We start from the raw sequence: 72,089 nt of genomic DNA, 5'->3' as shown, positions 1-72,089 counted from the left end.
GATTGACTTTTGTATGGAGAGTACATATAGCTTATCATGAACTAGGTTTCTTGAGCTTGAAATGAATCTGTATTTTGTAATTTTGAACGCATGGTTGGTTTAAAGTTTGTAATTTGTTTTCCATTTGTATAGTGGATGTTTCTGTTTGTTGTTACATGATAATAGGGTTTTTTCCATAGTTCCATAAGGTCCCAAGATGGATGAAGTCTAGACTATCTTTGTAATTTCTTATATGAAACTTAGAAAAGCAGTTTTGAAGGTTTTGGTCAATTGTGTGAATGTGATTATGTGAGGTATGTTCGGTGCGTCTATTGTTCGTTTGTTAAGTCAACATAACAAAAAAGATAGGTCAAAGACCCCCATAAAGCTATTAATGAACCGCTACAAACTCTTTGAACTTTGAACTTTTTGGTATTTTATAAAAGATGCACAATAACAAAGTTGTTCCAACATTTATGTATGTATAATTGTATATTCGACCTATACTCAAGAGAAATCGAAATTTGCGCACAATGGAACTGCCAAATACAATTATAAATGAAGGCCCAATTAGTGGCGACATGAAACTGCCGTTTTTCCACTCTTGACATTTGGTCCTCGATTGGGACACCCCAGAAAATATTAGGAAGGCGCCATGCTTTGCACTTTAAAAGGTTGGCCATGTCCTCTACTTGAAGGTAGTCAAATCCAAATATCCAATGCCAAACAAACATGTTTTTTAAGGTTGACGTTTCAACCCTAAGTCATTTGGAAACATTCTAAAATACACACTTAGTTTAATCCTATGCAACTTAACAAAAAAATAGACCTTAAGACTTAAAAGAATAAAAATTTAAGCAAAACCGTTATAACTTTTCATTTTATATTGCAAAATACATAAAATTAAAACTCCATGGAAAATAATGCACAAAAAAAAAAGTTAAAAAAAAAAATTGTTTGTACTTGAAAACAATCATTCTTCTAATATTTGTTTGAAATAAACTTTTCAATGGCATCTTCATAAATAACTTTATCCAAAAAAAATACGCTCAATCATAAAGTGTAACAAAACTGTAAAAAAAAAAAATCATAAATTAAATCAGCTAGCTATATTACATTATCAGAAATAAAAACAATGATATGTATCTAATAAAAAACAGAATTTGGAAAATTACCTTCTGATTTTCGACCCTTCAATACAATTTGGAACTGATTTTCGACCTTCAATACAATCTGAAACCAACGATTGTTGTTTCAATGCTTCTGAATGCGAGAAAATAAGAATCATAAATATTAAACAATCGGAAAAAAACGATTTAACAATAAAAAAAATATAAGAAATGTATCAGATAGGGAAAAATGTATAATATATTTTGATTTTCGATACTTCAAGACAACCAATATATCAAAAAGCTCGATTAACAATCAATATATTGTTGTTTCAATGCTACTGAGTTCTTGATTCAAGAAAATAAGAATAAAAAAATTAGTTACTTCTATACAGTAAACGCTGTCAGAATTCATAAATAGGAATAAAAAAATTAGTTACTTCTAAACAGTAAACAATGCTAGAATTCAGAAATAGGAATAAAAAAGCTTATTTACCTTTTGGTTTTCTTCCCTAGGTTCGGATTCTAATTTTCGAACCTCTGTTCCCGTTTCAATTTACTTGTGATTCGCTTAAATAAGAAGCATTTAAGCAAAAAGAAGAATGTTGCTAGTGAATTTCGATTGAATGAGTTATGAGTATTGAGTGATTTTCTTGTGATTTATGAAGAAAGAAGTAAGAAGAAAAAAACATGAATCGATTGAATGAGTATTGAGGGATTTCTTTTAAATTAGTTTTTTGGATTTAAGAAATAAGCACATACAAAAAGATCAAAAGAATACCGTTGTTGGCTAAGTAACTTGTGATAGCAATTGACAATCGTTAATTGGTGCATCAACAATTAAGATTTTTGATTCCCAACATGGATGAAAGAACCAAAGTGTCATCTCTTTTTGCCAAAAAGAAATCTGATTTCTGCTTCCCAATTAGGGAAACTTGTTTGTTTGTCGTTCCTTTCTCGCTACATCTTAAACTATTCAAGCATTTGGGCCAAAAAAAATAAAATGGTAAATTACACCAATCGTCCCTCGTGCACATGCCAAAAAGCGTGTTTAGTCCCTATTTTCAAAATTTAACTCGGACCGTCCCTCGTTTGGTTAAAACTTGCACGTTTCATCCCTCGTTAGTTTTAATTTGCACGTTTCATCCCTTATGCGACATAAAATGACTATTATGCCCTTTTGTCTTATTTTTAATTTAATTATAATTGATTTTGTATTTAAAAGAAATAAAAAAATAAAAAAACTAATTACAATCCCTTGTTAATTATAATTCACTTTTAATTTACTCTTATTTCTTTTTTCTCTCTCAACTACGTTACATTCCACTACTTCTTTTACCTTCAAGATACCAAGAACCCTAGGAACATCATCCTTCATCAGATTCCTCCTTAAATCGTTATAATACATCAACCTAATCCTAATCGACTCTATGTAAACCTTGATATCATCGCAATCAACAATAAAAAAAAAATGAACGAATTAACATTATCAATTAAACCTTTTAATTGCTGCCTCTGTAGAACCAATTTACGGTGATAATCAGATAGTTTATCTGTGGAAAAACGTCTATGAACCACTAAGATCTGCCGATGAACGTTCATAGAATTGGGTTTGTTAGCCATCATTTCGAAAATGGTGGTGCTAGATTGGGGTTTATCAGTGGTTCACTGGAGCTGAAATCTGGAGACGGAGATGGTAGTTCGTCAAAGCTCATAGATCTGGAAGTGTGATGTACACCGTTTGTCTCAGAGGTGAGTTGTTTTGAACCTTCACCATCTCAGGAACAACTTCGTCTCTCCAGATCCCTATTGCCTAAGTTTCGAACAAACGCCGCCTAGGTTTTCAGAAACAGCCTAGGGTTTCAGATCGAGCTCCATTGTCTTTTTGGTGTTGATTACAGGTTTGTTTTGGTTTTGTTAGGTGGTGGTGAATGGTGTTTTTTAGTGGTAGTCAAATGATGGTTGTTCAGGAGGTATTATCGGTCATAGGTGAAGGTACCAGAGGTTTTGAGAGGGGATAATGATAAGTGAGAAAGGTCAGAGAGAGAGAGAGAGATATGGAGAGAACCGGTGGTAATCGACGTTGGATGGTGGTCTCCAATGGCGGTGAACGGTGATTTATGGTGACGGTGGATGGTGGTTCCCGATGGCGATGAATGTTGGTTACTGGGAGGTTCCTAAAAGAGTAATAGAGAAAAGAAAGAGTTGTAAGAGTATTTCTTTATTTTTTATAATAAACAAATTAATAAATAATTAATAAACAACAAATAAATAGAAAAAAATCAAAAAATAAATAAATAAGGGCAAAATGGTCTTTTTATGTACGGAGGGACTAAGCGTGCAAGAAAAAACAACTCGAGGGACGGTCCGAGTTAATTTTTGATAATAGGGACTAAACACGCTTTCTGACATATCCACGAGGGGCGATTGGTGTAATTTACATGCTAATATAAACTCTAGTAAAATTTTGTGCCCTAAATTTCGGTAGCACTGTTCATATATACCATTTGAACACCACTTGGATCGGCATTGGTTGCATTTATAGTAGACCGTTCATCTAGCATATATATATATATATATATATATATATATATATATATATATATATATATATATATATATATATATATATATATATATATATATATATATATATATATAAAAGTGATGTCACAACAACTATCACCAATCTTTATGCTTTTAGATAATCGTGCTCCACATCATCTAATAAATTCTAACAATTTTTAGACCACAAAATATGGTCAAGAATTGTTTTTCAATTTTTTGAATTCATTCACTCACCAAAAGACATGAAATGGTTATCTTTTATTATCTTTAATTCTTTTTTTTTAAAAGAAATATTTTATACAAACATTATATGTGTTTTGGAGGGAATTAAAAACCATGAATTTTAATATATATTTTATAGGTTTTTAGTATATATATATATATATATATATATATATATATATATATATATATAATGTAATAAATATTTAAAGAAAAACTAAAAAAAATCACCAATTACATTAGGATAGAGAGAGTGTGTGTGTGTGAGGGATAGCCTCCCCACACCCTTTCCCCTCACCCCTTTTCCGCAGCCCCGATATGGTATTCCGAGGTGTGGTTCCCTTTCCCGCTCTATAGCCACCGGTCTTAGATTAAAATCATGATTGGTTCACACATATTTGAGGTCTCGACATCAAAACTCAAATAAATAAATAAAGTTTACAAGAGACTTTTTTAAAGAGGCAAACAACAAAATTCAAATAACAGTGAATTATTATATTATAAAATATTCTTATTGTATGCATAAATGATATCAAATGAATTTAAACAAAATTATCAAAATCATTGCTTCAATTAAATCGTGACATACAATTTATTACCATTTATTTTTAAAATATATTTATTATAGTCACAAAGGAAAATAGGGTAAGTAAATATGAAAATAATAATAATAATAATAAGAGAAGGGATGAGAGTGGGTCCAAACCTAGACCCGGAAAACCCGAGAACTAGTTAACGGAAGTTTGCAGGATCGGAAACCGGACCGGTATATAGAAACCGGTTACGGGTAAGGTACCGGGTAAAGTGGGTCTAGAACCGGAAATGTAACAAACCAAAATTTAAGACAAAAAATTTCATTTTTAAGTTACAAAATAGATTATTGGAAACATCTTCAAGGTCATATCATATCATAAAAACTCATAAGTCATATAACTCAAAACATGTCAAAGTAAAATAATGTCACGGTACAAAATCCCAAGAATTCCATAGTGCGGAATATCATGTATGATGCTCTGCAGTTATGCCGGCTCCTTTCCCTTCGAAGAGGAAGTACCTGAAATCAAAACCGAAAACTGTAAGCACAAAGCTTAGTGAGTTCCCCCATCATACCACATACCATATAATACACATACTGCCTAGCATATCTGGGTGTTGGCCTACCCCATCGGTCTCTTTCAACCGGTAACTGCCTAACATATTTGGGTGTTGGCCTACCCATTTGGTCTCTTTCAACCAGTAACTGCCTCACATATCTAGGAGTTGGCCTACCCCTTCGGTCCCTTTCAACCGGTAACCGGTACCTATTTCACCCTACCACTACCACATAATACCCTAGCATATATATATATATATATATATATATATATATATATATATATATATATATATATATCACATACTGCCTATCATATCTGGGTGCTGACATACCCCTTCAGTCTCTTTCAATTGGTAACAGGGTCTATCCTACCCTTCTTACCACTATCGAATAATAACATAAAATCAAATACTAGTGGCATAATAGATAGTGGCATACCAGATAACTATCACAAAGACAATCATCTCAACTAAAATCAAATACTAGTGGGTCGGCATTAGTACCTTCGACCCACTCCTACTGGAAGATAACTCACCTCAAATGTCGTGAAATAATTGAACTGTCTTTGGCTCTCAAATCCGCCCCACTCAAACTCCTACACATAAAGGTCTCCTTTAGTAACCCCTTTCATGCTCATAACCCTTTAAGGTTCAACTTTTGTCAAGGTTAACACCCTGGTCAAAGTCAACCTCTTGGTCAAAGTCAACGTTCCGAGTTGACTCAAGTCGACGAGTTGACCCATCAACTCGTCGAGTTCCATAAATCATAAAACTCGGAACCCGCAATCCAACTCGTCGAGTTCTTTCACAACTCGTCGAGTTCCTCCTATCCATAGCATCAGTACTTTCCCATTCTACTCGTCGAGTCATCCTTGAACTCGTCGAGTTTTTCCCTTTATAAAATCGGGACATTTTGACCAAACTCATTGAGTTCCTCTATGGACTCGACGAGTTCTTCAGTCTGTTGATCCATTTTAATAGATTAAGCTCATGTCCTTCAGATCCAAGTTCCATACTGTATCTACATACTGAAAATGTCCTTTTAAGGGTAACGTTTCAAACTTTACCCGTTAGTAGCCTTCCTTAATAGGCTTAGCTCAAACCCTAGTTCTTTAAGACCTAGATCTTGGTTAAGAAACCATAATACTATAAACTAAAGCATAAAAATTGATATCTAGACCTTAAACACTATAAGAACACGTAAAGTCCTTGGCTTTCCTTCCATGCATGGCCTTTTGGGGCTTAAAAGGCCAAAATGACACCTTAAAGCTTGCACGAGGCCTCAATGGCCATACAGTTTGCACCTTTATGCCATGAAGGCCCTCCATGGTTCCAGATCCGATGATATACTCACTTGGGATGTCTATTCCCCAAGGGTCATGCTTTTTCGACCAAAAACTCAATACAAGTGAAGATGAAGAGATCTAAGCATACTATAGACAAGATGGAAGCTTTATGCCTCTAATGAACCAGAAATGAAGCTAGACTTTTAGATTTAGTATTCTCCAACACTCCCTTGCTCCTTCTTTAAGTTTCTTCTTCTTCTTCAAAACCACAAGAATGCATCAAAATGGCTCAAAAATCTCTAAAGTGTATTAGGGTTTCGTGGCTAGGGTTTGGGACGATGGAGGCTGCAAATGAGGCCAGCCTTTAGAGGTTAAGGTGTTTAAATAGGGTGCTAAACCCTGAAAATTAGGGTTTCATTCTGGCAGCCCTACTCTTCGAGTTGAGTCCCTCAACTCATCGAGTAGACTTTAAGTTCTGAGTCCAAATTCCATTCCTACTCGACGAGTTCAGGGCCTCTAACTCATCGAATTCTTGTACAAAAATGAATAAATTGATTTAAAATACATACCAGGAACCGAGCGTTACAAATCTCCCTGAATTATTTTAGACTTCATCCTCGAAGTCTGATGCGTTTAGAAATAGCTTTGGTTAGTGTTCTTTCTTCTTGTCCTCCGGCTCCCACGTCGATTCTGAGTCCTTGCGGTGCTGCCATTGCACCTTCACCAACTCTACCCTCTTGTTCCTTAGATCCTTCATCTTCTTTTCGAGGATGGCTACCGGTCGCTCAATGTAGTTCAAGTTGTCATTTACCTGAATATCCTATAGAGGCACCACCGCAGAGTAATCTACCAAGCACTTCTGCAACTAGGAGACATGAAAGGTATTGTGGATCTAACAAAGCTCGGCTGGCAGATCCAGTCGATACGCAACCCGGCCCACCCGGGCCAATACCCTAACCTCCCGATGTATTTGGGGCCCAACTTGCCCCGCTTCCTGAACTGGATGACACCTTTTCAAGGTGACACCTTCAGGAGGACCATATCTCCTACATGAAACTCCATGTCAGATTGACGTCTTTCGGCGTAGCTCTTCTGCCAGCTGTGGGCCGTCTGGAGTCTACTCCGAACCTACTGGATCTTCTTTGTCGTCTTTAGTACCACTTTGGTACTCCCTATGACCCTCTGTCCAACCTCACCCCAACATAGTAGGGTTCTACACTTCCACCCATAAAGCATCTCGAAGGAAGGACAGTCGATGCTGGCGTGGTAGCTATTATTATAGGATAACTATGCCAAGGGAAGGTAGGTATCCCAACTACCACCGCAGTTTAAGACACATGCCCGCAACATAGCCTCCAAATTCTGGATGGTCTGCTCACTCTGATCATCCGTCTGCGGGTGAAAAGTCGTGCTAAAGTGCAGACGCGTACCTAACTCGTCATGAAATTTCTTCCAGAATCTGAAAGCGAACCGTACATCCCGGTCAGAAATCATAGAAACCGGCACTCCGTGTCGAGCTACTACCTCCCTGATGTAGATGTCGGCAACCTTCTCAGCCGAAGCGCTCTCCTAGATCGGAATGAAATGGGCACTCTTGGTCAATCGATCTACGATAACCAAATCGAATCCACTCCCCATGCGGTCCTGGGAAGCTTCGTGATGAAATCCATAGTAATATCTTCCCATTTCCACATAGGGATATCCAACGGTTGCGTCTTTCCATGAGGTCTCTGGTGCTCAGCCTTGACCTTTCTGCAGGTCAAGCACCGCTCCATGTACCAAGCTATGCCCCGCTTTATGCAGGCCCACCAATAATCAGGGTGAAGATCCCGATACATCTTCATCGCCCCGGGATGGATGGATAACCTCGGCTAGTGGGCCTCATCCATCAGAACCTGGCGCACCCCGTCCCAGTACGGAACCAAGACCCTCCAATGCAGGTTCAGCAGTCCATGACTATTATAATAAAATGAGGTCACCTGGCCTATGATCCGCTTACACTTCCGGCGCTCCTCCTTCATACCCTCGACATGCACCTCTCGGATCCGCTCCAAAAGTGGAGTCACTACTATCATCCTCAAGCATATGTCTCTAATAAGGGCTACCTTGTGGATAAGTGCATCGGCCACAACGTTGGCCTTTCCCGGGTGATAAAGGATCTCACAGTCGAAGTCCTTCACCACATCTAACCACCGAGGCTGCCTTATATTCAGATTCTATTGATCATTGAGGTGCCTTAATCTCTTGTGGTCCGTGTAAATGGTATAATGAACCCCATAGAGGTAATGCCACCTAATCTTGAGGGCAAAAACAACTGCCCCCAACTCCAGATCGTGCGTCGGATAGTTCGCCTCATGAGACTTAACTGCCTCAAGGCGTAGGCATTGATGTGCCCTCTCTGCATCAATATTGCGCCCAAACCCGAGATGGACGCATCACAATATACAATAAAATCATCAACACCCTTTGGCAGGGCTAAGATCGGAGCCTTACATAACCTCTATCTCAAAGTCTCGAACGCTGCCTGCTGCTCAGGCCCCCAATGAAAAACAACAACCTTCCTCGTCAGTTGGGTCAGGGGTACCGCTATCTTGTCGAAATCCTGAATGAATCTCCGATAATAGCCTGATAAACCGACGAAACTTTGAATCTTGGATGGAGACTTCGGAACCTACCATCTCATCACGATCTCCACCTTGGCCAGGTCGACCAGAATACCGTTCTGGTTGACAAGGTGCCCTAGAAACTGCACCTCGCGCAACCAAAACTCGCACTTAGAGAACTTGGCATACAAGCTCTCCCTCCTCAAGGTATCCAACACCTCTCGCAAGTGCTCTTCATGCTGCTCCTGTTTCTTGGAGTAAACCAAGATGTCATCAATAAAAACTATCACAAACCGATCCATCATCGTCCTACATATGCGGTTCATGAGATCCATGAACGCGGCAGGAGCATTGGTGAGCCCAAATGGCATCACCATCAACTCGTAATGACTGTAGCGTGTCCGGAAAGCAGTCTTCTACACATCCTCGTCTCTGACCCTCATCTGATGGTAGCCTAAACACAAATCGATCTTGGAAAACCAAGATGCTCCCTGAAGCTGGTCGAAGAGATCGTCAATCCTCGAGAGTGGGTAACGGTTCTTCAATGTTACCTTATTCAGTTCCCAGTAATCTACGCACATCCAATGTGACATGTCCTTCTTCCTCACAAACAGGATCGGGCTCCCCAAGGCGAACTGCTCGGCCTGATAAATCCCCTGTATAATATCTCCTGTAGTGGTGTAGATAACTCCAACATTTTGAGAGGGGCCAACCGATATGGTGCCTTGGCTATCGGAGTCGCACCCGAAACTTGGTCAATGCTGAACTCCACCTGTCTTTTCGGAGGTACCCCGGGAAATTCCTCTGGGAATATGTAGGCATACTCTCTCACAACTGGTACATCATCCACATTCTTCTTACCCTTCTCCGGGGTATCCATAACTAGGTGAAAAATCCTGAGCTTCCCTAATGAAGGTAACATCTGGCTCTTACTGTAGAGCACATGACCAGTCCACGATGTGGTCTCTCACTTTGAATCACCAGCTCTCCCCCACTTGGGGTCCTGACCTGAACCAACTGTTTCTCGCAGTCGATCACCGCCCTATTAAGGCTCAAACAATCCATGCCTATAATGACCTTGTTCCCAGGTAAAGGAATGGGAACCAAATCCACAAGATAACGCTCTTCATACATCCTCAGGACACAATCCCAATAAACCTTCAATGCTCAGACTGATCGGTCGTCTGCAATCTCGAACTCTTAAAGACAATCCAACATGCCTGAAGACTCAGCAAACCTGTTACTAAGGGTAATAGATATGAATGATCGGGTAGCCCCCGAGTTAAATAATACATGTACTGGGATGTCGTTCACATGGAACCATCCTAAACAAAACATATACAATATAAATATCAAAATTGTCATATAACAAGAGATAAGCAGAAGAAACATACCAGTCACCACATTTTTTGCAACGCGTGCCTCCTCGGCAGTTAGCTGGAAGGCTCGGCTCCTCACCACTGGAGCATCTGTCTTGCTCTATCAGCCATCCGTGATCTGTAGGGTCACTGGAGCTGGCGCTGCCACTGCGCGGCTGGTACCAATCTTGGGCAATTAGCCTTTCTATGGCTCTTCTGATTGCAATGAAATCAAATCAAATCTAACGTCTAAATAGTGGTTGTAAGGGCAGTACGATCCCTGCCATAGTGCCCCAACTTGATGCACTTATAGCAACCTGATCCCCCTAATCTGCAAACTCCCTCATGCACCTTGCCATATTTCCCACAGTGACTCCGACCCTGTTGGCCCTTCAACCTAGAGTCGAATCCCTTGGGTTTCTTCCCAAAAACCCTAGTCATCTACCCAGTCTCCGCCTTCCTCTTCCTGAGGTGCTCTATGTCAATATCCCCCTCCTTTTCCTTGGATATCATATCCTCCAAGGTTGTACATGCTGAGTAGATGACATGTTTACAAATATCAACTCTCAACATGCCATGGTATCGGGTCTTCCTCATCTCCTCATCACCCACGTACTGAGGCACCAGTAAGGCCCTCTCCGTGAACTTGCCGGTAATCTCCGCCACTGTCTCAGTCGTCTGCCTCATATCAAGAAATTCCCTGGCTAGCTGCTGAATCTCCACTGCTGGTGCGAACTCGGCTCGAAATCTATTCACAAAGTCCGATCAGGTCATAGCCTCAATTGTTGGGGCTCTCAACGTGTCACTGACTGTCTCCTACCAGTCTCTGGCCCTCCCCGTCAACCATCCTGATGCAAACCTGACCTTTGACCCCTATGGGCAGAATCTCATCACCTACACAGACTCAATGTCTCGCCGCAATGGGGTCCTTCACCCCACTGAAGTATGGCGCTTCGCATCACTTAAAATTCTTGAAAGAGAGCGTACGAGTCCCTGACTGGCCAGCTGCCATGTCATTCCTGAATTCCCTAAGGTGGAGCTTGATGATCCCTTCCTGGATTGACCTGAAAGTCATCTGGGTCGCCTCAAGGATGCCTCTCGTAATCTCAGATGCGATGAACTCGTGTAATCCGTCATCGGCTGGCTCAGAACCTATACCCAAACCTAACCAAGACCCATAACCTCCTGCTCCGCAACGTGTCACCACCATTCTGAAACAAAACACACAATCATCACATTCATATATAACTTCGAGAGGTTTCACACACTTCAAGTTCTCTGGCTTAATCTCAGCTCTTCTTGACTCGAGTACAGATCCTTTGCTTTCAGTAATACGGGCCCATACTACCTTCCACATCTATACGTACTTTCCTCAAGAATTGCCTTGACTCCACCAAGTCCCTTTCACTACTACTAGTCACTTCACTAATCTCATCCTATGTCACACCCCCCGAACCAGAATGGCGGAAATGTACAGGGGCATATGACGTCATTGTACAGTATTATAACAACTGAATATTAATGAAACAAAGCATCACAACCATTACATTGAATGTTAACTAAGTTTACATTATATTCAAATATTGTTTACATTACATCCGATATACGTGGAAAAAAATGAATGAAATGATGTAACGACGTCCCATCCTCCAAAAATTCTCGTGGTTACCTGTTACTGATTTCCTAAGAATACAAGTGATTTTGAAAATGTCAACAATTATATAACGACCAAAAATTTAAGACCAAAAATTTCTTTTAATAAAACATTACTTAAAGCAAAGTCATCATTCCAAAACATAATATGAGTATAAGTTTTCAAAACACATGTTCATTATCAGAGTAAACATTCCTGGCTGTCTAATCTATGGTGTGTGCCATGCGATCACCCCGAGCTCTTCCCTCCGCTACCGGAAGTACCTGAAACCAAAACTGAAAACCGTAAGCACGAAGCTTAGTGAGTTTCCCACCCTACCACATACCATGCATAACCACATACTGCACATACTGGGCCACACCCGCTACCTTGGGCCTCGCCCCCTACCTCGGGCCTCGCCCGCTACAACGGCCCCGCCGCTCCAGGCCCCGCCTGGCTTCGAGCCCCGCTCGAATACAGATCTGTTTTACTTAGGCCTCGCCTGTCACAGGGCCTCGCCCGCCAACAAATAATAATACATAAACATATCACAACACATAACTAAACACATGCAACTGGTTCTGTCCTAAGGCCTCGCCTATCATGAGCCTCACCCATGTCCTGCTACTGATGAGTCATGGAACCCCATCCACGCTCCTAATGGTAGTGAGATACGGGCCCAGCCCACTCTCACTCCTATTCTAGTTTGGGCGTCGCCCCTGTTCTGCTACTAATGAGATATGGAACCCCATCCACACTCTGCTATTGGTGAGATACGAGACCTCGCCCATACTCACCTCCCTACCAGGCACATACATGTATCACACAAACAAATCTATCATATAAACAAATCCTTGGGCACACGCCCGCTATTACTGGACCTCGTCCTGAATATCATACTAGCATACTGTGCCTAGGGCTAACCCCCAGGTCTTCTACTCATAACTACATGGGTCGGCATTGTGGCCTTAGACCCATTCACACAAAGGGAAACTCACCTGCACTGGCTGAACTTGCTGATGATCTCACTAGCTGCTACCCGGCAACTCACTGAACTCCTGCTCTCCTTGCTCCCCGAACTACCAATATCAGAGCAACACTGAGCCTAACTGACCTCCGAAATACAACCAAGTCAATCATAGTCAAAGTCAAAGTCCTAGTCAAAGTCAACCTTCCAGGTCAACCCTACTCGCCGAGCCACCCTACTGAATTGCCGAGTTCAAATATTCACATTCCTTCCATTCGCATCTCGACTCGCCGAGTCTACCGATTTCTAAGTCCTGACCTGTCCAACTCACCGAGTCTCCACCCGACTCACCTATTCGAGTCTTAACTCGAAGGGTTTGGGGTTTCGCAACCTGACTCGCCGAGTCCAAGAACGGACTCGCCGAGTACAAGGCAATCTTCAACTGACTCGACGAGCTGTTCATCCCACTCGTCGAGTTGCTCCTCACTTTCATGCTACTCGCCGAGTCCATTCAAATCCCGTTACATGCAGAGGGCTTTTGAGTCATGCATGGACTCCAAATTGTAGATCTACCCTTCCCAAGCCTATTCCTCACGTAAAGTTGCAAACTTTACGTGTAAAGAAGGAGATCTAGGCAAAATACACCATAAACTAGGGTTTATGACAACCATGCTCCACCAATATACCAACAGCTGATACTTTACGGGATTTTTGACCAAAATAAACATGGATCTGAGGTAGCAACCTCGGATCTGAACCCCTAGCTCGAATGGTTACTCTTATGCCAAGAATGCCCAAAATACACACACATAGATCTAGGTGTAAAGGAGGGAAATAGCCGCTTGTTACCTCCAAGATGAACACAACTGAAGTAGATCTTGGATCTACACCTCCTCCTGTGAGGCAACCTTCTTGATCTTCAAGTTCCTTTCCCAAAGTTTCCTTCCTCCAAGCTATTTCTCTCAATTGATGGAAGCCCTCACGAAATCAAGGGTTTATTGGTTCTCTAGGGTGATATGGGGGCTGAGGGAGGGACATAACACCCTTTAAATAGGATACAACTCCCGGGATTAGGGTTTTCCTCGTTCAGACCAGACTCGCCGAGTCACCTTGGCCGACTCGCCGAGTCGGTCACTTACTCCTCGACCCGGATCCCGCTCGGACTCGCCGAGTCTCCCTTTAAAATTAGGGTTTTATTTCCTTTTCTTGGCCTTCCAAACTTTGGGTGTTACAAATTAAGTTAGTGAGTTCATAATCATTTTTTTATGAAAAGAGTTTGTAACTGTTTCATAAAAATGGTAGTGTATACTTCTAGAAAATCCAATATTTTCTTAAAAATGAATTGTAAGTCTTAAGTTCCAAGACTCGTAATGTAAGTGATATTGTACTGTAAAATGATGTAATGATGTTTTATCTTTATATAAAACTACTTGAAATGTATGTTACCCCGTAAAACAAATGATTCGTTGACACCCTATGTGGGTTATTATAACCATACTAATGCGAATAGTGACTTGAACAACGTGCTTCGAGCATCGAAACTGTTATGACATTTGTCACCCCAGACTTGACGGTCTAACTGTAGCTAACAGTTTAGGTGTAGGGTTGGCAATCATGTATAGATCTATACAAAAGTATCACGCTCTCCCTACAAGAGACTCTGGTTATAATGCAGGTCTTAGTGTATGTACTCTGGTGGGTATGGTGAAGCTGAATGTCTCACAACCAGTATCAATCGATTTACAAGAACTGAAAACTCATTTTTCTTGTAAATGGACTAATTATTCCTTTAAATTATTATATGTTTCTTCTGTAATGACAGTGTAGTTTTGTGACTCCCAAACTATACCAGTTATAGTTTTAGCACGTTTGTTTGTCAAAAACATTTATATAATCATTTATATAAATACATAGTAATCATCTTGTTTAGTTTCAAATGTAAGATCCAACGTCATATATTTGGGTTTTAACCCACAAAATAGTGAAGTAACTTGAGTGTATTCCTCTTTGTTGGAAAAGCTATATTTTGGTAAAAAGCTTCCAAAAACCTTATAGTTTTGCAAATCATAATTTTTCTCATGAATTTTATAACATAGATCATGTTTTGTTTTTGTTAGTTTGGCATTTGAAAACTAATATATCACAAATACATGTCCAAAATCTAGAAATAATCACATCTTATGCAAATAATGGCTTATATTTTAACATAAATATGAACAAGCAAGTATTTTTATGATAAACCAATTTTAACTTGTATCCCCCTCCCCCTAAAACATGAAAAACTTGAAAATGTGGGGGTATGAACTCACCTTGGGTGGATTTGTGGGTTGTTTAAGAAGATGGTGTGAAGATTTCCAAGCCTAACCACTTGAATGGTTTGATGAACTTCCTTGGAAATGTTAGTATCCTAGAGGTTTTAACACATAACAATATGTGTGTAAATATAATGAAGCTAACATAAAAGTGTATAAATACACTATATTTTGAAGGAATTCTTACGAAAATCTAAGAAACACACTTGAAGAATGTTAAACTTGGAAGATTTGGCTTTCTTTTTGAGAGAGTTTGGAATTAACTGGAAGTTGTAAAGGGAAATGGTGGATAATTTAAGGGTGATTTTCATTCAATATAATGAGGATAAGTGATATGACTTTTGCTCAGTTACCTGTTGGATGATATATTTATTTGTTGGAGGTTTGCTTGGGATACTACTGAATTTTGCATGGGAAATGGGTGAATACATCAAGTCATAAAATCAAAATCCTCATTTCTCTTTATTACCAGTGAAATCACTTTAGGAGGGACCAAAGTGGTGATTTCGTCCAAGGTATGACCGAAATCACCTTGCACCCTTTGTGTCGGTCCTAACTCCCTTACAAAGGTGTTTTCGGCCTTAGTGGTGTTCTAGGTTGGTGTTTTCGGCCTAGGGTGCTCTAGGTGGGAGATTTCGGCCTCCTCACAACCGAAATCTCAAAGTGGGTGGGGTACTAGGCCAAAACTATAAAGTAATGTTTTAAATTCATGATTTGATGTTCCAACGATTTGGCTTTGCTTGACTTTTAAGTGTTTGTTTACGAACATGATTTTTCAAAGTGTGTTCATAAATAAATAAATAATATATATATATATATATATATATATATATATATATATATATATATATATATATATATATACTTATACAACAATGGCCTTTTTGGCTTTCAAAATTTTATTGCAACAAGGTTGCATTGTGAATTCATTTATACGTTGTTATAATTTAGACTTTGTTTGACTCAAAATTTTCCAGTTGTAACATCATCCCCCCGTTAGAGGAAATTTGATCTCGAAATTTGTATCTTGGACGGGTTCTTGAAACTAGCAGAAAAATTGTGGGTACTTTTGTTTCATTTGATCTTCCCGCTCCCAAGTGAATTCAGGCCCTTGCTTGGTGTTCTAGCGGACCTTTACTATTGGTATATGGCTCTGTTTCGTTCTCTTGATCTCCTTGTCTATTATTTCCATATGTTCCTCTACAAAGTGCAGGATCTCGTTCACCTCGATCTCGTCGATTGGAACCACCAAAGTCTCATCGGAAAGACACTTCTTCAGGTTAGACACATGGAAGATGGGATGTATATTGTTGAGTTCATGTGGTAGTCAAAACTTGTAAGCCACCGGGCTAATTCTAGCAAGGATCTCGAAGGGTCGGATATTCCTTGGTTTTAGCTTCCCATGTTTGCCAAAGCGTATCATTCCCTTCTAGGGCAAGACCTTCAACAGTACGTGGTCACCGACCTATAACTCCAAGGGTTTTTGTCACTTATCCTCATAGCTCTTTTGCCGATCTCGGGACACCTTTAATCGTTCATGGATCTGAATGATTTTTCCACAGTTTACCGTATGATCTTCAGGCCAGTGAGTGTAGTATTAGGTACTTACCCCCTTGCTAGTTGCGTGTCACTCATCTCAGCCCAACACAGAGGTGACCTGCACTTGCGCCCATAAAGGGCTTCAAATGGGGTGACTTTGATGTTAGTGTGATAGTTGTTATTGTATGAGAATTCGACAAGTGGTAAGTAGGTATCCCAATCCTTACCGAAGTCTATCACACATGCTCTCAGCATGTCTTCTAGCGTTCAGATAGCCCTTTCACTTTGACCGTCTATTTGGGATGATAAGTTGTACTCATGTCGAGTTTAGTCCCCAAGGGCTTTTACAGCGAATGCCATAACCACGAGGTGAACCTACTATCTTTGTCAGAGATGATAGAAATTGGCACCCCATGTAGTCGCACAATTTCTCTGATGTATGTCCTGGTTAACTTGAAACATCCAAAAATATAGTCCAAAAATTTATTTTTAAATCATTAAAGAAAAACTCATAACTCATAAAACAACATAATAAAATCCCATCTCGTGTATCTCAAACATCATATCAAAAATACTATATCAAAGTCATATATAAAATATCAGAGTCTAGAATATCCCAGGCTGAAGACTATGGTGTTTGTCATGCGATCATCCCGAGTCGTTCCCTTTACTAGCAGAAGTACCTGAAATCAAAACTGAAAACTGTAAGCACAAAGCTTAGTGAGCTCCCCCAAACTACCATAAACCATAAAATAACACATAATAGCACATACTGGGCCTTGCCCACTGTATCGGGTCGGGCCCGGCATCGGACCGAAATCCGGCATCGGGTCCCACCCAACATTGGATCCCGCATGGCATAGGATCGAAGTCTGCTATACATATACCATAACAACAACACATAGTGCATAAACATATAACATATAACATGCAAAGCTTCCTCGGGCTTGCCCCGACATCTGGACGAAGTCCGGAACATACAAACAAGTACATGAAAGAATCACAAAGACATCAAGCATACAACATTCCTCGGGCTTGCCCCGACATCGGACCGGAGTACGAAACATATAAACTGCATCGGGCTATCCCCGACATCGGACCTAAATCGGACATACCTTTAAATAATTAGATGTTTCTTCTGTAATGATAATGTCGTTTTGTGACTCCCAAACTATACAAGTTATAGTTTTATCATGTTTGTTTTCAAAAACATTTATATAATCATTTATATAAATACATAGTAATCATCTTGTTTAATTTCAAATGTAAGATTCAGCGTCATATTTTTGGGTTTTAACCTACAAAATAATGAAGTAACTTGAGTGTATTCCCTTTTGTTGGAAAAGCTATATTTTGGTAAAAAGCTTCCAAAAAACTTGTAGTTTTTCAAATCGTAATTTTCCTCATGATTTTTATAACATAGATCATGTTTTGTTTTTGTTAGTTTGGCATTTGAAAACTAATATATCACAAATACTTGTCCACAAGCTAGTAATAATCACAACTTATGCAAATAATGGCTTATACTTTAACATAAATATGAACAAGCAAGTATTTATATGATAAACCAATTTTAACTTGTATTCCCCCTGTAAAACATGAAAAACTCGAAAATTTGGGGTTATGAACTCACCTTGAGTGGATTTGTGGGTTGTTTATAAAGATGGTGTGAAGATTTCCAAGCCTAACCACTTGAATGGTTTGATGAACTTCCTTGGAAATGTTAGTATCCTAGAGGTTTTAACACATAACAATATGTGTGTAAATATAATGAAGTTAACATAAAAGTGTCTAAATAGACTAGATTTTGAAGGAATACTTACCAAAATCTAAGAAACACACTTGAAGAATGTTGAACTTGGAAGATTTTGGCTTTCTTTTTTAGTGAGTTTGGAATTAACTTGAAGTTGCAAAGGGAAGTGGTGGATGATTTAGGGGTGATTTCATTCAATATAAGGAGGATAAGTGATATGACTTTTCCTTAGTTACCTGTTGGATAATACGTTTATTTGTTGGAGTTTTGTTTGGGATACTACATTAAATATTAGCCTAAGTGATCTAAACAAAATTCATAGTAATCATAAAACCGAGAGCGTGCATATAGAGAACGTCCAAATCTGAATTCGCATAAGGAAGCTATGATTATTTTAGAAGTTTTAACGAAGCAGTGTACGATACATAAACCAAAATTAAGATATGTCGATTGTTTTAGGACAATCATATAATGATTGTGAGTCTTTAAGACCACCGCATAGTTGATTGTGAGTCTTCAAGCTTAGGTGGATGATGAAAAGAGTGATTTGGCATCAAATCCTAGAATTTGGATAGTATCACGACGTGTCGTGAACGAATTACTTGACTAATAATTGTCCCTCGATATAGATAATATAGTTAGAGCCTTGTGAGATGGCTATTAGGTGATCTAGTGTTTATTATAATCTGGTAGGTTAGTTTGTAGGCATTATCCACAGGCACGATAGGAGTAGGATTTTGGGGACGAAATCTTTATAAGTGGGGGAGAGTTGTAACACTCCATTTTCACATTCCAATAAAATTCAATATAAACCATCGTTTATAAAATTCAAACTAGAGATATATTAATTTTTAGCCAAGATAATCGACATAATCATATAGGAAACATCAATAAGATTCTCGTAGATATATAGATCACCCGAATCCGACTTCGAATGAAGAAATAATGCTTCTTCGAAGTTTCACAATTAAATCGACACAACTATCTGCATCGTAAAATATGAATTAAAGATACATTACTTTTTAGCATAAGTGATCAAAGCAAAAGTTGTAGTGATTGTAAAACCAAGAGCGTGCATGTAGAGAACTTCCAAATCTGACTCCGCATGAAGAAGTTATGACTTTTCAGAAGTTTCAGCATAGCTGTGTGCGACAGAAACCGAAATTACGATCGGTCGATTGTTAGGAAAAACAATCTAAATGAGAGTTGAAGATCTCATACATATGATTATGTTGATATATAGACAGCCAAGAATGAAATTCACATGAGAGAATTATGATTTTTATACAGGTTTTAACAGTCTAAGCCTGTTAAAAATATAGCTTTAAAAATAAATCAGAAATAACCGACAAAGTCTAAACGAAAGTTATAGCTCTCGTTGATAGCTAAGCGTGGATATAAAATCCGTCAAAAATGAAGCTCTTACACAGAAGTTATGTAAGTTTTTAGAAATTAGAAATCCTCGCTCTCAACCACGTGCACAGACCACTTGCACGGCGCGCCTGACAACCCACCCAAAATGCGGCACGTGGTACAATGCATAGAACGACACGCCATCACCTTCTGACCAAATGTGCGGCGTGTACCTAATCTGTGCGCGGCGCCACCCCAATTCAACTTATAAATACCTTCGATTTTCAGCTTATTCTCTCATCCATTCACTGCATAATCCTCTAGAATTCTTTCTACCCCTAGTCTCAATACTTTCTAGTTTCCAATTACTTTAGCGAAGCCTTGCGGTGTTAGATAGTCGGTGAATAGAAGCTCTTGATCAGAGTTATGACCACGACTTTTTGGGCTTTCGTCAGAAACTCTTTATAAGTTAGGCTACACTTACTCTACTTTAAGTGTAACTTATGTCATCATTCATAGTCGTTGTTATGATGTTTAAATAAGATTTATCAGTAATTCTGGTTATAATATTGATTGATCTACTTACGGGAAAGGTTTCTAGAATGGTCACATTGGTTTGGTTGTTGGATTTTAAAAAGAATATATGCCAAAATGGTCATGCCTCCCAACTGTTTGGCCTGACTAATCCTTATTTGATAAAGCTATCAGTATTCACTGGGATTAGCGATATGTCTAACCTACATTGCCAAATTTCCCTAATATCTAATTAGCGGTAATATTATAGATTAATCCGTCGGGTATGTTACCGTCAGTTGAATCGTCAGTAGATTACGGTTAGTTGCCAAAGAAAATGTCTAGGTGAGTTCATCTCACTATATTATGTATTCCAATATATATCTATGTATGTTAGGATATACGAGCCAATAAAGTAGAGCCCATAGTATGAATTTATATGTACCTGTAGAGTCGGATGTGTAGTATATATGTGTGTGATTGTTGGTATGCTTAAAAGTTATTCCAAATTAGTTAGGGGATGATGGCGAAACGACAAAGAGGTCGGGAGCCTATAGACACATTTATAAACGAAATGGTATGTAGGTCGTAAGTACACGTAGACTCGTGTTGAAGACGAAATGACATGTGGGTCATAAGTCTAATATATATATATATATATATATATATATATATATATATATATATATATATATATATATATATATATATATATATATAGATTGTGATATATGGTATATTAGGTGGAACTCACTAAGCCTAGTGGTTACCTAGTTGTTTATATATGTTTTTACTCATGTGAATTATAAGATTTGATTTTATACATGCGCATTCATAACATATTTCCGTATAATGTAATGATATTCTAATATATTTAAATAAATAAAAAAATTGATTGAAAAGCAAACGTTACATATAGATTCAAACCGGATAAACTAGAATTGAATCTTTTTATTTCTACTGTGACATTTAATATATGTTTGTTTGATTAGGTTTATATGACACTGACGTCATGTCAACTATAGCATAGTATATATAATTATAAATTTGTAATGTCAACTATAGCATCGTATATATAATTATAAATTTGTAACGACTATAATGGTATATAATTATAAATTTGTAACGACTATAATGGTATAATGGTATAATAAGAACAAAGGATAAATTAAATCATTTATCAAATACACTTAAGTAATAAATTACGTAAAATGAATTTTGTATTATTGATTTTTTGTACATTAGTTTTTTTTATATATTTAAAATTCGATACATCTTTATATTGTGAATATTCGTATCCTTTTATTAAATGTTCATATTTATTATCTTATTCATTTGATTATGTCAATTATAAAATCAAAGATGAGATGAAGAAGTATAAAAGTATAAATAGATGAAATAGAAGTATAAAGTAAGAGAAAATTTTATTTTCTTTAAAGATATTAGAGAAAAAGAAAGCTAGTGATCCATATAACAATAAATTACTTAAAAATGAATTTTGTATTATTGACTTTTGCACATTAATTTTTTTTATATATTTAAAATTACATACATCTTTATGTGTGAGAATATTCATATCTAAATGTTGATATTTATCTTATTCGTTTGATTATGCCAATTGTGAAATCAAAGATGCGATGAAAGAAGAAAAAAAATGATACATTACATATATAAATTAATAAATAAAAGGGAAAATGACATTTGAGGGTAATAAAGTGTTCTATAAGTACTCATTTGATCCTTTATTTTTTTTTCTTTATTATACCACTGAACTTACTAATCTTGCTCACCAAAACCCTCGATACCGGTTATCACCTGTTATGCCGGTTATCTCATTTAAGTAGAGATGACATGTCGTATTACGTGGACCTAGACCACGTTGCAAACCCATTACTCTTTCACCCCCAATTCTCCTTACAGTTAGGGTTTAATCGAAGAATACAGTTACGAAATTGAAGAGAAGTGGTGAATGCGAGTGTTACGGTGAAGAAGATGGCCTCCGATTCCAAACTCCGTAAGTATTTGACAGTTTATGTACATTATAATGGTTTATTTGCACCAAAACCATTAGTGTACTTGAACTCTGTTGTTGTTTCAATCGCTGATGTTGATTTTGGTGGAATGGATCTCAAAGATTTTAAGTTGTTCATTGAAAAGTTGATTGAAAGCAGTTGCGATAATGTATATTATTGGACTAGAAATGAACCATTGGCAGAGGGTATTAGGAGAATTGGGAATGATGCTGACTACTATGAGTTTATTGAAACGGGTTATAGTGATGAAGTTGGTCTAACAATGAATTTGTATATAGACCACGAAAATGAACCTGTACTTGATTGGGCTGATATGGAAGTAGTAGAAGATGATGAAGGGCATTATTCTGAGCCAGACGTGGATGATGATAAAGAGTCACAACTTTCTGATGATATTCCATATGAGCATGAAGCATATGGTTACATTCCTTCTCTTGACAAAACTGTTGGTGATGAATTCTTACACCGGGTGTCAGGTATTTCTAAGGATAAAAATGATGAGCTTGAAACTGATGATGTTGAAACCAACAATGTGGATGACAAACCAGTGTACCCTGTCCATAATGAGAACCAGAAATGGGACAAAATGATGCCAATTCTAGCTATGAGATTCTCTAACCCTATGGAATTGAAAATTTGTTTGACTAACTATGCAGTGAAGAATGGGTACAATCTTTATTATGAGAAAAATGATAGTCACAGGTTATTAGTGAGATGTTGTAAAGATAGCAAGAACCCCTCTTGTCCTTTTAGACTGTGGGCTTCCTGGATGAGTAGTGAAAGGTCTTTCCAGATTAAGTCCTTAGTTGATGACCATAACTGTTCAAGAGTCTTCAAACTTGGTTCCATTGTAACATATAAATGGATTGGAAAACATTTTAAGAATCAACTTTTGAAGAACCCCAAAATGAGCATAAGGAAAATGAAAGCCAAAGTGAGTACAAAGTTTAACTTGATTGTTAGTGTGACTCAATGTAGAAATGCTAGGAGATATGCTTTGGATGAGATAGAGGGTAGCTTGATAGAACATTATGGTAAAGTATGGAGTTATGGTGAAGAAATAATGAGGACAAATCCTGGTTCAACAGTAAAGATAGATGTGGATGTCATGCCTGATTCCACCACTTACTTTTCTAAAATGTATGTTTGTTTTAAGGGTGTGAAGGATGGTTGGATTGCAGCATGTAGGAGGGTAATAGGGGTAGATGGTTGTTTTTTAAAGGGTATATGTAGAGGCCAACTGTTAACAGCTATGGGTAGGGATGCAAACAACTACATCTTCCCTATTGCATGGGTTGTGGTGGCAGTAGAAAATAAGGAAACATGGAAGTGGTTTCTTGAACTCCTACTAGATGATATTGAAATGTGAATTGGTCATGGATTGACCCTCATATCATACCAACACAAGGTATATTTTCTTTTATGTTTTGTTTGAGTTCAATGTTTTTTGTTATGTTATCCATTTGTTGTTTCTTTTAGGGATTGGTAAAGGCTGTCAAAGAAAGAGTTCCAGCAGCAGAGCATAGACAATGTGCTAGGAACATCTATGCTAACTTCAAGAAAAGATTCAAAGGTGAACAATATAGGAAGTTGTTTTGGGCAGCTGCTGCAAGTACTACTCAACCTAAATTTGAGGCAGAAATGAATTACATAAAAACAATTGACCCTTTAGCTTATGAACACCTCATGGAAAGGGACCCTAAAAGTTGGTGCAGGGCATTCTTTGAAGTGGACAGGGCTTGTGATGCTTATGAGAATGACATATCAGAAAGTTTCAACTCTGTTGTTGATCTTGCTAGGAAGAGACCACTCCTCACCATGTTGGAAGAGATTCGGATTTATGCAATGGAGAGGATGTATAGAATGCTGCTAGAGGGACAAAGTTGGGGTAATTTAAAAATATGCCCATCTATAAGATTAAAGATATCAAAGTTAAAGAAACAGCAAAGGTATGATATAACTTGTATTTTATATGTATTAATATGTCATCTAGTAGATTAATAGAATATGTTATTTTTGTGGATAGATTTTGGGGAGTTATAATTTCTGGGGTACAAAAATATGAGGTTAGGATTGGAAATGATGGATATGCTGTGGACCTTAACAACAACACATGTGGATGTAGATCTTGGCAAGTATCAGGTATCCCATGTGTGCATGCAGTGGCAACCATTTCATACCTCAACAGGAATGCAGAGGATTATGTTGCACCATGGTTCCATACAACCATGTTCTTGACTTGTTACAACCATACCATTAACCCACTTAATGGTAGTTCCATGTTGCCTGAAGCTCCCTACATGAAGCCATTGCCTCCTCAAAAAAGAAGGTTACGAGGAAGGCCAACCCTTAAAAGGAAAAAGGATCAATCTGAGATGGAAAGCAAAGGGAAAAGAAGGCATATTATCTCAAAAGCATGTTCAGTTAATAGATGCACTATTTGTAGAGAAAGGGGCCATAATAGATCAACATGTCCTACTAGACCAGCAGATGTAGCATCCACTTCAAGGCCAAAAAACAAGAAACCTAAAAAATGTAAAAAAGAGAAAGGTATGATATTAAAACAATATAATTTAAATGGAACATCCAACTCATTAACTACATATTTGTATAGCAGGTAAAGTGGAACCAGTTCAAGCAGATCCAGTGGATCCAGTTCAAGTACCACATGTTGAACCAATTGATGATCCAGCTCCACATGTTGAACCAGTTCAAGTAGATGATCCACATCCAAATGTTGATGTCCCTGCTCAACCAGTTGCAACTAGGAAGAGGATACGAAAATACTCAGAAAGAACTACCAAGATAGGGTTGAGGAGGAAGGTTTTGAAGAAAGAAGGAAGCACTGGACACAACCCAATGGTGTTGGAATGATTTTATGTTTTTTTTTTTTTTTTTGGATAGACAAACTTTTAGTCTTGTAATTATGTAATTGGGATAACTTTAAGAATCATGGCACATGGCACATCTTTTGACATATTAGGACAACTGTGGGCACAGCTTTTGTAATAGTGCACATGCTGATGGAATATTACAACTTTGTCTTTTATCTATATGCTTTGGTGTACGGTTATTTGCATATAGATTGTTTAATATTATATTATCTATCATAAATCAAGTAGATTTAGTATTAATACATTAAGCAATGTTTGATGTTGTTGTTGTTAATCTGGACCATTTTACCCTTGGATCACATCAACACATTAACAATTGATTACTGCCAAATTTAATCTGGACCATTTTACCCTTGGATCACATCAAGACATTAACAATTGATTACTGCTAAATTTAATCTGGACCATTTTACCCTTGGATCACATCAAGCCATTAACAATTAATTAATGCCAATATTTAGTCTTAATACATTAAGAAATGTTTGATGTATCCAATGTGGTTAATATGGACCATTTTACCCTTGGATCACATCAAGACATTAACAATTAATTAATGCCAATATTTAGTCTTAATACATTAAGAAATGTTTGATGTATCCAATGTGGTTAATCTGGACCATTTTACCCTTGGATCACATCAAGACATTAACAATTGATTAATGCCAATATTTAGTCTTAATACATTAAGAAATGTTTGATGTATCCAATGTGGTTAATCTGGACTATTTTACCCTTGGATCACATCAAGACATTAACAATTAATTACTGCCAACTTTAATATGGACCATTTTACCCATGCATCATGTCCAATTCACTAACTTGTTAAACACATTAATACTTCTTGGAAAGCACTCAAAACATCAAACTATCATTAATCAAAAAGATTTAGTCTTAATACATCAAACAAATTACAACATTAAGGATTACATTTAGTCTTTGAATACAGCTAAACTGACTACTTTTTAAACACAAACAACAGAAACAACACAATCATCATAACTTTATGAGTAAATAACTTCCATTTGAGTTTTTCAAACTCTTGTCTAACAACCAAGTTTTCTTGTTCCATCTTCATCTTACAAATGCTGATCTCATTTTCCAATATAGAAACTTTAAGGGTTAAATTGCACAGTTCTTTTTTGTCCTTCCCAAAATTGACTTCATTTTCAGGGCTTTTAGGCTCCAACCATTCCCATAACTTGCATTTTGGTCCTTCATTCTTGAAAAAAGTAACAAATTGGTTAAAGAAAGATGATTAAACGAAAACTAAAAAACATTTGGTTCGTGAAGAAGATTAAACGAAAAGTACAAAACATTTGTTTTACCATGGAGTTAGGGCACAATCTGAATTTTTTTCCTGGATTGTCTTTAGTTCGTGAAGTTCGTACACGAGATGGTAACCCACAATAACAAGGATTTTCAGGTTGAAATTCAGCATTTCGTTTGGAAGAAATAGAAGAAGAAGAAGAAGAAGAAGCATCCATGTCGATCTAGGGCAAGAACGATGCAATACTACAACTTTGCAATTAATAAGCCCAGTTTATCGCACATAATGCCACGTAATATCCACATAACTAGTAACCTACAACAACCGGTATCAAGGGTTTTGGTGAACAGGATTAGCAAGTTCAGTGGTATAATAAAGACAAAAAAAAGATAAGGGACCAAATGAATACTTATAGAACACTTTATTACCCTCAAAGATCATTTTCCCTAAATAAAATACGATAATAAGAGTATAGGATAATAAAGTAAGAGAAATTTTATTTTCTTTAAAGACATTAGAGAAAAAGGAAAGCTAGTCTATGCATATGGCAATAAATTACTTAAAATTGAATTTTGTATCATTGATTTTTGCACATTAATTTTTTTATATTTAAAATTACGTATATCTTTTTATGTTTGTGTTTATGGAAATTCATATCTTTCTGCTAAATGTTAATATTTATTTTTTATTCATTTAATTATGCCAAATGTGAAATCATAGACGAGTTAAAAAATAATGAGATGAAAAAAAATATATACAACTTACATGTAAATTAATAAATAAAATAAAGACTATAATGTCCTGTTTTCAAATTTATTAAGAAGGAAAATAAGGGGAAAAAAATCTTTTCTTCCTCTTCTTTTCCTTGTATTTTTTTTTCTCTCTCAATCATCCCAAAAATCTAAGGAAAAAAAAATATTAGAGTATTGGGTATGGGCAACACCGATACCTACCCATAACAATACGACGTCACCATCTTCTCCCCACAACGAGATCAATGGATGGTGTTCAAGATACATAACAACGTTGAGAAAGGAAGATGCGAGAAGAAATGGGGTGTTGTCATCCGTCGTCTTTACAACGAGACTTACCTTAACAGGAGTCGAGGGTGGTGTTTCCGGTGTTATGCCGACGTTTCGGGTGTGCCACATCAGCCTTAACGCGGTTGTAGTGATCCATACCGTATGGTCTTAGAAATAAATCATTTCTTCCCCTCTCAATCCCTTCTTTACCTTCTTTTTCTCTTCTGGAATGAAATTCGAAAACATCTCTCGTTTCACTTTCTTCCCTTTCTTTCCTTAAAAAAAATCGAGAATTCGTATTTCCTTCCGTTTCGTCTCTTTTCTTCCCTTTTCCTTCTTAAAAATAAAAAAATAAAAATAAAGTAAAGTAAATAAACAACAACTTAAAAATAAGGTGTGAGAGTATAAAAAGAGATTTTTTTTTTTTAAGATATTGGAGAAAAAGGAAAGTGAGCCGATCCACATGTCACCGCCGTACATGGTCGTTGCAGACTGAAAATAGAAGTTCAAAAGGTTTGATTAGTCAACAACGTTTGTCTGCACTCTGCAATTAGATGTAAACAATCTCCTCCATAAAGGCATCAACCGCGGTCACCTTTATTTCTAATGGCACCACCATTCTTACTCTGCTTCTTCTTCACCTTCTTCCTCCTCGCATCTCGATCAATCGAATCCCGAAAACATGCCACTGCTGCGCTCTTCGTCTTCGGAGACTCTTTCTTCGATCCTGGAAACAACAACTACATTAACACCACCACTCTCGACCAGTCTAATTTCCCTCCATACGGAGAAACATTCTTCCGCTTTCCCACCGGCCGCTTCTCCGACGGCCGTATCATTCCTGATTTCATCTGTAAGCCTTTTTTTGTTTTCCATCTGCGCTTTCATATCTAACTTCCCAGATTCCGTTTCTTAATCATAACTACTATTTTCCATAATCATGAAAAAGTGAAGTACGCCAAGTTGCCCTTGATTCCGCCGTATATGGAGCCTGACAGCCGGAGGTATTACAAGATCGGAGCCAACTTTGCATCCGCAGGAGCAGGTGCTCTTGTTGAAACGTTTCAGGGATCGGTACGTAATTATTTTGGTGCAGAAACAACAAGTAATTAATATCATATTCAACAAACATAACTTTAAAGCATATTCAAACAAAGCTTTAGTTATTATAGTTTATTACCCCTTTTTCTCCAAGCATATTCAAACAAAGCTTTAGTTATTGTAAGATTTCTGGAGCAGATTTTATGCAGTTATCTTCGCTATTATCGCAAATTATATATTATTTTAAGTTCTTGAGATTAGAAAGAGGATAAATTTTTAGATTTTTTTTATGGTTCCATGATGGAAAAAGGAAAGTAGTTTGAAGATTTGCCTTTTTAACTGGTAAGTGAACATTTTAGACCACTCATTGTGTTGGGTGTAATACCAACCAAATCACTTTCTGAAGTTGACCCCCTACCTTTGCCAAATTTAACAACATAAACTACATTTAATTAATTTCAGAAATTGAATCTACAAAATCACATGGTCAGAGTGCAGTTCACATGGAAGATAGAATAGTCAACCAAGTTCGATTGTGGAAACCCACATCTATTAAAGATTTAAATCCAGCTTTTTTAAATTAATGGAAACAATAGTAAATAGGGTATATGGATACCCGTATCTTTAGGAAATCCACTTTGTTAACTGTAAACAGATTCCTGTGTGCTAATAATCTTTTTCTAATAGTTAATGCTTATCAGAAAAAAAAAAAAAAGATTTTGATTTAGAAACAAAGGGGTGAACAAAAAGTATCAAGAAACTTTTTTTTTTTTTTTAAGTGGAAGAATGCATGTGGTGTGGGTAGGAAAGTTGCAGGGACAAAACTGATAGGTCCAACATATGTTTCAGGCTAAACTCCAATATTTTAAAAACACAAGTAGCTAGATGTGGGTAATGGTCCTATTTTTCAACTCTTAGTGCTATAGTACTACTACTAGATGATGGATACATGTGATTTTGTAAATATAGAATCAAAGCATTATGTCATTCATTGTGTCACTTTCATCAAAGTCTTTAAAAAATATTTAAAAAGATATGATTTTTAATTGTTGACAGGTAATCGGTCTTCAAACCCAGTTAAGCAATCACAAGAAGGTGGTGAATCGATTGAGAAAAATTTATGGGAACATTGAGGCTAGTGACACATTGTCTAAAGCTGTCTATTTGTTTAGCATTGGAACAAACGATTATGCAAGCCCATACTTGATTACCAACTCCACTAATTTCACCTCCTCATACTCCAACTCCCTCCTTGTAAAAATTGTTCTTGGTAATTTAACAACCGCTATAAAAGTAAGCATGCATATGTATATCAACTCTTTAATGCACAATAATGGAGTATTTGCAAGATTTGACATTAAGTGCTTACAATTTGGACAGGAGTTACACAAAAGAGGAGGCAGAAAATTTGGGTTTCTGAATTTGGGTCCATTGGGTTGTATTCCAGGGATGAGGATACTTCTTAATCCATTAAGTGAATCCGTTGGGTGTGTAAAGGAGGCTTCATTGCTAGCAAAACTACATAACCAAGAGCTTGCAAAGTTGCTAAAAAGATTAACAAAGCAACTGCATGGATTCAAATATTCGCTATACGACTTCAGTAGCAATATCAAGCATAGAATAAAACATCCATCCATATACGGTATAGATGTGCAACATTGTGTGTTAATGATTATTTGAACTAAAGTGACATGTGATTGACGAAATGATGTTTTATGTTTAGGTTACAAGGAAGGGAAAGTGGCATGTTGTGGGACAGGGCGGTTTAGAGGAACGTTTAGCTGTGGAGGGAGGAGGCCGGTGAAAGAATTTGAAGTGTGCGAGAATCCTAAAGAGTATGTGTTTTGGGACTCTTATCATTTCACTGAAAGAGTTTATGAAGAAATGGCCCATGAAATGTGGAACAAAGAAGCAAGTAGAGGAACTTACAATCTCAAAGCTCTCTTCCAATGACCATGATAATTTCCCATCTTTCTAGGTTAAGCTTCTAATATATATAGAAATTTTAATTCTATCAACTTCATTTTAGATCACATCCTTGACCTTATTTTGTAAAGAAAAGGGCATGTTATATAGATTGAAATTATAAGTTTTATGCATGTGCTTGTCAAAATTTGTGGCTACACACTCGGGGGCGGACGCATGATTCATACTAGGTGTTGCCGAGTTGAAGTAGGTATTGCCAGTGCAGGAAAAATAGGTTAAAAAAATCAAAAAATAGAAAATTTTTCCAATGCGTAAAGGGAAAATAGGTGTTGTCGGTGCAACACAGGGTACCACTATAGATGCGCCCCTGTACACACTGCTATAGTTTGTAGCTTTAACCCTAAAACATAGTTTGGTTCTTTGAGTCCATGAATAGACGTTAAAAGTACGTAAAATACATTGAAAATGATGATTTCATTTTGATTTGGCGAAATTGGTGCAGGAGGAATAGTCGTCCTCACTAGGAGAATTATGAGAGAGCAAAGTTAGATTGTCTTTTTAGAATTTCATTCAACCAAAGCAATTTGTTTTTCGATTTGGGTTTAAGGGACATTGTAATGACTTCGGTACTCTATTTTGGGAATTCTTGTGCAATTTTAAAGGAATGCTTTAGAATTTAGCGGGTTTACACCAAAGCTAATATAGATTTCTCATTTCTAGATACTCGTTTTAAATAAATATACCTTTCTCTTGTTGGGTGGATATAAAAAATTGTATTGTTAGATTGTTTGGTATATCTGCAACGCCACTGGCGCAGTGACTAGGTGGCCACATCTCCACGTTTTGCATACCATCTCAACATGGAGACACCATGGCATGGCCATGTGTGGTCTGTGCAATGTGAAGCAATTCAAGGGAAACATACGAGACCATTTATTAAATAATTGAAGAGAAATTAAATATTCTCCTATATTTCTTTTTACATATCCTCTTATCCATCTTAAAAGGGGATATGTGTCACAAAAGTATATTATAATATTATTAATATGTCATAATTTAAGATATATAGGAAGATATGTAGGAAGAAAATGTAAGAGGATATTTAATTTCTCATAATTGAAAAGTGAAAATAATTTGGTGATGTGAAGTGGTGAGTATCCATAATGATGTGTTGTGTGAATATGGTGATGATGTGACGTTGAGATTGCATCCATTATGGTATGATAGTGTGGAACTTATACTTGATGGCCTTAATGAAGTCATGTTATTTTTTGGGAGGTTGATTTCAATTGGTGAATCTCTTTATTTGATTAGTATTTGTTTTTACTATGGTTTATATAATGATATGAAATTGTAACTCAAATGATATATGTATGTATTAAAATAATTGCTTTTATTGGACTATACTTTTGGTAAAGCATGATGTGAAGTTGTGTAAATATGTAACATCCCGATATCCGAGGTATAACATTTTTTATATAGGCATGAGTTTGATTGGGTGACTCGACGAGTTGGATCCTTAACTCGTCGAGTTGGGTCGCGACCTGGGGACGCGTCAAATGGATGGACTTGACGAGTTGGGTATCTGAATCGTCGAGTCAGTGCTGTGGACGGAAACCCTAATTCATTGGGCTTGAGACCTATATAAAGGACCTTATGGCCTCCCAATTGTAGCCATATCTTCCAGAGAACAACACTAAAGAGCCCTTGATAATGTAGAGTGAGAGGGAGAACTGTCTTGAGCTTATAAGTGTGATTATGCAAAAGAGGAGGAGGTTACAATCGAGAATGCCAAAGATAATTGCTACATCTGAAGATTTCATTCAAATGGGCTTCAGTTAGAGGTATTATCTTCGACCCCTTTCCTTCCCTAATTGTGTAGATCTATTATTTTGGAAATTTGGGCTTATATTATCCTCATGATGGGGTTTTGAATACATCAAACCCCTTTCCAAGCTTGAGTGGTATATATGGACCTTGTAAGGTCCAGAGAGTCCGAAAGTATGAGATTATAGATGAGAAAACATGGAGTTTGGAAGCTATGAAGCTTTAATGGAGTCATAATGGTATAATGAGCAAAATATACCATCCATGGACATCAAGGTTGAGCCTTTGCGTGATTTTTGGGTTCTAAGAGGCGAGATCTATAGATTGGTGAAGCAGATCTGACCTCAGGAGGTCGATTGAGCATGTGCATGGAGGGAACTCGCCGAGTGCCTTGGTGAACTCAACGAGTCGGATCGGGTTTCCCCGTGACTCGGACCATTGGTGACCCGACGAGTTGGGTGGGTGGCTCAGTGAGTCGAGTGAGACCTTAAGAGGAATATGAGTACGCGTATGGACTCGCCGAGTCGTCGCATGAACTCACGAGTCTGGTCAGAGTGCATTGTTGACTTCAATTGACTTTTGGGTTTAGTCAACCAGTGGACCTTTGGAGCAATAGAGGGGTAGAATGGTCTTTTACCCCTAGAGATTATAGTAAGAGACTTATGTAGCCTTTGTGAGCCATTATTGAATTAAAGTAATTTATTTATGTGATTAGGCGGAGGCTAGATCAGTATTTCGAGTTCAAGACTGTTTGAGATATCCCGAGGTGAGTCTTCTCACTATACTTTACCTAGAGTGGTAATTAGAGTTATGTGACAGAGTATTTTGTATGCTATTTATATGATGTGATACACTGCATTATTTTTATGTGATTTATGTTATGTATGTTTCAGAGTTTACAGAGTTAGGATCGGAAGGTCCACAAAGTTAGGACTAGAGGGTCCATAGAGTTATGGGACTGGAGGGTCCCACTGATACACATTAACCAGAGGGTCAAACAGAGTTATAGCCTCGAGTGGCTAATATGTGTTGTATGTGGTATTTTGGGGAACTCACTAAGCTTCGTGCTTACCGTGTTATGTGTTATGTGTTTCAGTTTTTTCTCAGGATCACGAGAAGGCACCGACTTGATTGTACACACCAGTGAAAGAGTTATGTCTCGAGGATCCTGGATTTGTAATCAAACAAACAAGGAGTTTGTAACATCCAAAATTCCAACCCAATTTAAACTTTTTAAAACATGTCAAGTACATCAAAACATTACAACTTTGTTTTGAAAATATTGATTATCAGAGTTTTTCCCAAAAACATAAACACAATAGGAGGAGTTGTACGATCACGCCTTGGCCTTGCTTCGATCCCCTGATGTACCTGAAACAATAAACTGAAACTGTAAGCCCGAAAGCTTAGTGAGTTACCCCCAAAATACTGATACACATACAGTCAACATAACCATGTCACAATAACATATCATCACAACTGAACAGAACAGTACATAATGGGTCCACAGCCCTACAAACTGTACTACCCACGAGCCCACAGTACGAGTCTCCCTGAGCTCGTAACTGGAATGCTCCTAGGGTTTGTTGGCTACCGCACAAAGAAGTACAACCTTAACCCATCCCATATAACCAACACATATATCATAAGAATCGAGCATGCAATAATTACATAACAACACAGGTAGTCCTACAGACCTACCTAATAGGCATAACCACTAGCATGCGATACTAAATCATACTCAACATCTATCACAGTTCAAGGTAACACATTAAATGGGACGGCCTTGGTGCCTTAGACCCCTTAGTATAGTGTGGATAACTCACCTCGCAACTGACGTCAAAAACTAATAAGCTTCAACTCCCGGATCACCAACACGAACTTCACTACCTATAAATACCATAAAACCCTTTCTTCATAAGTTCCCAAATTATCATAATACCCTCAGAAGTCAACTGGTCAACTCTTGGTCAAGGTCAACGCCCACAGTCAAAGTCAACTGTCCATGTTGACTTGACTCGTCGAGTGTAGTTTACCGACTCGTCGAGTCCTTCCTGAACTCGAGGAGTTGTGAAATCCTTGATTGGCTCGTCGAGTTTTCCTTTAACTCGTCGAGCTTGTACATGCCCAAGAATCGGGGGAACTCTAGTTGACTCGCCGATTCTTCTAACGACTCGACGAGTTCAAGGCAAACTTCAACGGACTCGTCGAGTTGTTCATCCAACTCGTCGAGTTCGCGACCAAATTCATTCGGCTCGTCGAGTTGCTCATCCAACTCATCGAGTCCTCGCAGACCTCCATCCAAGCAGACGCTTTTTAAGCCATAGCAAGGCTCCAGATTACAGATCCAAGCTTCTAAGGCATGTTTATCACGTAAATTTGCAAACTTTACGCACATGCAAGGTTCTAAAGGCTCTAAATGATCAATCTATGCTTCCAATGAAGCTTTACACTTTAGGGGAGTCTCATTCTTGCACAAGCTGGAAACTTTATGTACTAAGAGGCCCAAAGGAGTTCAGTTCTGAAGTTACAACTTCATATCTAAAGTTGCAAGCAAGATTAGCTTCCAATCATCCTATAAAAACCCTAGAACTTGACCAAAGAGGGAATCTAGAATGAATGAGGTTAGGGTAACGATTTATACCTTCCAGAAGATGATAACTACAACAGATCTCAGGTCCTTCAAGCTCCTTGCTTCTGAATGCTTGATCCTCCAAGCTCCTTTCTCCAAGAAAATCCTCCTCCAAGCTAAAGAATGCACAAAATGAGCTCACACACGACTAGGGTTTTAGAAGGGCAAGAAGCAGTGAAGGGGAGGCGGGGGGGATGGCCAATGATCCTTTAAATAGGGTGAAATACCCCGAAGTCTAGGGTTTCATCTACCAGCTCCTACTCGTCGAGTCCTTTTATGGACTCGGCAAGTAGGTCATTAAATGCGCGGTCCCACCTCGTTGCTACTCGACGATTAGGGCACCCTTAGCTCGTCGAGTAGGACATAAAACCAAAGAAATTCTTACTTAAATCAATACCTGAGAATCGGGGCGTTACAGAGTTGCATTTGTAAATTAAATAAATAAGATTTTTTATAAATGTGTTATGAGAATTATATGATCTTAAAGGAAAATTTTGTTTTTAAAATTTTACGTTGTTACAAAATATTTTGAAAAACCTAATTAATCATTTTTCTAGAAAAAAATGGCTAGCTACAAATACAATAACTTAAATTTAGAGTTTTTATGAACAAAAATTCATGTTGTCGGCCTCTTTTCATCACTTTTTTGGAACTCTAATTAAAACATAATATGTCATTAGCATGGCCTCTCCCCAGAACCCTCACTCAATCCCGAGTAAGAAAATATTAAGTTAGCCATTTCTTTCAAAATTTGATTTTTTTTTTATTTCACATCATTTTGTTATAGTATATAAGGTGATAACATAGCCATATTATTATAATAGAGAGAAATTACAAGGTTCTTAATGAAAAGCAAAAAGGCTACAAAGAATAAAGTGGAGAATAAATACTAGCAAGAAAAAACCCTAAAGGGCTAAAGACTAAAGGGCTCATAAACATGTGGGCTAATAATATATAGGCTAACATCCTCCCTCAAAATCACAATGCCACAGCAATAAGCATTGAGAGTTTGTAGCACAAGAACCGAAACCGAGAAGCCAATAGAGCCTTCGTAAAAATATCCACAAGCTGCAAGGTTGATGAAACAAACGGAAGCAATATGGTTCCGAGCTGTAAGTGATGATAGGTAAAGTAACAATCAATCTCAATGTGCTTTGTCCGCTCATGGAAAAAGAATTTTTCTCAATTTGTATCGCACTTTTTGTTATCACAATACAAGGGAGTAAGTGAAGAAATGTGAACTCCCATAACCGAAAGCAACCACCGTAATCAGATAATCTCACATGTAATCACAACCATAGCATAATATTCAGCTTCCGTGGAAGATCTAGAGACAACGTCCTGTTTCTTGCTCTTCCATGAAATGAGAGACTCTCCAAGAAATACGCAAAATTTGGTGGTAAATTAACGATCATGACGATCGCCCCAACCAGCATCACTATAGGCACGTAACTCAAGAGAAGAAGTTGAGGGAAACAAGAGGGTTTGGAATTAAGTGCCACGAATATATCTCAAAATACGGAGTACAGCTCCCTAATGAACAGAGGTAGGAGCAGTAACAAACTGACTGACAACATAAACAACATGAACAATATACGTACGAGTAATTGTGAGATAAACCAAACTTCCCACAACAGTACGATAAAGATTCAGATCGGTCAAAGGAACACCATCAGTAGAAAAGTATCATGCATTGGTTTCAGGAGGAGTATCAACAGTCTGATTGTCAGAGAGGCCCTCCCGTGTAAACAAGTCATATATATATATATATATATATATATATATATATATATATATATATATATATATATATATATATATATATATATATAGTCTGAGAAAGAAGATACCCTTTCTTAGACTAAGCTACCCCAATACCCAAGAAATAACTCTGTAAGCCCAAATCCTTCATAGCAAATCGATGATCTAGATCATGCTTCAGAGACTCAATACCACTATGGTCATCACCAGTAATAATCATGTTATCCACATATAAGGACAAAAGAATCTGTCTTGCACTCGAGCATCTAACAAACAAAGTCGAATCATGATTACTTTGGATAAATCCAAGAGAACTAATCACTATGGAGAATTTCTCAAACCAAGCATGAGGTGCTTGTTTGAGACCATACAAAGCTTTGCAAAGCTGAAAAACCTCACCTGGCTGGTTCTAAATTCTTGGGGGATGAGACATATAAACCTATTCATGGAGGTCACCATTAAAAAATGCATTCTTGACATCCATTTGAAAGATTGTCACTGTCAAACAGATGCAACTGCAATCATAGTACAGACTGTCATCATCTTTACCACTGGGGCAAAGGTTTCCTCATAGTTAAAACTGTGATGTTGGGAATACCCTTTTGCTACAAGTTTGGCCTTATGTCGCTCAACAAACCCATCATATTTTGTTTTTATCTTGTACACCCAAAGACAACTTATCATATGTTTCCCAGGAGGAAGGGAAACCAATTCCCATGTATGAGTCTAATGAGGAGTAGTAAGTTCCTCAACCATAGCATTCTGCCAAAGAGGATCTAAAATAGCTTCTCTACATGATTCAGGTTCAAACAGATGATGGATGCTCGCTATAAATGAAGCAAATGGTCCTGAGTATGTAGAGTAAGCAACATCTGGAAGCTTGGTGGACTTGATAGGACAAGTAGACCTCCTAAGGGGTGGTGGTGGAGGTGGATCTTCAATTTCAACGGTCAAAGGGGCAGACTCGGCAGCAGTAGGAGTCGAGGAACTCTCTGAAGAAGTGGGTGTGTCATGAGCTGAATGATCAGGTGGCATAGATAGGTCTCGAGACTCTATCTCCTCATTTAAAGGATCAATATGCAGAAGATCTGACTTCGTTACTTTATGGGCTATAGCAGGAATCGAGTAGAAAGGAATATGTTCCAAAAAATGACATGTTAGGAAACATATAACTTTTGACTCACAGGATCATAGAAACGGTATCCTTTATGTCCAACACCATACCCCAAAAATACACAAATAGCAGATTTTAGCCCCAACTTGTTTCTCTCAACATGAGGACAAAGAAAAAAAAAATCTAGAAAATCGTAAAGAAGAGTAGTCTGGTAGGTGACCATATAGCTTCTCAAAAGGAGACATTCTTGAATTCAATGAAGTAGGGATACGATTAATCACATAAACAACAGTTATGACTGGTTCTCCCAAAAGGCACTAGGGACTTGCGCATACAGGAGCAATGAGCGGGTTGACTCAACAACATGACGGTGTTTTCGTTCTGCCACACCGTTTTGTTAAGGAGTGTCAGTACACGATGGCTGGTTTATTGTACCATTAGAAGCGAGTAACTGATTAAAACCATTAAAGGTATATTCACCCCCTAAGTCACACCTGAAGAACTTGATCACAACCGAATGTTGAGTTTTAACAAGAGCTCTAAAATTGTTGTAAATGACAAGGGAATCAGATCTGCGCTTCATAAGATAAACCCATGTATATCAAGTATAATCATCTATAAAAGATACATAATAGGTAGACCCACCCTTTGTGGATACTGGTGCAGGACCCTACACATTAGAATGAATAATATCAAAAGGAGCAGTAGAACAAGACATACTTTTATTGAAAAGGTAAAACAAAGAATTCTACCAATTTACAACCACTACAATCAGAAATATCACAAGTATTCAAATGACCCAAAACACCACTAGATGCTAGAAAACTCAAACGTGATACAGACACATGTCCCAAACAAGAATGCCAAAGATAAAACTCAGACAATAAATGACTAAAATGAAAAGAAGACAAATCAATGATGGAGGCAGCAACAACAGATACTTTGAGAATCTCCAAGACATACAGTTCCCTCACCCTACAGGCTACAGCCGATCCCAATCACCTTCTGAGTGTGTTAATCATGTATAGCACAGACATAATTAGAAAAGGACGCCCAATTATCAAACTTACACAACTAAATGTCTAAGGCATGATTCGAAGTAAGTTTGTGAATGTAATAGACATCAAGGAGAGTGATATAAGAAATAGAGACAGACCTAACACCCTTGAGTAGCATAGATGCATCACTAGCAGACATAACAGAAATAGATGACGCATGTGACAAAGAAGTAAATGATGATAAATGAGGAGTCATGTGATGGGTTGCACCATAATCTAAAATCCATGAAGATGGGGGAATACCTGATGTATCGGATAAAGTAGGACCAGAATGAGACATGGATGCCAACATGGCAGTGGGATTAAAGGCCAAATATTGGCTGAAACTCTCAATGTTGATGGTGGCATGTTTCCAACAAATTTTATGTCAACCGATGGTGTAGCAGCAACAGCAAACTATGGAGGATGAGGTGTCCGTGGATGAGTAACAAAGGAACATGGCTAAAACTTATGTTGACCATACCTATTTTTTGTCCAGAATAAGACTGACCAGATTTACCCTTGTTGACTAACAATGGACACTGAGCTTTCCAATGATTTTTCTGTTTGCAGAATGCACACTCATTACAAGCAACCCTTGAAGTTTTTCGAGACTGATTAGTGGAAGCAACAAGCACGACAGGAATGGAAGTAAGAATGGAAGTTACTTTAAACCCTTTATCTGCGTGAGACTTGATATGAGTCTCTTAAGCAATCAACTCATGAACAAGATAATACACTTAAGGAACGGGAGAGCGATGAAGAATCGTTCCACGTAGGCCTTCAAAATCAGAATGCAAGGCCATCAAGAACTGAACCAAATGTTTTTCTTCCCTCCTAACAATGTAAGGCTCAAAATCTGTTAACTCTTTAGATTCAGTTTGAGCCAATTGATCCCACAAATCAGACATAGCAGCATAAAAATCTTGAATACTCTGGTCATTATGTTGAAGAGCACGAATATCACATTCTAACTGATATTGTTTAGCAAAGTTGGACTGAGTATATAGTATCTCCAAGAGATTCCAAACTTCATTTGTTGTGTCATATTTAGCCAACTGCATACCAATAGACTGAGTAACAGAATTGTTAATCCAAGTAATGACCTTGGAGTTATCAGTCTCCCAAGCATCAATCAACAAATCGAAATTCTCGGCTTGAGGCACTGAGGGTTTGGCTTTAGTCCCAGTGACATAGCTCACCATATTCTTCCCACGAAGGAAGTTCTTCATAACATAACTCCAATACATATAATTCTTTCTATCTAGATGATTATTGATTAACTGAATGGAATCATCCTTTCCAGTCATGTTGGCAACGAATAAATAACAACAACAATAGATAAGCAATTTGAGAATGAGAAGACAAACAAACTAGCGGAAGCAATCAATCGAATAGCAACAACAAACTAACAACAGCAGCAAACGAGTACCAATAAACAAACGAACATCAGCAACGACAAAGCATCAAACATATTGAAAACGAAACAGCCACAGATGACTGCTACAAAGTCTTCTAACAATGTATCGAACCTCCGCTCTGATACCATGATAACATTGTCATATGATTATGATAGAGAGAAATTACAAGGTTCTCAATGAAAAGCATAAAGACTACAAAGAATAAAGCGGAGAATAAATACTAGCCAGATAAAACCCTAAAGGGCTAAAGACTAAATGGACCATAAACATGTGAGCTAATAATCTAATAATCTACAGGCTAACATAAGAAGCCATTATTTCAATACAAAAATTAAATATCCTCCTATTTTTTGTTCTCACCCATTTTTCTACTCATGAAATACTAACATCTCTCTCTCTCTCTCTCTCTCTCTAAATTTTAATATTTTATTTGACCTAACAAGTAAGAAAGAAAGATAGTAATAAAAGATAGGAGAATATTTGATTTCTCTTCATGTATAATTCCAAATAATTGGGATCCATATAATCTCCACCCAATCAGTTCATAGAATCTAACAATAAATTTTTGTGTAACTTTAGTTTTGTAATTTTTAAATTTATCTACAGTATTGTATTTAAAAAAAAAATCAATAAATAAATATAACAAAAATGTGATGAATCAATTATAAAAGTCGCCACATATTTCTTATTTCATAAAAGAGTATAATGAAAATCACATAAGTCATTGTGAACACGATCAAAAGACATGCAAGTGACACGACCCTCTAAACGTTATCTAATCATGTTCGTGATCATACTCACATTATTTATATTTTGTACCACCAAACTTGCGTTAGTTCATAATTTTGATCCATTTGTAATTAATTAAACATGATCATCAAATGGGTGATCTTCTTCTTTGGATAAATGTGTTCGTGACCCGACACAAGAAGGTGATGGTGGAAGATTGTTAATGCTACCTTGTGGGTTTTGCTAATGACTTGGTGTCTGAACGGAATAAGTTTCATAAACATAAAAATTTTAAGCGATTAGAGAGTTTTTGTTTGATTGGTTATAGGAACCATAAGCCTGTGATTTCTTGAGTTGACTAGTTGAAAAATCCGGTCAATGCCTAACTTTTTGCAGTTCTTTTTTTTTCTCTAGATCCTTGCTAGACCTTGTTTTTATATGATTTAGTTGTTCAAAAAAAAAACTCAAGCTAACATACTAATGTTGGTTTAACTAGCGAACTGAATAAATTTGATACAATTTGGGTTTTAAAAATATCAATATACTTGGATATTTTTTAGGATCATGATTGCAATCACTTTCCAAATTCTATGATTTCGACCCTATAGCTTGGGGTATCACGAAATCAAATTTAGGATAATCAAAGAATGACAATTTAGAAATTAGACGACTTATAAATCTGAAACACGGAAAGTACCTTGTAATTTGTGTTTGATGAGACAGAAAGAATCTAATGTATAGATTGAGTGTATAGAATGTAACCCTTTTTCATGCAATGTGTTCTTATATATAAGGAAAAGATAGTTACTGGTGGTTACATGCAGTTTTGGCACCAAAATGGTGGTTAGACATATGGTTATATGACAAAACTGATTATAACATCACACTGATGTCACCACTTGTTTTTGGCGGGAAATGCATGGTTGAAGTCTTTCCCATTATAGAAATTTGTTTAGGGGTTCTACCACTTGGACCCCGTTAGGGGCGCTGCCCCCGAACCCTAGTATCCCTAGTTTTCATTTATCATTTCGAGTATACACCCCACACCTCCAATCACAGTGAGTAAAATAGAACTCAGTCTAACTCAATATTAATAACAATTACACTTAAACATTTTGATAACACTAAAATCACCAACACAATTATAAATCCTCTATGGTTTTTGTTAATATGTGTTGCTTTAAAAGATTCAATAAATTAAGGAAATAGCTATTTGATATATTTAAATTTAACATTTATCTTTAAACTGCATTTATATCATGAAAGAAACGTTGGGGAACAATGTTTTATGAACAAAAAATGCAAAGAAAAAAAAATACATGCATATATTAATTTAGAGCCATAAATTTTGACAAAATAGGACATACTTTAATTGGGATATCGTTATCCCCCAGTCTTGTTGACCCATCTAGTAATGGCGGCTGCATTGGGTCAAGTCAAAAATACGATCCAAAAATAGAACACGACACATTCATTTAATATCACCCATAAAAACGCCGGCAAGCTAACTTGATGATTAACTTTAGACATATGGCCGTTGCAGTTACCGATTTGGGTCTTCCACTAGCTGTTTCATGTCTCTTAATGCTTACAGTTTGCCAGATTTCTCAGGCGCATTTCAACAAACACATTGCGCTCTTCGTTTTCGGTGATTCGCTATACGATCCTGGAAACAACAACTACATAAACACAACTCCAGAATTCCAGGCGAATTTTTTTCCGTATGGCGAATCATACTTCGATCCTCCAAGTGGAAGATTCTCCGATGGTCGTCTCATCCCTGATTTCGTCGGTGAGAATATTTACAAACAACCGCCTATCTCTTTTTCTTCCTCATTCCTAACTCATCTTCCATCAAACAGCCGAGTTAGCGAAACTGCCTCTCATTCCTGCGTATCTCGATCCCCGGAATAAGGAATTCGTGTATGGAGCAAACTTTGCGTCGGGAGGCGCTGGTGCGTTAGTCGAAAGCCATGTTGGATTTGTATGAATCCCTTCGTTTCCATGAATTATATTTCGATTTCCTCATCTATTGATTCAATATATAAATTGGTAGGTAGTTGACCTAAAAACACAGCTACAGTATTTCCGCGATTTAGAGAAACAGTTTAGACAGAATTTAGGCGATTCGGAAGCTGAACAGCTGTTATCCGATGCCGTCTACTTGTTCAGCTGCGGAGGCAACGACTATCTGAGCCCCGTCGGCAACAACGAGAGTATTCTTTATCCATATACACATGAAGAGTACGTGGGAATGGTGATCGGAAACTTGACTGATGCGTTCAAGGTAATCAAATAACAAATATTTCGTTCCTTTTTAATCACCTCGATTCTCAAATCCCAGATCTTCAATTCTTTTTGAAAAAAGGGGATCCATGAAAGAGGAGGAAGGAAATTCGGAATCGTTACAGTCCCGCCAATAGGGTGTTGGCCAAGCGTTCGTGCAGGACGACCAGACAATACTTGCAGTGAAGAAATTGACATCATCGTAAATCTACACAACCAGGAACTTTCACAGAAACTTCAAGAGCTCGAGAACCAATTGGAAGGATTCATGTACGCAAAGTACGATCTCAATACAGCCGTTAGAAAAAGGATGAAGAACCCATCAAAATATGGTATTATTCAAATACCCACGCCTTCCATTGTTTTGAATTTATAAACTTCCACTGATTTTGAAATTTGGATCGAAGGTTTCAAGGTAGGAGACACTGCGTGTTGTGGTAGTGGTCCTTTTGGTGGGATTTATACTTGTGGAGGGAAAAGAGGAGTGAAGGAGTTTAAATTGTGTAAAAATGCTAGTGATTATTTTTTCTTTGATTCTAATCATCCTAATGAAGTGGCAAGCCGACAATTCGCAAATATGTTTTGGAACGGAGATTCTAGTGTCACGTCGCCATATAATCTAAAAGCCTTGTTTAAAGGTATTTTAACTAAATTGTTTGTATTTTATATAGACATAGAGTAGTTTAACTCTATTTATATACAAGATATAAGTAACTAAATTAACTAAATTCAATCCCATAACTAATGATTTGGTATTTAATCTTTCAACTTAATATTAATAACTTTACGAGTTAGTAGTATAAATTTTTTTTTCTAATAAAAGTTGTTGCTTTCACTATAGGAAAACAATTGCCAACTTCCTCGGGGAAATTAGATATTTGAGACAGAGTCGAGTGTGCTTTGTTGTATACCACAGGTACTATCCTGTCATATTTGTATTTGTGAATGTACACGTGTCATACTAGTCTCGGATTGAGAAGTGTACAAGTGGCATACGTACAGGTTTTGACAAAGGGTTGGAGTTTTTATATGTTATAAAAATAAAGTTTTATAAATAAAAAGTCGTGGCCTTTCCTTCAATCATAACCAAACTTCAAAGACGTGATTGGCTTCCATCGCTTTCAAAATTATATTTACAAATATTTAATTATGTGATATTTGTTCAATTTAATATTAGTTTTGAATGTTTAAAATAAGAATAGTATGATTTTTAAATCGATCAAAATTCAACCATTTTTTGTACTTCAAGAAGACGATGTCATGCTTATCGTTATTTGTTAAAACGCATGGTTTTTTACTCTTCTTATTATTCAGAATATTATTATATGATTTTATAGATATCTTTCTAGTTTTGTATTATAATAAGAATTTGTTTCAACTTGTGTAACTAATATGAAATCGCTTACCCTGTTTTCCGGAGTTCTTTTTAAGAAGTGGGTTGAAAAGAAATGGAAATAAATGATTAAAAAAATCAAAATATTGTTTCTTAGTTATTTAATGAAAAATAATCAAAAACGGTGAATTGATAATCTTCTCTCCTAACTATTTGCCAAAAAAAAAAAAAAAAAAAAAAGACAGATTTTGAAAGAAAATAATCCAATATAAATATAAGGTTTGCTATTTATCGACTTTACCATTCAACCTAATATAAAAAAGTGAAAATATATGTTTTTCTCTAAAAGAGTGGAGAGAATAGGAACTCCAACATATATAATCACTTATAGGACTGTATCACACATCGATGTAGATATACTAACAAAAAGATTGTATAGCTTTAGGTTACCCACCCCAAGCCCCCAAGCTCTTTAGGTGTAATTACTTTGCTATAAGCAACTCAGTTTATTTATTTATTTTTTATTGCATTTTCACCCTATAAAAATCGTATTGTTATACTATCTAGTTTTCTTGTTTGCAAGAAAATAATAATAATAAAATAAAATAAGGAGACTCCTGAGAACGGATATGATAAGAGTGAGTTTTGTTGGGAGACAACAAAACAAGTTAAGCATTTCTGAAAAATATCAAAAAACAAACTTCGGTGAACTCACAAAGCCTCTGAAAAACATAAATCAAAAGAACATAATATTTAATGTGGTTTGATCAAGATGACATATGTCTACGGGCGAACGAGATAGATATATATATATATATATATATATATATATATATATATATATATATATATATATATATATATATATATATATATAGAAAGAGAGAGAGAGAAAGAAAGAAAGAAAGAGAGAGATGATTTTATTAGTTTCTAGAACTATTACAGCACTCAAAATTGTATTTCACTTTGAGCTCTCACAAAAAACTAGTAATTTACAATGATTGGGTAAGAGTCTATTTATATTTGAGAGATCAGACCTAAAACCTTAATGGGTCAAACTCATTGGCCCATAGGCCCATGAATGGTGACAACCAATAATATTATACCATGTAACATTTTCTGGAACATTCTTCTATGACATACAACTCATGAGCATTAACAACACACATGATGGATCACCTTGACCATAGTGGAACATCATGATGCATAGGTGGTGCATCATGAACACCGATGGTCTAACATCCATCATGGTAGCACAACATGGTGTAAACCTTGAGCAATACCAACTCCTGAGCATCTTTGAACGATCTTAAACATCATAGACGACTTCATAGCATACTTGGCTCATCAAGGACCAAGATGGTCCATCTTGCGCCATCATGGTGCAACAGGAATATGGATGGCGCAAGCGGCTTTATGTGTCTCATAAGAACATCAAGATTGGAGCAACAATACCACCATGACACAACAGAAACATGCATGGCACAAGAGGAGTACCTCATGGCGCAAGAGGGATCCTCATGGCGCAAGAGGGAGCATTATGGCGCAAGAAGGAATGTCATGGCGCAAGAGCATCCTTTTTGGCCCATCCCTTTAACATATGTCGCAACAAGATCCCTTTGTTGCTCTATATCACTCCAAGTGCTCCAAACATCTTCCAGGTGCTCCAAACCCCTTCTGTATGATCCGTTCATTTGGCACTTGATTTGTTTCTTTGCCAGACGACCTATTCCATTCTCAAATGATTCGTTAATTTGTCACATGCTTCATGAACTCCAAGTGCTCCATTGTGATTTAAGTGTTCAATGTTGAACAAGACTTCATACCCCAACAAGTTTCTCTCCAAACGATAATGCTTTGGATTTTCAACCGGATAACTAATTTCTTTTAAATTTATCTAGGACCGACTCCTAATTCTTTAATAGAAGCATATTCCCCCTACGGGGAGGCTCAAATATATAAATAGGAAGCACCCGGGTTGACAATTTAGAACATGTGATATGGATTTAACTTAGAGGTGCATGGACGACAATTCCATAAACCTTTTTCTTATTGTAAAGTTGACTCTAAATCAGAAAGTTTGGAAGGCTGTAAAAGTTTGAAAGACTTCAATCACCACCTCGCCGTAATGATACACATATAGTAGGTTTGAATGGTAAGATATATGTACATAGTTATCCATATTAAATGCTTAATCTATATTATTACTTGTTAACTTAGAAACAAACAACTCCTATAGTCCTATGTCTTATATCTTTAAGTACCATTGGGGTTACGCCATTACAACTATCCAAACCATCTCTCAAAAGGATCATTGTATGGTTAGCCAATGTAGTTATGTTTATTTATTCAAAAATTAACAAATTTTCATAAAACAGAAACAAAACTTTTAGTTTCATAACAAATCAATAAGTAAAACGAACTGTTTTGAAAGATTGATTACTATGCAAAAATGAAATGTGAAATGTTGGTTAGGAAGTATGATGGAAAAAAGCAACATGTTTTGAATTATTGATGCGTGGAAGAAAATCGTAGTAAAATTGAATGATTAGTTGTCGGCCCAAGCAACCACAGACGTCCAGACCCTCCATTTTCACGTGTGTTTGTGTGGTTGTGATTCAATTTTATACCTACGAATTACAAAACTAGTCCCTTACTTCTTCCGAATTTCCAACTTTTAATCTCTTTGTTACATTTTTTTTTCTGATTTCATATTTGTTCAAAGTACAAAGGTTTTTGTCATTAACTCGTTATTTTATTACATCTTTATTAACGAAAAAAAAAAGTTGATTTAGTTCAGAAAAGATTGTTACAAAGCGATGGAATCAAACCCAAAGCAATAAAGAAATCTATAATTATCTTTGACTTATTTTAAAAGCTTGTAAGCAATGTTTTGAAAACCGGACCGGAGATCGAACCGGTCGTCTTACCGGTTCGATGGTTCAGATGGTCCAACCGGTCAGACTGGTTTCAAAAACCGGGAAAACCGGATAATATCATAATTATATTTAATTATATAAAAAATACAAAAAATAAAAAAATATATATATTTTTTTTTTAAATTTCCGGTTTTGACCGGTTTTCACCGGTTCAAATGAATACCGGTTTTTTGGCATTTAAGAACCGGATCCGGGACCGATTCCCGGTTGAACCGATCGAACCGGCCGGTCCGGTCTGATTTTCAAAACATGGCTTGTAAGTTGCTAGTTCAAGCAAAGGAATTTTATTATTTTATACCATTATTTCATCTCTATTATAATTAAAAAATTATATCGTGGATAAACAACAAAAAGATAGCATAGGTTTAGCATAAAGAGAAGTTTTACATAATGAATCATATATATATATATATATATATATATATATATATATATATATATATATATATATATATATATATATATATATATATATATATATATATATATATATATTGGTTCAGGTTTATTCGAGACCATACTAATTTTGTGAGACCATGAGACTAAATCTAAAAATAATTTTAAAATGTAAAATAAAAGTAAAAATCCAAAAATTCTTTTTTTAATTATTATTTTTGGAACTTTAAAAAAATAAATAAAAATAAAAATTACTGTTTTTTATTTGAAAAATACGTGAAATATCGGTTCTCCATTCATCCCGGGGCGACGAAGATATATAGGGATCTTCGTTTGGACTATTGGTGGCCCTGCATGAAGCGGGATGTGGCATGGTTCGTGGAGCGGTGCTTGACCTGCAGGAAGGTTAAGGCTGAGCATCAGAGACCTCACCAAAAGATGCAATCATTAGATGTTCCACTGTGGAAATGGGAAGACATCACGATGGAAGACAATCGATTGACCAAGAGCGCCCATTTTATCCCGATTCAGGAGAGCATCTCGGCCGAGAAGTTGGCTGACATTTATGTCCGGGAGGTGGTGGCGCGGCACGGTGTGCCAGTTTCTGTGATTTCAGAAAGGGATGTACGATTCACTTCCAGGTGTTGGAGGAAGTTTCATGACGAGTTGGGTACTCGTCTGCATTTTAGCACCGTCTTTCACCCGCAGACGGTTGGTTAGAGCGAGCGGACCATCCAAACCCTGGAGGATATGCTACGAGCATGCGTATTAGACTTCGGATGTAGTTGGAATACCTACCTTCCATTGGCAGAGTTCTCCTATAAGAATAGTTATCATGCGAGCATTGATCGTCCTCCCTTTGAGATGCTATATGGGAGGAAGTGCAGGACCTCGATATGTTGGGGCGAGGTTGGCTACAGGGTAATGGGGAGCACTGAGGTAGTGCTCAAGATGACAGAGAAGATTCAATAGGTCTGGAGCAGGCTTCAGACTGCTCAGAGTCGGTAGAAAAGCTATGTCGATAAGCGTCGATCAGACCTGGAGTTCCAGGTCGGGGATATGGTTCTCCTGAAGGTGTCGCCATGGAAAGGCGTTATCCGATTCAGGAAGCGGGGCAAGTTGGGCCCCATGTACATGGGACCGTTCAGGGTTATAGCCCGGGTGCGCAAGGTGGCGTATAGGCTGGATTTGCCAGCCGAACTCAGTCAGATACATAGCACTTTCCATGTTTCTCAACTGCGAAAGTGCCTGGTGGATGCCTCAGCAGTGGTACCCTTGGAGGATATTCAGGTTGATGACATGCTAAACTACATTGAGCGACCGGAGGCAATCCTCGACCGGAAGTTGAAGGATTTGAGGAACAAAAGAATGGAACTCGTGAAGGTGCAATGGCAGCACCGGAAGGGGTCGGAGTGGACTTGGGAGTCGGAGGACGAGATGATGGAACATTACCCCGAGCTGTTTTAGGATCGAGCAGCAGACTTCGAGGACGAAGTCTAAAATAAGTGGGGGAGATTTGTAGCACCTAGTTCTTGGTACATATTCTTTTATTTATATTTTTGCATTTGGCCTTGGACTCGGCGAGTTGAAGGACCAACTCGCCGAGTAGAAGCGGGATGAGATGCGCGGTTTAAGTTGTGGACTCGACGAGTCTGGTCCCGGACTCGGTGAGTAGGCCCTGTCTGGACAAAAACCCTAACCCGAGGGTTTGCACCCTATTTAAACACCTTAACTCGGCCTCCTTCGTCCCATTTGCTCGCAGAAGACCCCCATAGCAAACCATAGCCGTTATTGAAGCAATCTAAGGCATTTTGAGTGATTTTGGTGCTTTTGTGACCCAAGGAAGGAAGGAAAAGCTTGAAGGATCAAGATGAGGCTAGAAGGATTCGATTTTGAGCATCATTTGCAGTCTTCAGAAGGTATAAAGTCTATACCTTGTTTGTTCTTTTGATAGATCCCATTTTGTGGAGTTTTAGGGCTTTTCTAAGCCATTTTGGTCACCAACCATGATTGCAAGCATGGTTAAGGGTTGATGTTTCAGATCTAGGCCCTTAAAGGGGTTATAAGGCAGAAAAGAGTGGCTCTTGCACTCAAAGAAGGCCCCATGCATTGTAAGAGATTATTTTAGGACCTTTTGAGCTCAAAGTCCCATGCAAGCACGTAAAGGTTGTAACTTTACGTGCTAGATCGATTGTAGAAGCATAGATCTATCTTTTGATCAAGGGTTGTACATCGAAAATCAAAGATTTAGTGAGAGGATGTGACCAACTCGACGAGTCCATTCTTGGACTCGGCGAGTCCAAGGTTTCTGTCCCATATTAGTTGAGGGTCATAAGGACCCAGTTGAGTTTGGAAAGGTTTTAAGGGGGTCCCGGGGAGTGACCCAACGTTCTGGACTAAGCCCTTTGTTCTGGAAGTTCATGGGACTCAGCGAGTGCATGAGCAGACTCGGAGGGTCCAAGTAAAACTTCTTAAGGATGAAGATGAACTCGACGAGTTGTTCATACAACTCGGCGAGTCAAGGACAGAACCTGTGTATCAGTTGAAGATGAACTCGACGAGTTGTTCATACAACTCGGCGAGTCGGATGAGGATTCAGTCGATGTTCATTTAGAAGGAAAACTCATCGAGTCATCGCCTAACTCGACAAGTAGAGACGAGTTTAAGGACAAATGGAAGGATAGGGACTCGGCGAGTTGGCGAGCCAACTCGGCGAGTCAGGTCAACTAGACGTTGACTTTGACTTTGATTTGGTCAGGGGTAAAATGGTCATTTTACCCTAAGAACAGTTAGCAGTGTATGACTAAGTGTTTTGTGGGAATTATAGCCAGAGGATTTCCGGAGCAGCAGCGGCAGCAGTCAGAGGATTCCCGCACAGATTAGCAGCTACTACGAGGTGAGTTACCTTCCAGTAGCGGTGGGTCTACGACCACAATGTCGGCCCACCAGTAGGAGTTGTATGATTAGATGATTGTGTTTGTGATATCATCTAGGTTTTCTACTACCTGATATGTTATATGCTGGCATGATATGTTATATGTGATAGTAGTAGAGTTCGGTTGTTAGGACCGAAGGGTAGGTCAGACACCCTATATATGTCTGATAATATGTGCTGAGATGTTTATATGCTGGCATGATATGTTATATGTGATAGCGGTAGTAGGAGGGGAATAGTCCCCAAGTTCGGTTGTTAGGATCGAAGGGTAGTTTGGACATCCCAGATATGTCTGATAGTATGTTTATGTTATGATATATGTGATAGTAGCAGTAAGGGGTGGAATAGTCCCCGAGGGTCGGTTGTTAGGACCGACGGGTAGGTCAGCACCCCAGAATGGCTTGACATGGGTAGGACGACACCCCAGAATGGCCGCATGGGTAGGACGGCACCCCATAATGGTCGTACCCGGTAGGTCGGGCACCTCAGAATTGCCCGACAATATGTATGCTATGTGATTGTATGGTATGTGGCACGATGGTGGAACTCACTAAGTTTCGTGCTTACAGTTTACAGTTTTGGTTTCAGGTACCTCTTCAGCGAATGGGAAGGAGTTGGCACGGTAGCGGCACATCATACACACACTCTTTGTTTTCCGCATTACGAGTTATTCTGGGATTTGTACTCTGACATTATTATGTTTTTACGATTCGGTTTTCAGATACGAGACATGCTTTTATTAAATGATATGATCGGTTGATATTTTGATACAAATGTTGTGCAAATCACTTAATCAAAAATGAAATTTTTGGTCATGAAAATTGGGTCGTTACAGCTTCCTTGTGACTTAATATGTTAAGTCCTAACATCCAAAACATAGATCCAGTCCCCTAAAGACGTCCTAATCCATAAAGTTATAAACTTTATGCTTTTGCATGCATGGATTGGGATTAGCACACAAATTAAGTCTATAAGCTCACTTAGTTGCTATCTAGCACTTGCATGGTTGAGGCTAAACCATCAAGATCCGATTTTTATGGCTCCAAACACCTCCAAGAGCCAAAAAGGACAACTCAAAATGACTGGAATTTCTAAAGCTCAAGGAACCTCAACAATGGGACCGAAATATGACATAAAACACTCCAAAACTAGATCTAAGAATGCAATGGTCACGGTTAAAGCTTTATACCTCAAATGGGTCAGTAATGATGCCAAACTTTTGGATCTACAAGCCCTCTTCACGTCCTTACCCCTTCTTCAAACTCGTTCTTCTTCAAAATCACCAAATATCACCAAAAATGCTCAAAGTAAGCTCATTATGCATGCAAGGGGCTTAGGGTTCGAGTTTAACACTTTAGGGATAGTGGAGGCTGAGAGAATGAGGGTTGGGGGAACTTAAGGTGTTTAAATAAGGTGCAAACCCTAAAATTTAAGGGTTGCATCTGGCCAGCCTAAGCTCAGCGTACACAGGGGCTTCCCCCACTTCGCACCTCACCAATGTATGTTGTGCATACACTATGTACACCCATCCTATGCCCTCTCCCATAATCATAATGTTATTATTATTTAAATAAGCAGCAAAAAGAAAATACCTGGTAACTCGGGCATTACATTACCTCTGAACCTTTTTTCAATAAAAAATATGACTTTTTTTAAGAAAAAAAAAATAATACAAAAATTAAAAATAACATAAAACTAAAAGTTATATTTTAGAAAAACTTGAAAAAAACATGAAACTAAAAAATTAAATTAAAAAACCTAAAAAATAGCATGAAGTCAAAATTACATTAAAAAACCTAGAAAAAAAACATAACATTAAAATTTCAATTTTGTTTTAGATTGTATTTTTCTTAAATCGCCACTTCGACCACCTTAGCCACTTATTGATCTTCGGTCGAGGTCCTTCAAGTCTTGCATTAACAATAATAATATATTGTGGGTCGGACGGTTTCAATCATATGTCTCTCCAAATTCGTATTCAATTATGCCATTTGCATCATCATTTCCTCTGAATTGGTTGACCTCTTGGTTTAGATCGAAAAATTTAAGGATGTCACTTGTCCTTTTACTTTTGCTCGAGATTTTGCTTTGTCCATTCCCATGGGATGAGGAGGCAGGCATATTTCTTCAATGTCGTCTTTATCACCATTAAGATTAATGTCTATGTGACCATCCGATGAAGTTTGTTGTGAGCTAGAATATGAAGATGTTTTGCTGTTTTTTTGGCAGATTAGCAATGTCTTCATGTATTGCAAGTTCCTTCCACCTAAAAGTTTTTTTACAACTTCCCACATATGAATGAACTTAAAAGGCTTTAGCATGTCATATTGAAACTATAACACCCGGAATCTAGAAGAGTAATTGTGTAAATAAATTCCCTTTCCTAGGGACCAACACGACAAGTTGATGGTAGGAAACTCGACGTGTTGGAGGCTTTTGAGACACACGTTTTTATGAACCAACTCGGCGAGTTGGTGAAGGGAACTCGGTGAGTTAGACGCTAATTGAGAAACCCTAATTTTTAGGGTGTTGCACCCTATTTAAAGGCCTTAAGTTCTTTGTCTGGCCTCCTTACCAACCTCCTTTGTCTAGAAACCCTAAAATTGAGCCTTATCTTCCATTTTTGAGTGTGAGAGCTTGGGGAGAGCCTTGAGAGTTCATTTTTGGTGCCTGTTGAAGGAGCTAAGGAATTGGGAGTTGGTTAGCTTGAAGAAGAAGTCTTGGATCCTGAATCTTTGTCTCATTTGCCAAGTTTTTGAGGTATCAAGTTCTCACCTTGATTATTAGTTACTTAGATCTCTTATTAGGTTAGAGTTTATGTTTTTTTAGACATGATTGGGTGGATGTTGGGGATTAAGATGTCCCAAATGATCATTCTTTCAGATCTAATGTCTACATGATCTCTTTTAGCTTAAAGGTGTCAACTTTATGGATTTAAGGGCATCATGCATTCATTAAGTCTTTCATTTAGCGCTGTTTTAGCTTTTGACTCCTCCTAGTCATGCTTAAGCGTAAAGTTGGAAACTTTATGTGGCCATCTAGACTTTTGGGTTCTGATCTACATTTTAGGGTTTTTTCCTTGATGACTAAGTGCTTAATGATTAAGACCTCACTCTTTTAAGTCTAGGGTTTGGTTTTGGACCCATTTAGGTGGTTCCTAGGGGTAAAGTTGGAAACTTTACCCTTCTTGATCTTATTTTGGTCGAGATCTGAGCTTTGGAGCTCTTCGGTTCGTTGAAGGTAGCTTAGTGTATTAAGTTGTTGGTTCTTGGGAGAACTCGGCGAGTTTGTTGGTCAACTTAGCGAGTTGACTTGGTTTTTCCGGATCTGTGTGGTTGATGGAGAAACTCGACGAGTTGAAGGACAACTCGGTGAGTTGGGTCAACTTGGACCGTTGACTTTGACTTTCGATTTATGTCATTGAACAAGTTTGTCCCAAGGGGTACTTGAGGTAATCAGAAGTGTAATTAAGAACATTATGGGCATAGGATAAGACCCATAAGGGGTTGGGCAATTAATGGGACTTTGTGGATCTCTTGGTTTTGGGCCTCAGTTTTGGTGCATGTTGGGTCAGGGGTAAAATGGTCATTTTACCCCAAGTAAGGATTATGGATTATAGCTTGGAACCCAATTGCTAATTGGGTGTGTTGTTGGTCTTGATAGCCCAAGAAGCCGGCAGGGCAGAAACTAGGGATTTCTTTCACTGAGCTTCTACATTCAAGGTGAGTTTTCCTCACTATATTTATCGGTTGAAGGCAGCAATATCGGCCCTTTAGATTGTCATCCCGGTTTATCGTATGATGGTGTACTGTAGTAATCTTTTAGATCTGTATTGTGGTTAATAGGATGATGCTATGCTTAGTGATTTGTTAGATCTGCCTGTTATCTATTCTGGCTATATGTTTACCGGTCGCATGTTTTGAGGTAGTGTGGTTAGGTTGAGACTATCTTGATTTGTGACGCAATCAACAAACCCGGTAATGTTTATATCGGTATATTATATGTGTGCTTATCTATTATGTATATGTCGACATGGTTTGTATGTGGGGTTAGGATGATGCGGTCCTGCTTTATGCTGAAGGCCAACAAACCCAGGGCGACCCAAATAGACTGAAGGCATGTGGGGTGGACCAGTCAGACCGAAGACCTTGAGAACGGTCCAGATAGGTTGAAGGCCCGGTGAGGTGGTCTAGACATGCTGAAGGTTCTGTGAGCGGTTCAGACAGGTTGAAGGCCCGATGAGGCAGTCCAGACATGCTGAAGGCTCTGTATGTATGTTGTTATTTTTATATGTTATATGTTTGGGTGTTGGTGATGGGTTTTGAGCATTCTAACACTTCCTAAGTGTACATGCAACCCTAATAACCTTGGATCTATGTTTGTCTAATTATCATGCAAAGTTGAATTCCAAGGTTATATTCCTATCTAGCATACATGGGGAACAATTTTAACTTAAAGTATAGATAGAATAACTTACCTTGTTGTTGTTTGTGTTCCTTGAAACCTTGTGAGCCTAGCACCCCAAGTGTGATGCCTCAAATGCTTCACACAACACCAAATGCTCTTGGAAGAACTTATGAGAGAACACACACTTCTCAAAAATCGGCCAAGCCCTCTTGTTTCTTAGTGTATCGATTTTGGTGGAGAATATGTTTCTTATATAGTGTTGACATATCTAGGGTTAAACTCTAATGTGTCATGACTCTTCATTTCCATGACCCATAGGTTTGTAACTCCCATGGAGCATCCATGGAGCATCCTATGGGTGGAACCCAACTTGATAATCCATGGAGCCTCTTAGCCCACTATACAAGATATGGATGATTTACATAATTAACCCATATATTTAATTAGTTATCTTTTGATCACATAATTAATTCTAAATTAATTCTTGATCAAACTAATCAAATAATATTATTAATATATTAGAACTTATAATATATTAATAATCTCCAAGTATTATTTCTCTCATTTAGTCTATCCAATTGCATGGTGCCATGCAACCCAAATGGACCATGCCGGGTCGGGTCAAGTACATACCAGAAATAGTTATGGACTTAGACACCTTATCCAACAGTCTCCCACTTGGATAAGTCTAATAACTATTACTGCAAGTATGACTTCAGGAACCGATCGGAAATCGTAGCTCTTTACAAGGTTTCTCGGAACTGAGAAGATGATAGTACGCCATTTAAGATAAGTGATCATATAATCCTCTGTTCTAGATATCAGTCGGACAAATACACGGAACAACATCTTACTTATTGTCCAACAGTTTGTTTCCCGATTCCCGATTTGTTTGACAAAGAACTTCATTGAACACATCAATTTAGTTCTGACCGGGCCCGGTACATAGGTCAAAACAAAATCATCGAGGGGCCCAGATATCAGCTTCTAATCCAAGAAGGAACAGATAAACTTCGACTCATATGTTTGTTCTACCACTCATTGAATTACACACAAGAGCACGTTTTATAACATCGAGTTACCAATGCGTTTTCGTACAATCAATGCATAACCAACTTGTAAGTAACAAATCATATCTCTAGGTTTGAAGACTTATATGATATTACCGTCTCACGATCACTCGAGATAGAATTCCATGAAGTGATTCCAGTGAGCGTGGGTTGAGTCCAATGCTCAGAACTTATGAGCACTCATGATTGCAGTAGCCTTGTCCAAGACCTCTACAACCAACCATGACAGTCTTGATTCATACCTACTTCCGACATATGACCGACTGTGGAGGTCTGAATAATATGTTATACCAAACAAAATTATCCTGGAAGTCAAAACATGCAAAAGAAATATAGTAAACGATCGACATGAGATAGCAACATTTTACTCATAAATAAAAACATTTTTATTCATCATCAGATGTCAATTACACTTTACAAATTTCGAGGTTATCTAACTACTAAATCTAATATCATCCTTTAACCCGATGCTTCGAGCATGTTGGAGATGCTTAACCCGAGTCAGTCCCTTCGTGAGGGGATCTGCCGGATTCTCATCTGATGATACCCTCTTTGCCACGAGGAGTCCTTCTTCGATCCGATGTCTGATGAAATGGTATTTTCTGTCGATGTGTCTGGATCTCCCGTGATCCCTTGGTTCCTTTGCTAAGGTAACAACACTTTCACTATCACAGAAAATTTCCATTGGCTCTTTAATAGCTGGTACAACTCCAAGGTCTCCAATGAAGTTCCTCAGCCACAACGCCTCCTTTGCCGCCTCGCTAGCTGCAATATACTCTGATTCACAAGTAGAATTTGCCACTGTCTCTTGCTTGGAACTCTTCCAAGAAATTGCTCCTCCATTTAGGGTAAAGACCCAGCCTGACTGAGAGCGGAAATTATCCCTATCAGTCTGGAAGTTAGCATCACTATACCCTACAACTCTCAAGTCATCACTCCCACCGAGGGTAAGCACCCAGTCCTTAGTCCTTCGTAGGTACTTGAGAATATTCTTTACCGCAGTCTAGTGTGCCTTGCCATGGTTCCCCTGAAACCTGCTAACCATGCTCAGGGCAAAAGCTACATCAGGTCGAGTACACGTCATAGCATACATGATCGATCCTACAGCCGAAGCATAAGGTATTCAACTCATTTGTGCTATCTCAGCCTCAGTACTAGGGCTTTGTGTCTTACTCAGTTTGGCGTTACTCTGGATGGGCAATTCTCCTTTCTTCGAGTCCTGCATGCTGAATCTCTTCAGCACCTTATCCAAGTAGGTACTTTGACTAAGTCCAATTATTCTTTTACTCCGATCTCTCAAGATCCTTATCCCTAAAATATAGGCAGCTTCACCAAGGTCCTTCATAGCGAAACACTTCCCGAGCCAGGACTTTACTTCCTGCAGGGTTGGAATGTCGTTTCCTATGAGTAGTATGTCATCCACATACAATACCAAAAAGCTAACTATACTCCCACTAGCCTTGACATACACACAAGATTCATCTTCACTCCTAGAAAAGCCAAATTCCTTGACCTTTTCATCAAAGCAAAGATTCCATCTGCGAGGTGCTTGCTTTAACCCATAAATGGATTTCTCAAGCTTACACACTCTATTGGGGTACTCGTTGCTAACAAAACCCTCTGGCTGACTCATGTAAACATCTTCAACCAACTTTCCATTAAGGAAAGCGGTTTTGACATCCATTTGCCAAATTTCATAGTCATGAAATGCGGCTATGGCTAACAGAACCCGAATAGACTTAATCTTGGCTACCGGAGAAAAGGTCTCATCATAATCCACTCCAGGAATTTGAGAGAAGCCCTTTGCAACCAGTCTAGCCTTATAAGTGTGTACTTTACCATCCATGTCGGTCTTCTTCTTGAAGACCCATTTGCACCCTACAGTCTTTCGACCTGGTACATTCTCAACCAAGTTCCAAACTTGATTGTCATACATGGATTGTATCTCGCTATCCATAGCCTCTTTCCATTTAGCAGACTCGGGGCCTGCCATGGCTTCCTCGTAGCTGTTAGGGTCATCTTGACTTACTAGTGTTCCATCACTAATAAGTGTCTCACCTTCTGCAGTAATATGGAATCCATAGTAATGCTCAGGTGCACTCCTAACTCTCGTGGAACGCCTCAGAGCTACAGATTTGTCAATTGGCTCAACAGGAGTTTCCTCCTCAAGTTGAGGGCTAGAGTTTGAAGTTCCTTCACCACTTGACTCTTGAATTTCTTCAAGATCAATTTGCCTCCCACTGTATCCTTGGCTTATAAACTCTCTTTCTCGAAAGACTCCTCTTTTTGCTACAAAGACCACATTGTCACTAGGTCTGTAGAAGAGGTAACCAAAGGATTGCTGTGGGTAGCCGATGAAAATACACCTCTCGCTTCGGGGTTCGAGCTTATCATGAGTCTCGCGTCTCACGAAAGCCTCGCAACCCCAAATCTTGATGTGGTCTAGTTTAGGTACTTTACCAGTCCACATCTCGTGAGGAGTTTTGGCAACTTTCTTTGTAGGGACTAGATTAAGGATATGGGCGGCAGTCTCTAAGGCATACCCCCAGAATGAGATTGGTAGTGAAGCTTGACTCATCATGGAACGAACCATGTCCAACAAGGTTCGATTACGCCTCTCAGCCACACCATTCAACTGTGGTGTCCTGGGAGGTGTCAATTGTGATACAATCCCACATTCCCTTAGATAGTCGAGGAACTCTGAACTAAGATACTCACCACCCCGATCGGATCGAAGCATCTTAATGTTGCTGCCCAATTGATTCTCGACTTCCTGTTTAAATTCCTTAAACTTCTCGAAAGTCTCTGACTTATGCTTGATTAAGTAGACATATCCATATCTACTGTAATCATCAGTAAAAGTCAAATAGTAACGATTAGCATCCCTTGTGGCATGTTTAAATGGTCCACACACATCCGTGTGTATAAGGTCCAACAAACCTTCACCTCTTTCACACGAGCCTGTGAAGGGTGACTTTGTTATTTTTCCAAGTAAGCATGATTCGCAACTATCATCTGACTTTAGGTCAAACGACTCCAAAACTCCATCCTTTTGGAGTTGGCCTATGCGTTTCTTGCTTATATGTCCAAGACGACAATGCCATAATGATGCTTTATCCAAGTTATTATTATTAGTAGAATCAATACACAAAACATTATTTCCTGAGTTATCTACAACAGATACAGCTTCATACACACCATCACAAGGTAATGCTTTAAAATAAAGAACATTATTAAAGAAAGCATCAATAGAACCAACTTCATTATTAAATGAAAAGGTAAACCCTTGTTTGTACAAAGCATGAAAGGAAATAATATTTCTTGCCATTCCTGGCGAGTAACAACACTTATTCAAATCTAAACTAAACCCACTACTTAGCGATAAAGTATAAACTCCAATCTTGGTGACAGGTGAAGCTTTCCTGTTCCCCATGATGAAGTTTATTCTTCCTTGCTCCACATCCTCACTTCTTCTTAGTCCCTGCAAGTCACAACAAATATGAATACCACAACCGGTATCAAGGACCCAAGATTTCGAATGGGGTGAGTTATTAGAAATGATAGTGTAAATACCTGCATGGTTGGGTTTGACTTTCCCATCCTTCACATCCTGCTGGTACTTTGGGCAGTTCCGCTTCCAATGAGCTTTTTCATGGCAATAGAAGCATTCAGCCTCTTTTGGGTCAGAAGAAGGAGTAATGAAACCTTTCTTGGTTCCACTTGAAGAAGAGCCATCAAGGGTCTGAGACTTGGTACCCTTCGAAGATCTCTTTCTCTTCCTCCCTCGACTTTTCCCGATTGCCAAAACCGGAGTTGAGTTTGGAGTAGGAGTGATAGCAACCGACTTCCCCTTAAGACCTGATTCTACAGTCTTGAGAAGTCCCTGAAGTTTGCTGAGTGTGACCTCTTCCTTATTCATGTGAAATGTCATGCGGAATTGATCATAGCACGATGGTAAGGAGCGCAAAATTATATCTATTGCAAGCTCCTCAGGGAAGTTCACATTAAGCTTCAGCAATCGATCCACATATCTTTGCATTTTCTGCATGTGGCTCGTGACGGAATCCCCGTCCTTCATCATGGTTGTTATCATGGAGCAGATGATTTCGTACCTCTCTTGTCGTGCACTTTGATGGTATCTTTCCATCAAATCTTGGTGCATTTCATAAGGGTAGAAATCCTCATAAGACTTTTGGAGTTCAGCTGTCATTGTGGCCATCATGATGCAAGCCACTTTGGTAGCATCTCTTTCATGAGTATGGAAGTCAGCGATCTCCTGGGGAGTTGCAGTGGACTCATCAATTTCCTTAAGCTCCTTGTCAAGGACATATTCTTTGTCCTCGTAGCGAGTAATCATCCTGATGTTTCTGATCCATTCATTGAAGTTGGATCCATCGAAGGTGACTTTCCCACACAAACTCATAAGAGTAAAGGAGCCATTAGGATTCGAGCCAGAAGCATTATTTGAAGACATCTGAAAGAGAAGAACAAGTTTAGTGTAGATATAAGAGAGTCTTTAATAAAACACCCAAATGTAATATTAAGGCTAGGATCCAATCACAATATAATATAACTTAGAAGAGGTATGCCGTAATCTAAGCTATACCATATTTGAAAGGTAGGTGAATGACGATTCACCAATTTCTACCACGAAAACCGAAATATTAGATATTAGGTTTTATTGGTTTTTAGAAATTCCTAGATTCTTTGAGATTCAATGAACTTTTCAAAGGCATGTTTCAATCTTGAGAGTGCCCTCCAAGTTTTGTGACTGGGATACCGAGGATCACAAAACGAGGTGTGAAGTAACCATGCAAATCACTTGGTACCCTTAAAGTTTATCACTCAATCGATGTGCCGGTAAACCACACACGCTCCACCGATACTATAATAAACCTTAAGTCACCCTTTACCTACCTTGTTAAGTCCAAGTTAGTGTGCCGGTTAACCACACACGCTCCACCAACGACTTAGACAAAGTGTAAAGTGTAATTTCATGGATTAGCACCTTATTCACATTTTCCTAAAGTAACTAAGATTGGGAATTTAATAAAATATTTAGTTACTTTATAATATTCATCATACTTTGAATGAGAGTTTATTAAGTCCTTGTCTTACCCGTTCGGCTAACGACCCTCCACCAGTCAAGCAAGCGGTGGGTGAGAGTAGACACCCATTAAGTCACCATTTTATAGGCAACAACCTTATACCCACCTTATAGACCGGCTTCGTGAATGAGGCGTACTAGCGGTAAGACGACTTTATTCTTATACATACATATATATATATATATATATATATATATATATATATATATATATATATATATATATATATATATAATTATTAAATCATCATAATATAAGTATAAGGGTTGAATTTTAACTTTTAAAATTCTAGGGGTTGGAACTTAAAGTTTTAACTTAACTTTACTTGTTCCAAAACTTGAGGGCAAGTTTTGTAACTTTCAAAACTTTTCATTTCTTGTAACTTATGAGTTTAATAGAGTAATAAAATGAAGACTCTTCATTTTTCTAACTCTTGTGTTCTTTTAATGGTTTTAATTCAAGTGTGACTCTTGGTTTTCCATAACTTGAGGACATGCAACCCTAATAACCTTGGATCTATGTTTGTCTAATTATCATGCAAAGTTGAATTCCAAGGTTATATTCCTATCTAGCATACATGGGGAACAATTTTAACTTAAAGTATAGATAGAATAACTTACCTTGTTGTTGTTTGTGTTCCTTGAAACCTTGTGAGCCTAGCACCCCAAGTGTGATGCCTCAAATGCTTCACACAACACCAAATGCTCTTGGAAGAACTTATGAGAGAACACACACTTCTCAAAAATCGGCCAAGCCCTCTTGTTTCTTAGTGTATCGATTTTGGTGGAGAATATGTTTCTTATATAGTGTTGACACATCTAGGGTTAAACCCTAATGTGTCATGACTCTTCATTTCCATGACCCATGGGTTTGTAACTCCCATGGAGCATCCTATGGGTGGAACCCAACTTGATAATCCATGGAGCCTCTTAGCCCACTATACAAGATATGGATGATTTACATAATCAACCTATATATTTAATTAGTTATCTTTTGATCACATAATTAATTCTAAATTAATTATTGATCAAACTAATCAAATAATATTATTAATATATTAGAACTTATAATATATTAATAATCTCCAAGTGTTATTTCTCTCATTTAGTCTATCCAATTGCATGGTGCCATGCAACCCAAATGGACCATGCCGGGTCGGGTCAAGTACATACCAGAAATAGTTATGGACTTAGACACCTTATCCAACAGTTGGTACTTTGGGGGAAACTTAATAAGCTTTGTGCTTATAGTTTTGGTTTATGGTTTCAGATATTTCAGTAGATCGTGTCAAGGTGAAGGCGTGACCGTACACATCCTCGCATTTTGGAATTATGATTTCAGGGAATCTCTGATAATATGAATGTTTTGAAAACTATGTTGAAAGCAATTCTAATTTTTAAATAATGTTTTAGGAACAATGGTCCTTGTAGACACTTCTTTAGAAAAAGGGTTGTTTTGAAAAGTTTAAAATTTTATGAATTTTTATGGATGTTACAAGTTGGTATCATAGCCTTGGTTTGAGTGAATTAGAGGAAAACTCGTGTGAATCCAGTCTCAAACTAAGGAAACAAGTTTTTTAAAACAATTTTCAAATGGTTTTCAAAATAAACAAGGAAGATGCGATGTGTACAAGCAGCCAGAGCCAGTAATGTGACCCCAAAATACCACAAAATAATTTGAGATTATGTTATGTTATGTTAGAACAGCATGCTAGCGATAGGTTGTGGATCTTTAGGAATTGCTTGATAGAGTTGCCTGATTATGTGATGCCTTAGTTCCTATAGAGTTCCCTTTTTTGGCTATTGTGTGACTCTTTCATGTGTGATCTAACTATTAAATGGATATGCTAAGTCATATGCTACATGGTTTAAATAATCTTAGGCTGATGGGTTTGGTCCTGTTGCGCAGCTCTTATCTGAGTCCAACCGTTGTGGGACCGAATCTTTTAGCCTAAGATTGTTTAAATTGTAAGTCATGTGATTGTATTCATGTGATAGTCGTCTGGCACCAATGGAGAGTCGCATGGCAATTAGTGGTATGGTGAGTCGTATGGGTCATCCAGCCAGTCGCGTATTAGATGATGAGGCGATGGTTTCCTTAGAAAGGTCTTAATTCATAGCGGTTCAGAGCGAGGAATGATCGGCCACTCTTGATAGAGTGGGAGCAGGGAAAAGGTGCACTATGATGTTGGGAGTTTGAGATCGAGGATTTTGTAGGAGGGTCAGTCAGATTTTATTACATTTAAGTGCCGGTCGGCTCCTCTGCATGAATGTTGCTTGCTTTGTGATTTGTGGAACTCATGAGCGATGTGAGTTAGCTATTAAGTGAATATGTCAAGTCACATGTGAGAAAGGTTAAGTGACGGATTTGACCCTGTTGCGCAGCTCTCGTCTAAGTCCAACCGATGTAGGGATGAGTCTGTAACTCGAAGGATTATCTGAGCTTTGTTGCATGTGATTGTATTCGTGGAATAGCTAATTGACATTGTGAGAAGTTCTTCAGCAGCTAATAGCAGAGAAATGTGGAACCCTAGGATAGTCTAGGGAGTATTTTTAGTGCAGTTGTTTCAATTTCAGGTGGATTTTGTGACTATGTTTTAAAGGACCCAAGATGATTCTTGAGGAAAGTATGGATAGGTGTACTACTGGAAGCACATGATCCACACTCGATTCAAGGAAGATTTCAGGGATTCTAAGGACTTGTCAGAGAAGATAGCATGGTTGGATACCATGGTTCGAGGCAGTGGTTATGTATCTATCGACCTTTTTTCTTGGGCTGCGCAGGCAAGGATGGGTTTTGTGTTTGTTCAGCCCTGTGGCGATATTGATGTGGGTTGAGTGGTTCAGACCCAGATGAGTATGTTGGATGGAAGTCTCGATGGTTTTGTTAAAGATCGTGCCTCGTTCCTCGAGACAGGGGGAGGAAGTGGTTGATATGATTGGCTTGGAAATCGCATCTGAGATTAAGTGGCGGATTGTCATATTAGATTGTCATTATCGGTGGCAAGGATCTTGCTCTTCAGTTTTTTCGAGTTAAAAGGAGTAGCTAGGCTTGTGACCTCCATATTTAGGTTGGATTCTTAGCTTGGGCTATGTTGGTCGCAATGGTTGGCGATAGTATGTCAGCATCAGTGTACACAACTAGATTGATGTGGCATGAGTACCTTAGCAATGTAAGCAAGAACTCGCATCTTTGGGAGATGGGAAAGCCAGGTGTCAGATCGTAACTGAATTGCAAGTAAGGAAGGTATGTTTGGATTGAAAATCGGTAGTTGCCTATGCTTTGTAAGTGGTTATCATTGGAAATTCAGAGGTTTTCAGTTGGAATTCAGGTTTCTCTTGGGGTTCATTTGGTCTGTATCTAGAGGACTATTCCGCGTATGCTATTCGTTACATGGTTAAGTATGGTGGTACCTGGTTGGGCTGGTTAAGTTACATTTTGGTTTTACCACCAGTGGATGGTGGTTCGAGTTCTAAGTGGGGGAGAACTGGGATTCTCAGGTTGAGTGTCTGTCATTGAGGGTTTTGTCAGTTTTCTATATAGATTGTTGCTTTCGGATTTGTTGGGTAGATGTTGATCGGTGAACCCTTTCCAAAAGTGGGTATGTTCAGCCCCAGGTGGGTTTCGGTTCTCTAGTTTAGGTGTCAAGGTGTCCTAGACCATTGGTCGTCGAGTTTTTCTTTCAGCGGGAATTCTCCAAAGGATTCAAGTGGTGACAGTTTAAGAGCAAGGAACGAGTCACCTGCCCTCCTGTGCAGTGTGTTTTTGTTCCCTTGGTCCTTAGGTATGTTTACCCTCAATGGTGAAGTGGAGTTATGATTCGTAGCAAACTCGAGTTTTGGTACCTTGTAGGATCATCTTGGAGGTCTTCTCGAGCTAGTGGTATAGTGATGGGATCCATTTAGTCTCAAACAAGCATGGGGTATTGTTTAACCGACCATGAGGATGTTTTTTGTTTTGATTGAGGTGGCCTTTCGATTATCTCTGGTGTTTCTTTTCTTTTCGGATAAGATTATGGGTTTCTTAAGTATGTGTATGGGGGCGTCCCTTGTGAGCAGGGCAAAAGGGTACTGGAGCACTTGCCTCAAATTATGTGTATGGTCCTTTTGTTGGATAAGGTGTGTAAGTCCATAACTATATTTTGTATGTACTTGACCCGATAGTAGCATGGTCCATTTGGGTTGCATGTCACCGAAAAAATTTAAAGGATGGACATTTGAGAAGAGGTTAATTATGATTTATTAATATATTAATATGAAATCATATTATTTAATTAGTATTGATCAATAATTAATTTGGAATTAATTTAGTGATCAAAAGAGACTAACTAAATATAAGGGGTTGATTTGGTAAATCAATGATTCCTGTAAAGTGGGCCAATGATCCATAGTTCTTTAAGTTGGGCTAAACCAATATAATAACCCATGGATAGTCCATGGAGGTTTAACCCATGGAGCCTAAGGAATATGGAAGGTCATGTGCATTAGGGTTTACATGAATGTAACCCTAGTTTTGCAACACTATATAAGAAGAGCCCAAGCTCCTAAAATCGGCACCTAAGTGATCGTTGGAAGAGCATAGCTGATTTTGAGTGCAATTTATTCTCTTTTAAGTCCTCCATTGTTGGTGGTGGTGTGTGAAGCATTTGAGGCATCACATTTGGGGTGCTAGGCTCTTAAAGGTTCAAGGTTTCAAGCTACTACAAAAGGTAAGTTATCTAACTAGATTTTTGTATGATATATATTGCATTGTATGCTAGTTTGGATAAATGCTTTGGAAAAATGAAAATGCATGTATAATTAGAGAAAACATAGATCCAAAGCATTTAGGATTTCATGTACACCATAGGAGTGTTAGAATGCTCAAAACCCATCACCTTTTTGGGTTATAGTTTTCGAATTGGACCAAGAATGCGATCATTATCCAATCTGTGGATCGTGTGCGACTTTCTTTTCGTAAGGTTTTGCTTGGTTGCAACTTCGTGGTGCTCAGTTGCCATTGTAAGGGAGTCGATTAGGTCCTTTCGAGGTAATGGAATGAAGTGGGCATCTTCAGGCCCGGAGTGTTGGGCGAATGATGCGATGACGTTCAGTTATTATGTTTTGTAGTTTAAAAATAAATAATATTATGAAATATTATATGAAATTGAGCGTTGAGTTCTAGCAGATGGTTTTTACTAGAAATGAAGTAAAAATATGTTTAGAATCACTCGGAATATATTAGAAGTCTTATGAGATTCCAATCAAATGTCCAATATTGAAATTTAATGAAAATATAAAATTTGAAATAAGTAAAATTTTATTATTGAAAGTTTTAAAGAATCTCGTTAGAAACATTTAGGTGAAAACCTCATCGAAATCCGAGTTATAACAAAGAAGTTATGACCAATCGAAGATCCGCGACAAAACCGGCAAACATTATTTAGCGTAAAAAGTGAGTTTTCGATAAACTAGTTTTTAACCTTAGTGGTCTAAATGAAAGTCGTAGTACTCATTAAACCGAGAATTTTCATAAAAAGAACGTCAAAATCTGACTTCGTATGAGGAAGTTATGATTTTTCTAAGTTCTGGAATAGCAGTAGACATCTAAAAACTCGAAATAAAGATCGAGTGCTTTTTAGCCGATGCAACCTAAACGAGAATCGAATGTCTTGTCAATAGTAGTACAATGGTAAAAAGACAGATGAAAACGGACATCGGATGAAGAAGTTATGAATTTTTAACGAACTTTTCCTGTTAAAAATATAATAATAAAAATAAAGTCAAAATTAGGCGAAAGAGTCTAAAAGAAAGTTGTAGAGCATAATTTCACATACGCGTGCATATAAAGAATGTCGAAAATGGAGCTCGTATGCGAAAGTTATGGATTTTTGAAGTTTGGGACACAAAATCCGAGAAATCACGAGAACCGAGAAGTTTCGCATGGCCAGGGTTCGGCCATGTCACCCTCGCTCGCAGCTTGCCCCGTGCCCAACACGTGTCACAATCCCTCGCACCTGGAGGCGCGACCTAACCAAAGACTGACACGTGTTGCTGACTCCTTGCGTCCGAATTTAGCTGTCCGCCGCCTGTCTCTTCCTCGCACTCGCCACCTGCCTCGCTCGGCTGCTGCCACGTGCTTCTCTCATTCTGCCGAAGACCCTCGGTTCGCACCTATAAATAGGAGGGTGTGAATCCTCCCGACTAATGTTACCAAATTTCACACTTTTCACTCCTAAACCCATTTTTAATCCATTCCAACTTCCACCGAAGCCTCGGGATCATACCCAACACCCGAAGAACGTCCCGAAGTGTCTGAAGACCCCGAGAAATTTATCTTTTCGGTTTGAAGCTCAACCCTCGCAAGACCCGGTTTTCAATAAAGCTCCCGTTTTCATCGAAGAAAGTTAATTATAGTAACGAAGTGCTGCCTAAATTACTATTTTAACCTCCGATTATTTCACATTGAGTTTAATACATAGAAACAATTATATGTTATGTATTATATGTGTTATGTGCTTTTCCGTGTTATTATTATGAGCTATTATGGTAGCAAAGCTGTACCTTTTACTATGTGATCAGTGGAAGGACTTAGATTCACAGTAGTATTGGTATGTAGCATCTGGCCGTGTGGAGCATATCTCGTAAGAGAATGACTTCTACCCTTATGACATTTGCAGAATATTAGATAGGGCTAAAAGCCTGAAATCTACCAAAATGTTTAATCAGAAACTGTATATCTTTTGTGCCATTTGGGTCGAAGTTTTATTGATGTATAGAAATTGTTATGTCTCATTGATTGTATATATTTGAATCAAATCATTGATTGATATGGAAAGTTTGTCACATGATTCACATATGCATTTGTTGTTCTTTGTTCCTCTTTACTTTTGCCATATTGAAGTATATATATGGCACAACGTTATATTGTAGCTATTATTGAACTCACCAAGCATCACTGCTTACCTCTCTCAATGTTTAACAATTGCAGGTAATAAACATCCAGTATAGTCATATACTGATAGAAGATTTTGAATAGTTAAAAATTATCAATTTTGTATTTAGTACTCATCTATGTATAAATCTAAAATATCCTGGGTAGTTATGTAATATATAACATTTTGTAATAGTCTAATTAGTCGGTTTGTATCCAGTCTTTTGTAATTAAACTATCAATGTAAAATATTGTTTATAAATATGCATGTAGCATGTTTTGGAGTAATATGATATAGTTGTAAGTTTCATTGAAGGGGTTATCGCAATCATATGAAAGTGTGGGTCTTTTGGTTGACAAGTTGTGACGAAGTAGTGTTCGGAGGCTAGAGACAATCGGTGACACTTGAAGGAGATGGTTGCTAATGGAGTTGTTCCACCGGAGCCGCTGACAGCTAACTGGAGTCGTTTTCCAGTCGTCAATTGGGGGAGAAAGAAAGATTGTTAGTGGGGCCTGTTTGTGTTTCTGCCATGTTTTTGAGACATGTACACATGCCTTTTAAAATTTTCTAAGGGTGTATATTGTGGCAGATTGTGGGGCCAGCTGTCCTCTTCCCCTATTTTTCTCTTTATTTTGTAAATTCAAAAGGAACACAAATAATAACTTTTCTTTTGTAACACCTCTTATACCCTTGTATTTTATCTTTTATCAAACAGTAAAATGTAAAGGTAGGGTAAATTTTTGAATAGACTCCAAAAATATATGAAGTATTTTGGTAAAATAGATGAATGATTTCTTGTTTTTTCTGTATCATTTGTACACATTTGAGTGTAAATGGTAATTTTCGAAAGTGTACAACAATGAGCTGTAGACTGACATTTACAAGGTTTATACTAGGCAATATGTGCAACATCTTCTACCGTCTCTTCTTTTTAAGGAAAAAAAAAGATTTATTACAACTTATGAGTTATAAACCTGACCAACTTTTGACGTTGGGTTTGATCTGATGGGTTTACAAACACCATAGCAGCATTTACGAGTATTTACGAGTATGTGCTTCATAGAATGCTAAATATTCATGAAACCTCAACTAATTTTTGTTTCTGTGGATAAGAATTTGATAAAGGTGTAAGAACTCATAAAATTTTCTTTTTTCCCCACTTTTTTGAATAAGTCACGGAAATGAATTGATGAAAGAGGTAAAAAATTATTTTTTTCCTTTACTTTATGGATAGGTTACCAAAAAACAAACGAAAACTCATCTAAAAATGTTTTTCTGAAAGGATAATATTTTTTTTTGTGTGTGTGTGTGTGGGGGGGGGGGGGGGGTTATGAAATGTACAAGCATTTAAGTTGTGTGTACAAATAACAACTTCAAAGAAATGAAGCTTTGCATATAAAACTACCAACTAAAAGGGATTTTCTTGTGACATGAACTGATAAGAGTTTAAGAAATCATAAAACTTTGTTTCCTTCCCATCTTTTTGAACAAAACACCAAAATATGAAAAAAAAAATCGATTTGAAAATCTTTTTGCAAGCTTCGGAAATGTTCAAATGAGCAAAAACATAATGGATTTTGCAATCTGAATGAAAATGATGAAGCTGATCTAGAGATCTGGGCAAAGACGGAATATATCTTAAGATCTAAGAGAAAGAGAACGAAGCAGATCTAGGGATCTGATAGATCTTGGCGAGAGTCGAACGGATCTAAACAAATAATGGTAGAAATGAACAGATCCGAGCAACCTTCAGGTGAAGAACAACATATTTGAACGTCTGCAAGTGAAACTGAAGTTGAGACCAAGAGACGACATCTATTTGTTATTGGTCCCACGGATGACGCCAAATGTTGCAACATCTCGCTAGGTCTTCGGGTCTTGGAGTCTTGGATCTGGATTAGAGATCTGGGAGTGATGTCGTCTGTGTATTCCCAAATTGATACCTAGCAAGAACCACAATAAATCGTTAGAGATGCCCTAGGGCTTGAGCCCTAGAAGCAAGCTCTAACGATCAAGTTAGATCGATGTTGAGGATGAACGAGTTTCTCCTAGACGAAGTGAAGCAATTTGGTGTGTAGGTTGTGTATTTAACCATGGTAGTGGGTAAGAGCTTATATCTATGGGAAAGGTCCAAAAGAAGCTCTCTCTCTCTCTCTCTCTCTCTCTCTCTCTCTCCCTCCCTCTCTTTATAGGGGAGATTATGTTCTATTTATGAGGTACAATTAGTTATGGGGAGAGTTAGGTTAGACCTTGGGCCGGCCCAACTCAGGCCGAGCTAGCAAGGAGTTGAGTAAGGTCTCCTCGGGTTGCCAAGTGAGCACCAAACGCAGGTGCTAGAAAAGCCTGAAAGATCAAGTCTTGACGTATTGACCATGCTAATGGACCATACATGAACAGAAGGGTAAAAGGGTCTTTTAACCTTTGTGTCACACCCCAAAACCAAGAACGGCGGAAACGTTCCGGAGTGGAGGACGTCATGTACAGTATCACAACAGTGTAAAGTAGTAAACAAGCAACAACATCATCCATTGCATTAAAAGTAAAGTTTTAATGCATTTGTGTTCTTTCATTGTAATAAGACACCAAAATATACAATCAAAATAAAAGACGAGTCTTGTATATGCTCCGTCTTCTCAAAACCTGGCCATCGTACCTGTCTACTGATGACCTGAGAATACAAGTTATTTTGAAAGCGAGTATCAGCCTAAAGCTGGTGAATTCATAAGTATTTAAGTGTTATTGTCTTGTTTTGGAAAGCTGTTATGAATGTCATGCAAATCTTTAAATGAAACAATTGATATAAGTATGAAAACCCTAGAAAATCCCACATTTCCTACTAGTATGAAATGTAGTCTTCTACCAAGACCCGAATGTTTTGTAAGTGAAAATGATAGTTTTTCCTTTCTTTTGACTATTACTAAAAGTACTTAGTCTAACTCATCGTTTATGTGAATGTATCACAAAATAAAGTAATAGGAAAATGTACTGATGTAATTGTTATCCTTTTGTATTAGGATTAACACGACATCGCGAATAGCGAAATGTATAACCTTTGAACATCCGTAGATTGTTCAATTGTCCTCTGTAGCTACAGCATGTGGGAGGAAGGGTTAGTCCCGTAAAAGTATTCCTAATATAAGTATTAACCGTAGGCATCCGTAGATGTTCATCAACCTCTGTAGCGAATAGTAGGCCCAAGGAATGGTTAGTCCCGTAAAGGTACTCCTAGTATAAGTAATAACCGTAGGAATCCGTAGATGTTCATCAACCACTGGTGCTAACAGTTGGGATTCGGAATGGTTAGTCCCGTCTAGACATCACATTGAACTGGGATAGGCAGGACAATTTACACAGAAGGTACTAATAAATCATCCTCGTGAATCGAGATACAGGTATTCATGTAAGTGTATACAGGTAAATGCATCTACGTAAAGGTACTCATGTAATGTATTCATGTAAGGTACTCATGTAAGTGTATCCATGTAAGTGTACTCATGTAAGTGTATTCATGTAACATGTAATGTGTAGTATAGACTCATGAATGAACTGAATCTGATGTAATTCCTTGTAATAGGAATAATGTTTTGTATCTTCTAACTATCCCTATAATAGTTAACTGGAAGGTAATTGGTTGTCCAAGCAGGTTTATACACCCTTGTTACACTAGAGTGTAGGAACTGAATGAAGGATGAAAACTATAACATCAAT

The 72,089-nt window shown here is 37.9% G+C and overlaps 4 protein-coding genes and 1 long non-coding RNA gene across 8 annotated transcripts in view; 3 read left to right on the top strand and 2 right to left on the bottom strand.

Annotated features, from left to right (window-relative positions):
* The window catches only part of LOC145031201 (ethylene-responsive transcription factor RAP2-12-like), a 1,640-nt gene extending 1,486 nt beyond the window's left edge, over nucleotides 1–154 (top strand). Inside the window, exon 2 of the mRNA XM_078979720.1 lies at nucleotides 1–154. This exon is cut by the window's left edge and continues 716 nt beyond it. The gene's annotated coding sequence lies outside the window, so the exon portion shown is untranslated.
* A 25,957-nt stretch (nucleotides 155–26,111) lies between these two features.
* On the bottom strand, nucleotides 26,112–28,186 carry LOC145031189 (uncharacterized). 3 transcript variants are annotated; one of them, XR_013676867.1, is made up of 5 exons: nucleotides 28,102–28,148; nucleotides 27,985–27,998; nucleotides 27,438–27,842; nucleotides 26,543–26,799; nucleotides 26,112–26,436 (listed from the first exon to the last, which is right to left on the bottom strand). It is a non-coding gene; the product is annotated as an uncharacterized LOC145031189 (long non-coding RNA). The 3 variants fall into 3 exon arrangements; XR_013676865.1 differs by having other exon boundaries at nucleotides 27,438–27,998; nucleotides 28,102–28,186; XR_013676868.1 differs by having other exon boundaries at nucleotides 27,576–27,998; nucleotides 28,102–28,186.
* Nucleotides 28,001–30,660, top strand: GLIP5 (GDSL-motif lipase 5). Of its 2 annotated transcripts, none has more exons than XM_078979689.1 (5): nucleotides 28,001–28,359; nucleotides 28,456–28,580; nucleotides 29,604–29,840; nucleotides 29,928–30,189; nucleotides 30,271–30,660. In XM_078979689.1, exons 1-5 carry the CDS (start codon nucleotides 28,113–28,115, stop codon nucleotides 30,498–30,500), a joined length of 1,101 nt encoding a protein of 366 aa, XP_078835815.1. In that variant the 5' UTR covers nucleotides 28,001–28,112; the 3' UTR covers nucleotides 30,501–30,660. The 2 variants fall into 2 exon arrangements, with proteins under 2 accessions (XP_078835815.1, XP_078835822.1); XM_078979696.1 differs by having other exon boundaries at nucleotides 28,189–28,359; nucleotides 28,461–28,580.
* An 8,924-nt stretch (nucleotides 30,661–39,584) lies between these two features.
* On the bottom strand, nucleotides 39,585–40,154 carry LOC145004443 (uncharacterized). Its single transcript, XM_078963366.1, has one exon. It carries the CDS (start codon nucleotides 40,152–40,154, stop codon nucleotides 39,585–39,587), a length of 570 nt encoding a protein of 189 aa, XP_078819492.1.
* Nucleotides 40,155–42,411: 2,257 nt separating this feature from the next.
* On the top strand, nucleotides 42,412–44,360 carry LOC145031163 (GDSL lipase-like). Its single transcript, XM_078979677.1, has 6 exons — nucleotides 42,412–42,786; nucleotides 42,857–42,978; nucleotides 43,051–43,281; nucleotides 43,363–43,612; nucleotides 43,688–43,918; nucleotides 44,122–44,360. Exons 1-6 carry the CDS (start codon nucleotides 42,507–42,509, stop codon nucleotides 44,160–44,162), a joined length of 1,155 nt encoding a protein of 384 aa, XP_078835803.1. The 5' UTR covers nucleotides 42,412–42,506; the 3' UTR covers nucleotides 44,163–44,360.
* Nucleotides 44,361–72,089: the final 27,729 nt, after the last annotated feature.

Source organism: Lactuca saligna, chromosome 1 (assembly GCF_052625555.1).
Source record: "Lactuca saligna cultivar CGN05327 chromosome 1, ASM5262555v1, whole genome shotgun sequence".
In the NCBI taxonomy this organism is placed as follows: Eukaryota; Viridiplantae; Streptophyta; class Magnoliopsida; order Asterales; family Asteraceae; genus Lactuca; species Lactuca saligna.
The sequence above is the reverse complement of the archived record's forward strand: the minus strand, read 5'-3'. Positions and strand labels throughout refer to the sequence as shown.

Coding starts and splice junctions, on each gene's coding strand:
- GLIP5 (XM_078979689.1), top strand. CDS start 28,113: ATGGCACCACCATTCTTACTCTGCTTCTTCTTCACCTTCTTCCTCCTC. Junction 28,360..28,455: donor TATCATTCCTGATTTCATCT/GTAAGCCTTTTT, acceptor ATCATGAAAAAG/TGAAGTACGCCAAGTTGCCC. Junction 28,581..29,603: donor TTGAAACGTTTCAGGGATCG/GTACGTAATTAT, acceptor AATTGTTGACAG/GTAATCGGTCTTCAAACCCA.
- LOC145004443 (XM_078963366.1), bottom strand. CDS start 40,154: ATGACTGGAAAGGATGATTCCATTCAGTTAATCAATAATCATCTAGAT.
- LOC145031163 (XM_078979677.1), top strand. CDS start 42,507: ATGATTAACTTTAGACATATGGCCGTTGCAGTTACCGATTTGGGTCTT. Junction 42,787..42,856: donor TCTCATCCCTGATTTCGTCG/GTGAGAATATTT, acceptor TCCATCAAACAG/CCGAGTTAGCGAAACTGCCT. Junction 42,979..43,050: donor TCGAAAGCCATGTTGGATTT/GTATGAATCCCT, acceptor ATAAATTGGTAG/GTAGTTGACCTAAAAACACA.